At 37.3% G+C, this 72,089-nt stretch overlaps 1 long non-coding RNA gene across 1 annotated transcript; it reads left to right on the top strand.

The window, feature by feature from the left end:
- Positions 1 to 60,593: 60,593 nt before the first annotated feature.
- Positions 60,594 to 62,904, top strand: LOC135422194 (uncharacterized). The gene is made up of 3 exons (XR_010434367.1): positions 60,594 to 60,929; positions 61,388 to 61,494; positions 62,190 to 62,904. It is a non-coding gene; the product is annotated as an uncharacterized LOC135422194 (long non-coding RNA).
- Positions 62,905 to 72,089: the final 9,185 nt, after the last annotated feature.

The following is a 72,089-nucleotide window of genomic DNA, read 5'->3' as shown; positions in this document are numbered from 1 at the left end:
TGTTAAACAGAAGTTGGCATAGAATGCCGGTGTGAAATTGCCAAGAAAAGATTGTTAGTTTGGCGTAAGCTTTAAGTTGTTTCATTCAGCATCATATGAAAATGAGGAGAAATATATGTGTGTTTGTGCTGTGTATTGCTAGTGAAAAGGAGGATTTGCATCACAAGGGGAATAGGTGAGCACCATCAGGGGAACTTCATGTTCCTTTGACAACCACGGGACTTGGCAAACAAAGGCAGCAAACTTGGAGGCGAGCAGCCGAGAAAACATCCTGCAATGTTTTGCTGGAAGAAGCAAAATAGAGCAGAATCAATCATCTTTTCAATGAGAATTTAAGGTGACTTGGGCCCTGCTCTCGGCTCTGCAGAGGACTTATACACCCTTCTCTGCTACGTGCAGAAGGCTTTTCTTCCAGCAGGGTTGATGCAGGGCTCCTCTTTTCTAAGTGAGCCCTCCATCTGCTGGGGCTGGTTACCCTCTGTGGAGTTACAGAGGCTGCTGGAAAGGGAGTAGTCCCTGTTGCCTTTGGGCAATCACGTCTGCTCCTCATGCATCAAACTGTACTTGTCAGCTCTAGTAGTCAGCCCAAGAAAGCTGCAAAACTGGGGGAGAAAAAACACCCTTCAACAACATAGTTATTAATTGACCTTTTTGCCTTATTGTAATTCTGTGAGTATCCAGAGGTGTTTGGTCTTACTTTTTTTTTTTCCCACCTAAACATCTAAATTTGCCTTTTTTTTGTGTCTGTCTATGGATGAATCAGAACTCCACTGGCAATAGTGTAGAGTTTCTGCTCAGCTTGGATGTGTATAAAGCTGGTTCTTCACACCTACCTTTTACATGAGAGCTCAGATCTGAACAATACAATATCAGAAAGTACATGCAATAAAATCCTTATTCCACTGAAATCATTTTGATTTGTCACTGCTGGATTTGTTTGGACTAGGATTTTATCTGAAGTTAGCTGGAGATAGGATTTTTTTGTAGTGGATTCCTGGTGCTGAGATATCTTCACATCTGGAATAAGATCACAGAGTGCACAGGAGTGCAGCAGCATTCAAGGAATGGCAAAAGTAAAAGCTATCCAAATAAAAATAAAAGGACTGCCTTTCTCTGCTCCAGTGTCTGTTCCTCATGTCTGTCCAGCCAGGTCTGCACTACTGCCTCTCCCTTCAGCAGCTCCCACTCCACAGGCCACTACCAGAGTGGATGGTGCACTCAAATGTTCCCACACTTGAATTATTTTATTTTTAGTTAATGATCGAACACATTAATTTAAAAATAAAACCCCTCCACTGGTAATGAAGTGGAGCAACTGCAGAACAAATTTTTGTTTTGTCACAAGTGTGACAACCTGTGGTGGACAAGCAGAGAGGACAGCTGGAAATTATAGTCTCCTCAATCACTCTAAAAGGATTTATTAAAGGATGACAGAGACAGAAAGTGGAGTTGTGGTTTTGTATATGAGGAAAATTCTGTCGATATGAGTTGTTACATGTTTGAAAAGCGAGGATAATGAAGTTCTGGGTAAAGAGAAATCAACAGTTTGTACCAAAAGTGTTCTGCAGATACAAAGAAGTATTAAGCAGTTTTGATTAATATTTAAATCACTGTTGGTGTGGGAGGGGAAGTGGTACAGCAAAGGAAGAAGAAGGTATCTTCGAACCTAATTTTGTGCGCTGATGATTAAGTTGGTTTTGGTACCTTCCTGCGGTACATATACCTGGCATATATTGCATCTGGGCTGGATATAGAAAGTGAGATAACAGGATTGTTTAGGAGAGACTTCTGCTTGCCTTTCTGCCCCTCGGTGGATTTGTGTGGGTTTTGCTGAAATTCGCTATCTGCTGTATTTTGTTCATTACCTTGTTCTGTGCCACACGGCGCGAGAGCAGTAAGTTATCAGCCACAGGGACTGAAGGGGAAGATGAAGATAGCCCTCTTGTTCCATGAGAAGTGGGAGGTGAAGCAGCAAAGAAGACAGGAAGACTGATTTGGGAAGATAACACGGTAGCTTACAACATGGAGGACAAGAGAGATCCTTACAGGTAAAAGAACTGACAAAATTTCACAGCAGGCACTAGTGGGAGATGAGAATCCAAGGGAAACATCATGGCATGTGAGAAACAAGCTTTCATTGATCACAACATGCCATGATGTCTCCATGATAGCACTGTCTGGGAAGCCATTAACTGTGGGGAGAAGGAATGCAATGTCTGACAACTTTTTGTTTTGTTTTAAGAGGTACACATTAAAAATACATCTAACGTATGGGACACGAGGAATCTAAATAATGTTATTAAACTTCTGGTAGATGTGAATCTCCAGGGATGTTTACATAGGCTTTTGAAGAAAACTGAAAAACATTAGATTTTGCATTTCCAGGCTTAATTCATCATTTTGTTTTGTTCTGTTTAAAGAAATTTATGCAGAATTTTTAAGTTGCTCAAAATAAGCCCAAAATAGAGGACTGAGTTTTATAAACAATTTACATATTTGTGTTTAATTTGTTGAAAATAGGATAAAATCTGCTCACATTTGGCATCCCGAATACAAATATTAGGAACCCAATCCCCTGATGCAGTATAATTTTTAAAAGTACAATTTAAATCTTCCAAAAGATATTGTGCACACTTATTTTACAATAAGGATTTCTTTTTAGCATAGAGAAGTAATATACATGCTTGCCTTTGTACTTATGAACTGAACTACTGTGTGTTGGTTTCCAGGCATATCTGCATTCAGGGCAGAAGAAAAGGAAAATACAGTTTCACCAACAGTGTCTGATTTGGAAACATATTTGTGTAGCAGGCACAAAAAATTAGGTTAGGAGTTCACAGTGCACAGAGGGTCTTTTACCTCTAAAATATAAACCTTCTATCTTCCAGCACAGGCGCGTTAAGTGCAGAGCTTTTAAGTTGAGAAAATATGCAGTTCATGTGAAAGGTTTGATAGCACTATATACCCACCAAAAGCTTAAATGTGCCTGACTGGTTTTATGGAAGACAGTAAATTAGTCTTTCCTTTACCTCTGACAGGTGAGAAGCAGTTCTTGCATGACCAGTGGCTTTCACCACACACCAGCTACCACGCAGGTGAGGCTTCCCCTTTCAAAATGATGACTGGTAAGAAAAACAAGATGTCTTTGCTGGTTATAAATTTAACTCTTCTATGATTAGTCTGGGCCAATTAGGACACCCCTGGGGTTCAGACTATGGCTCAAGTACAAGCTTGAAAGCCTGATTAGCTGAGGTCTCTTGATACTTGTTCTTGGTAGTAAATGCTGGCACATATAGTATTGATTTTCATTTAGATATCTTAATGTTTCCAGACAATCCTAGCAGATGTGGGCTGAACTCAGATCTACGAGAGTGCTGGGCTGCAATCTGCAAGCATTTTTCTTGCCATTTTGTTTCATTTTTCCTAAACTTAACTGATTTGGAATCAGGAGATATAAATGAAAAATGCAGAGTTTGCCTATCAATCATGGCATGTACAAACATTGCTACTGCCCTTTTCTAACATCCTATTACCACTGGGTAGTTGGCTAGTCAAACAGGAATAAAAATTACACTGCAAACATCATAAGTTAGGCTTGATTTGTTGAGCAAGAAGCCTGACAATTCTGTAAGAGTTATATACCTCAGCCTCGCTGAAAATCAGCCTTGTTATGGCTCTGGTACGTCTATAAAGATTGTTCATTTCATATAAAACAGCTACCTGCACTGAAAGGCCTGAAAGGAAGAATGATGCTGGTTATAAATATAGAGGAAAATCTATTTGTCTGCCCCTTCGTGCTGTTAGCAAGTCACACGATGCAGCCGGGCCGCGGTTCCCGGGCAGCAGGGGGAGTTTGCCATGGCCACCTCTCGCTTTCATCTTCTGGCCTGGGCTGAAGCACATCATCTCTCTTTGTCATATGAGATAAAGCAATGAAGTGTGACCAGTGCCACTGCATTGCACTCTGCCCACCAGGAGCACGTTAATGATAATGAAAAACTATACTGCACCGCATTTAAACTAAATGTGAGCGTAAGGCTGTCTGTCGGCAGACTGGTAGAACAGTTAATGTCATAAAAGATAAATAGAAATTATTAGAATTGGCTTGGAAGGGATTTTTTATAGAGCAGGGTTGTATTCCTTTAAAGATATACATTATCAGACTGTTAAATCTAATTTCAGGCTACTGGGCAATTAAAATGATTAACATTATTTACTCATCTAGTTCGATTCATTAGAGTTTTAAACACCCTTTACACACTATTTATGTTGAAAATAGAGAAATAACGTGTTAAAATGTCTTGGATCATTAATCATTCAAATTTTCTGTTTAACTACTTTCTCAGAACCTCAGCACCACAGTGAATATTTACAAACCTCAGAGGCGTCTTTGAAGAGATGAGCAAAATCGAATTCCACCCACCTCTGATATGTCCAACAGACCTTCAGTAGTTTCCAGACCTGTTGTGTTTGCAAGAAAAACTAGGCAGAAAAATCCTTAAATTGTCTTAAAAGTTATTCTAACCAGGGGCTTATACAAGTCTTGGTGACCTTCACCTGGGGGTTTGTTCCTCTTTTGATAGTGCAGGTAACAGCATGGATGCTGTTACTGCAGTTAATAGGAATTCCATGTATAAAGTCTTGTGTGCTGAAATGGAGACATACTCTGAGTCTGGCACTTAGTTTTCAAGTGTGTCAGATGGAATTTTGTATTATCTACTGACAAACCAGTTTATTAGATGGATATAAGAAGAGATCTTCAGGCTAGTAAATGCTACCATTAGTCAGAGGTGAAACACCCACTTCCCTTCTGTTTTGGCATTTGTAACAACCTCTGAAATACTGTGGGAAAAGCCATGAAAGTCAGTATACAGTACATGACAAGACAATTATGAACTGTATATTGATGCTGGTCTTCTGAAAACATTGTCTACAGGCTTTTTTTTTTTAGTGACTTGAAACTCTGGGGTTTTGTTTGTTTGCTTGTTTGTTTTTATTCCTGTACCTACTGAAAATATATTTTTGAAAGAGATGCTGGGGTTTACAAGGAGCAGATATTATCTAGACTGTGGTCCCATGTTCTGGGAAGCCAGATTGCTGTGTTTGCCTGTCCTTGGAAGCAACAAGTAGAACTTGTGGCCCATGGAATGCCTCATATTGCACCAGGTAGGAAAGCACAATCCTTGCATGCCAGAGGTTCCAAGGCACACAGGGGCTGCAGGAAGCTGCTGTGTCACCAAATGTCCTGTTCCCCAGACAGGCTGTAGGCTGAACAAGTGTGGTCATTACTCTTTCTGTGGCACCATTAGTAAGAGGAAGAGGTAATTATAGTTAGCCTCATGGAAATCACCCAGGGGCACAGCTGATATGTCAAAAATGTAGATGGTATTAAACACGAGGACACAACTATATTTTCCCAGCTAGCAGCATGACTCTAGCACCAATGCCATATTTAGTGTGCGAGGTCTTTCCCTTTGAGAATATCCAGGAGTATTCAGACTCCCTCCTAAGTGCTATTTCTGGAGCCATGTACTCTGGGTAGACAGTGGAGAAGTGGCTTCCTAATTTAGGTGTTCTGGATTAGGCCCAGTTGTCTAACAGATTTACTAAGAAACACTGCCTTGTGATTTATTCACTTACCCAGGATGCCCAAATGCAGTTAGATACAACTGCAGCAATCCCAGGATCATTATAAATGATGTACTGACAACAAATATGTGCCCAGTCAAGTGGCTCATCTTCCAGTAAGACTTGACAGTATGAGAGGATCAACTACCTGTGGAGGATCCACACAACTGTTCTGGAAGAGACTGTTTTTTACCTCTTGCATTTGGGAGTTTTCCCCTTCATTCTTTTGCTCTTTTGCTCTGTGTAAAGTTGCCTGACATAACGAGTGGCTCACTATGCAGCCTCAAACCTGATTTACAGGACCATGTTCTGTGTCTGATGCAGTTCTAGCTCTAGACAATAAAGGGAACTGTCAGCCTCTATCAGTGAGGATGTTTCTAATGCTATTCCATCATTTATTTCAAGAGCAACATGAGCAGAGCCTTTCCCTTGAGAGTCTGACAGTAGTTATCATCTCAGCAATAGTATGAGTTTTGCTGATTTCAGGGAACAGAAATCCCAGAGTTTCTCCTGAATTCCCTGTCTGTGTGGTGGTCTAAGCCAACCCACCAAACTGGCATACAGAGGCACTATGCCATTGCAGAATAAGGCTGATAATTAGCATCTACTCACGTGACCACTAAAATCATACTTCCTTCAAGCAATTTATTTGCTTAACTTTTTCCTACCCCAAATCTAGATGGAGGAAGACAAGGTGGAGAAATAGTCCCTTTAAACTGGACTATCTGTCTTACTCAGAAGTCTGGGATTTCAGCATTATTTGTGGTCTCTCTGGCATCACTGTGGTAGTCATGACTTCTGCCTCCTCTTTCTAAACTTTTCTTGTAAATTTGGATGGCAGAAGGTGGGGTGAGGAAGGGAGTCCAAAGGACTGAAAAATTCTTCCCTATTCACAGTAGGAAATAATCCAGTTTTGGTGCTTTTATACACCTGGAATTTAGCCATTGTTTTGATTTGTGGCAGAGTTTTGGCCTTCAAGTTAACCTGTGTTTGGTCAGAAAACATTAGTATCGATGATGGTGCCCTGAGTACCTTTGCCCAAGCCCAGCTCTCCTGGGGGTTGTTGGACTTGTTTCCCCATGAGGCTGCAGATGGGTTCTACCCAAATGATCAGTCAGAAGAATATACTGAGCTGAAAATAAAACCCCAGAATACCACAAAACCTCACAGATATCAGTGAAATAGAGAATACAAAATTTAGTCTGGGTCTCTGCCTTTTCTTTTTTTGCTAATAATTAGAAATATATAGCACAGGAATGACTTTTATTGTTGGTGTATCTGGGAAATTATTTTTCCTTTGAGTTTTTTAGGCTTCTTATACCTCCCATTGATTTTGATTATTTACTGTTTGACAAGGGGAACACAGGCAGCCCATGCTGTGCGAGAGATCAGAGGTGCCTTCATTCCTCAAGGCTATTGCCTTCTTTAATTCTTCAGTGTAGGATCAGTGAACTGATTGCATTTTCTTCTGTTTGACACTTTATATTTCACATTTCTTCATCAAACTATGGTAACATGCTCTCTTTTATAGCAAGCTGCTCGGAGAATATAACCTTTTTGTCTTGGTTGTTATTATAACCCTTTGGTGACTTGTAACAGCTACTTTCAGCCACTGTCCTGATTCATCGTCTCTCAGTTAAACTGGATGGAGATGAGTATCTTGTTAATCCACTTTTTGTGCTTTTCTTTTATTGGTGTTATATGTATTTCATATTTAATCATTGCATGATGTGGCTTGAGGGCAGTTGTTCTTTGATTTTTTTTTTTCCTTCAACCAGGATAGTCTTACAGGCCTAAGGGGAGAATTTTAGGCTGCAAACACTGTATGCCAAAACTGGTAGTAAAAAGCACAGTTCAAATATTTGCAAATGCAAACAAATAAATGTACACTCTATTTGGGCATGTAGTTATGTGTGTGTGTTTTTGAAAAACAGCTCCTTGGACAGACATGTTTTACAATGGTGGGAAAGAAGCCAGAGGGATATGGGTGTTCAGAGTCTTGCTACTCTCTGAGTGATCCACTTTCTATTAGAAAATAGTTAATGTAAGTATCTAAAGTAGAAAAAACAGAAGTTAATTCTGTCAACCCTGACTTTAGGTCATGGTTCCAAATATTTTGATCAAATGGGCTTCTCTCTGCTTTTCTGTATTATAAGATATGCCATGTAGTGTATATTTGCAGTGACTAATGTTTGTGCTCTGAGTCCCTGTAGATGAAAACTTGGGTGATGTTAGATCAAAGTCTACAGTAATTTCGTAATTTCTTTAAGAAGAAATGCTTGTTTTCAGCTCTAGTTGGCATCAGTCTCAATGAATCAGTAAAATGGGATGATCTCAGCTCATAGAAATAATAGCAGCCTTCTCCTGTTAGAAATGCCTTTCTTCTGGAAAAGCCAGTTGTCCCACATTAATGTATTTCTAATCAAAAACACTAAGCCCCATATGGTATTTTTTAACACATTTGAGAACCCTGGTTAGGACAGAGCTCTAAATGTACTGGAAACCAAAGTTCATTGTTATTCAACGCTCAAGAGAATGTGCAAAAAGTAGACCCTTGTGTTTCTGTGTTATCCTGCTTCTTAATTTTATAAATCTGGGTCTCATTCTCTTTCCTGCTCTTTTTTCTCTGCTTTTTTTTTTTTTTTTCTGAAATGACCTTCATGTTACCATATAATGAGGTTTATCCTCTTTCCCTCTCAAACGTAATGAACATCAGGAAAGCTCTGTGAGATATGAAAAAACAAGAGGGGAACATCCCACAATACCCAGGGGATTGTGAAGAAGGGAGTCCACAATATTTCAGACTAACAAAACATTAAAGCTTAAGATAGAACTTGCTACAGAAATGCTGCTTGGAAAGATTTTGCTCACATTTTTGTGAAAAAATATCTAAAACATACTTTGAGCTTAAAATATATTTGTGTTTTTGTTTATTCTTTAAAACAGTGGCATCTATTTCCTCTGAGTCATCATTAATTGCCAAAATTTCATATTATGGCATGTAAGGTAGGAAAAAAGCATGAATTACTGGAGCCAATATTGAATATATATTACTTACAATTTCTGATGCTGCAGAGGCCCTTCAAAATCTAAGTGAATCCAAAGAAACCCTACATTTCAGGTTTAATCCTGAATTTTATTACTTTAAAGCAGTTATGTTATCCCTAATTAAAAATGTTAATGTGGTTTTTTTTAGAATTTACTGTTTTTCGGGCAGAATCATATAAGAATGTAGGTGGGAAGGTCAGCTAGTCTGACCACCAGCCCAAGCAGGGCCAGCTCTGTGAGGTGTCTCAGGACCATGTCCAGTTCAGTTTGGCTTTGCTTCAAGGATGGAGATTGCACAGTTTCACTGGATCCTTTTTTTCACCATTTGACCACCCTCTTGTTAAGTAAGTAACGAGCTAATGAAGTTTTCCCGTGCTACAGCTTGTTTTCCAGGGATGTGGAAAACTGCATGTAGACTTTTCATGTTACAGCAGAATGTAAAATGCTCAGTACCTTGACTCCCTCTTTGTCACTGAGTCTCTTGTGGCCTTTGATCAGTGGGACCGCACTTTCTTTAGCCTTCCTTTTGTTGCTGTTGTAATGAAGGAAACCCTTCCTGTTATTCCTGACATCCCTCACAAGTTTTAGTTTGATTTCTCTAATCCATCCCTGCATTCTTGGGCAATGTCTCTACTTGGTAGCACTGTCACCTTCTGTGTGTGTCCTTTCCATCAGCAGAAGTTCCTTGTTCATGCGTGGTGGCCTTCAGACACACTTGCTCAAATTCCTGCATGTTGGAATGGGCTGATTTGGGTTTTGAGGACATTTTATGCAACAAAAAATTTTCAAGGAGGAGAAAAAAAAATTATATTTCAGTTTCTAGTTCTGACCTGGCAATTGCAAGGTAAGCAGATGTATTTCTGTGTGTATGTTAGGAAGCAAAACTGTCCTTAATGGCAAATTTGGCAACAGAAAAAGCAATGACAGGGAGTGGCAATGAAAGGGTTTAATTTCAGCATGCACAATTCAAAGCTTGAGGAAAACTGAGATAAAATTCTGTCTTGACAACCTATAGTTCATCAATCCTTCCTAGCAGAAATAGGCCTTGTACAGAGTGATTGTCTAACTGACAAACAGGGCTGTGTCACTTCATTATACTGAACATCTTTTGCTTCAGAGTTTTTACATTCATTTTTAATAAGTAGGTTGTAAAGAAAAAATTAATTACTGACCACTACATGGTGCTTTTTGACGGAACCATCCATTTAGGTGGAGGGTGGAGTTTACCTTCTCACTGGGTGTGCACGAGTTTTAAATGGGCTAAAATGTACAGGATGGAGAAAGACCTTATCAGAGGCACACTTAGGAAGAAGAATCTGTCTGAAATTATTGCTCAGCACACCTGGAGTCTCTTTCAGCCCACGTGAGGCTACTTCCTGCAGCGTCAGCGCCAAATGGCTATTCCAGGAGGATAACAGAAGCTAGGAATTTAGTTAACAGAAGGAAACCCAAGCATGCCAATGTGCTTCCTCTAGTTAACTTAAAATTGCCCCTGTGACCCTGCAGCACTTCTCAGTGATGTACTGCTGTGACATTGTTTGAGTGACATTTTGTCATTTGCTCGGTGTTAACCTGCAAAAATGCCATCTTTGCTCCTTAACTTTGAGACAGGATGACATGCACTTCAGCCCCCGTTTGTGTGGGGGGTAATTTTATGCTCCTTTCCTGACAGACAGGATTCCAACAGCACCATATGTCAAAAACTCCAACCCATTCCAGTCATGTAGCCACACCGTCCAGCTGTCACAGCTATAATTATTGAAACTAAAGCCCAGAGAAGTTCGTAGTTTTGGAAATGCTCTAGTCTCCTTAGATCTTTACTACTGATGTTATAGCTGATTAGGACCCTGCCAGCCTTCTGTTGGTCTCTTGAAAACTGCTGTAATTCCCATTCATCATGGAAGCTAACCAGCTGCTCCAGAGCCATCCCCTCAAATGTGTTGCTGGATGTTATACTTTGCTGTTGTCCTGACCTTGATACTTTGGATGCTCAAACAAAGGCTCCTTATTTTGTTGCAGTTGGTACAAAAGGAAGCACTTAACCAGATCCTGCACAGAAAAATGGAAGCATTTTTTGAGTGATACCTGGTGTCAGTGTGAAGACTGATCCCAATCCACACTCATTTCTTATTCATCCTGCCACAGTGCCATGGCCATTTCAGGAGAGGGAGAGAGAGGCAGTGACCCCCTGGAATGTTCTCCTGTCGGGCTGACACTGAGCTTTTGGCAGGAACATCTGTCTTATCTCTTAGCAGAGACAAAAGGGACTCCTATGATCAGGATTTTGAGCCTTTACAGCCACTTTTTTCACTTTTATCCAAATACAATGAAATTTAACATCTTTTGGTTCTGTTTGAAACTTTGGACTGAGTAGAGAGTTCATCTGTTGTTTTTTTCTATTAAAATCTTAAAGCTGAAAGCTTTATGATCTTCAATTGTTTATAAGTGTTAAGCTTTTTTGACATCCTTTGCATTCACATCCCTTGCAGTGCAGTCCATAAAGCAGCACTTTTTTAAATTGTATTTTCACACTATAGTTTTTTTTATTTTATTTTTTTGTCACCAGGAACCAGGCCCTCTTTTATCCATTGCAGTAACTTCACTGACAGTGTTAGTTATGCTTTTCTGGTTTGTTCATTCACTTAGAAGGCATTTTTTATTCTAAATATGTGAAGGCTTTTACATTTAAATAAGAAACAAGTAATTTAGCTGGCTTATATTTTGATCAAATAGCAATTTGTGATCTAGTGCCTAGACTCCAATATACTGCTCTCAGCCTGGATTTCCTAAACTCTTTTGAGATGCTAGGTAAGAAAATGTCAATATATTTAAAGAAGAAATGTTTTATGGATGAAGAGAGATTTTAAAGTGTGAGAAGCAGGACTGAGTTGGAATTCCTAGACTGGAACAGCTGACTAATTTGATGAAGAAAATGAAAGAGAGAAATTTGCTGAACCTATTCTTTAGCAACTGTCTTCTAATAATAAAGAAGGTGTTTCAACAAAAACTATCACAAAAAAAAAAAAAGAGAGAATTTGATATTGCTGGTCAGAAAGCTCAGAATGACTTTGAATATTGGAAGAAGATCAAGTGTGTTGTCATGCAGATCACTGGCTCCCTTTTACAGGCAGTGAGGATGATGTAGATTTAAAAGACTAGATTTTTCAGAGTACACATAAGAAATTATCCCAAATGCAGAAAAAACCATGACTAATTTATGGTTAATTCATAGTTTTTAGTTATTTTTTAATGGTCCGATTAAGAAATAATGAAAATATTTGGTCCAGTGGACCCCTAAGGTCCTTGTTGTTTCCTAAATCTCCAGGTGCAGGGTCTCATTTTTTCTAACTAGCTCTTGGTGGAAGCCTGAAGTCAAAAACTTCTGGACAGTTGATTGCACCTGACCCCACTTTTGGGAGTCTTGGCTGAATGGTAGTTGAAATGTGACTGTTAAATAGGAGACTGAAGGAGAACAAAAAGAGAGTCATCAGTCAAAGAGCTCAATACAGCAGGATGACCAAAGACACAAAAAGAAAGTAAACAGAGAATTAAAAAACAACTGGAGAAGCAATCAGTGTAAAAGCAGCAGAGGGATGTGTGAAGAGAAACATGGCACAAGGATTGTATCCCAAATAAGGTTGCTGAGACATTGAGCTGGGTGTGCAGTGACAGACAAGCCTAGCAAACGGGTTTGGACAGCAGAAAAAAAGTGATGGAAAAAATGAGGGGAAGTGCTGTACAGTGTGGGGAACAAAACAGATGAAACAGGTTTTTAGAAGTTTCCCACTAAAACTGAAGGACAGATACATGTTGGAATTCTGAAACATAGTAAAAATTCAGTAAGAACCTGAAAAGAAAAAAGTGAAAGCACAGGCTCTGGTGAGTTTGCAGTGAATATTGAGTAGAACACAACTTGTTCAGAACAACAAGGCTTACAAAAAACATCCAGGACTGAATGACTAGGAGAAAGTGAAAAGAATACAGATCTGTTTCAGAAAACAATAAGAAAGAAATACTTGCAGAATGTACGAGGAAGACACAACAGATACTTTTATGTGATATTTGTAGTAACATGGAAATTGGTGTAGCTGCAATATAGCTGAATCTACTAAAATCTTTCATAGTCCTGAAAATAGGTTTAGCAAGCTGCCTGGCAGAAATGGCATATTTTGGACGCTTATGGCCACTGAAAGCCTTGATTAAAAGAATAGAAAACATGTACAGGAAGGTATAAATTGCAGTTATAGAAGAAGCCAGTAGAAGGAATTTCCATAATCACAGGAATGGGATGAGCTAGGTTTCTATTACTGCCTTTGTTCAGGGCTTAGTGTTGGTTTGAAATTAAAAGATGAAGGGAAAGGGGGGAAGAATCATATTTTGTGAGAAAACAGTGAAAAAACTTAGCTTCTCAGAGAGTATTCGTCTTATGGCTTCATTAAAGAACCATCAGAAGTTCCTCAGAGAAACTGAGACCAATAAGCAGAAATTCAGTCTGAGGTTCAGCATACAGAGATAAGGAATGAAGTCTGAGACAACTTCAAAGGCACTGTGGAAAGAGAGTTTGAGGAATTTCAGATAACTGTTCTTCTGCTTTTGCCTCTGGTTTGATAATAGTGCTATTTCTTTTTACCAAACTGAGTCTCTTGCTTCAGTAAGGTATCTTCAACATAAACTTGTTAAAAAGGGAATGTGTGGGAAGTTACACCCTGTAAAGCTGTACAGGGAGCTTTCATGCTTAGTCTAACGGATCTAAGTGTTAGCAAGAGAGGCTGACTTAGTGGAGTGTGCTCTCACAACTGATGGTTGAGCTGCTGCCACCAATTCATATCAACTTTGAATGCAGTTGTATGTTTGAATGCTCATAGTGACATGGATACCAAATCCTTTCCCCTCTTGTTATATCTAACAAATAGTTGAGAAATTTCCTACTTCTTCCAACTGTGAAGGATAGTAAAGCACCCACTTTCACCTCACTGTGTGATCTGGGAGACTGTGGGGCTTTAATATTTTGATTTAAATGAAAGTTGGAAACGTTTGTAAAAAGGATTTTCATTGATTATATGTAACTTTCTTATTCTTCTGGAGTGTCAAAGCTGGAGATCATGTAGAACATGCTTAATTTTCTGTTGTGATGCAGTATTGCCAAAGCAAACAGGGGCTCAGTGTGTTGTGGGAGCACTACAAAAACAGCTCAAGTAGGAAGTTCACTGGCTTGGTAAATGCTGTGTTGAGTTGGAAATGGAACCTCTATTGCATGCAAGAGGAAAATTAAAGTGATCGTTATGATTCATTGATTTATTGTACCTGTGTTAAATGAAGCAAAGGAAGCATCCAGCTCTCCTAGGGAGCAATAGAAGCATGCACAGATTTTATTTATTATTTTTAAATTATGTTTAATACTTAAAAAACTCTGACATATGAAGATTTATAATTTCCACTTTTAGACTGTTGAGTCTACATGTAAAAACCCTTGGTCCTTATGAGATACTTCAAAAAGTATTTGAAGACAGCAATACTTTTATAAACTTAGGAAGTTTTAAAAGAATGTAGCAGTAGTCATGTAATTGGAGTGATGGGATTGATACCCATCTGATTGTTTAGGAAGAGGTGCTACTTAGACCAATTTCATAATTACCTTAAGGTTGATATAGTTGCAGTTTTGTATTTTTTAAAATAATAGCATGTAATAGGGAATAAAACCCCGCAAAGAAGAGCTAAGAAAATAATAGTTGTTCATAAGATGTTACCTCATTTTGACTTAGGTTTTTTGTTTTTAACTGACAGTGTGGTGCAGAATTCTGTGAGGCAGAAGCGTGCCAAACTTATTTTTATAATGATTGCTATTATTAGCATTTATTAAAATAATATACTTTAAATTTATGGTTTTGAGCCATCACTGGTACATAAGGACTATATGTGCAGCTATACATACCTAATTATTTGTGGAAGGTATTAGTATTGTAAACACAGCTTATCTTTGTTATGAGAGTGGCATTAATAACAGAGTTTCATAAATGCCAACGTACAGTGCGATAATTTCAAGACTCTCTGAAAATATGGTGTATTGTAGCTGAAGATGTTCACAAATGCACGTTGTGTGTGTGGATGGGGGAGGGGGAGGAGGGCTGTTTTGTGCTTAGAATGCTTTCTGATGCATAAATATTAGCATTAAATAATTTTGAATACCTTGTTTTCTAAAAAGATTAGTAGCTCTTCTCTGCGTGATAAATTGTGCAAGAGTTATTGTTCACACCAGTCTTCATACTGTATTATCCCGTGTAGCTTTAAATAACCAAGCCCAAATTACGCTCAGCAAGCTGTTGGGAAAGCTTGGAGGAATCTCAGAGCTGAAGGGCCAATTTGTGCCCTGACTTACATCCTGTGCAAATACACTGACTTCGTGCTGCCTGTAAAGGATATCAAGTAGTAAAGGATTTAATCTGTAGCTTTTGTTTTATCATTTTTTATTTAGCTTCATTCTATTTTTTTTTTCCTATTTTTTATTTAGGTATGATTCCATCCTAATGCAGAAGAACATTGTCCCTTCGTAGATAGCACCCTCTTTTTCTTGGCATCTCAAATGTTACATGAAACTCCTTTAAAAAAAAAAAAGAGAGACAGCTACATGCTTGTTTACCGAAACTCCTTATGTTGGATAACATTTGGAATCACAAACTTTGCACTTGTAAATATTGCACAAGAATGTACTTTGTATAAGATATACTTGTTATCTCAGTGTGGCCATGAATTTGTTTCCTTAAATTGTAAAATAAGTGCCACTTTTTTATTTTTCTTTTTTTTTAGTGCATTTAGATGTTTTATCTCAATGAGCCTTTTTACAGTCCATGTTACTCTGATTTTGGAAGATACTCCACTTGCTGTTCTGCATGTAAAATTGTAGGCATTGGGGACAGGCTGTGTAAATGTGGCTTCACTGGATTTGGTTTGAATCACCAAAGATCCATCAAGCTGTTGTAATACAAAGTGCCAGCGTATCATTTTGTCTGATATTCTATTTCTCCCTCTCTCCTAATTGTCTAGGAATTGCTTCATATGCTAGAAAATAGAGAGATTGAAGTAAGGGTTCTTTGGAAATACCAGTCATTTCACTGTACTTTGGTGGTTTCATCTGATTTTGCTCCCTGATGACTCCTGAAGCAAGAAAACCTCAAATTCTTGGTATTGGGAAGTGACTGGCAGAAAGTAAGACAAGCAGAGACATTCAGACATAGACCTAGTATTAATTCAAGCTGTGCAAATAATTAAACACACCAAGTGAAAGAGGTGAACTGAGCAGTTTCCACTGAGTTTAAGGACAAGGTGAAGAATTCCACTTTTCTTAATGACCTTAGAAATAAAAAGTATTTTGTAAGACTATCCATCTTACAGTAATTAGAACTAAATCTGTTTAATAAGGAGGGTATAAGGCCAGATGCTATATTTGCCTGTTTGGCTGTCCCACCATATACCTTGTGTGTGTTTCCTGGTCAGTTAGTCCCACTGAAATAGGTGGGAATGTTTTAGCATGTGGTGTTTCATCACGTGGGAATGAACTTTGTGAATAGCTCCTCCTGAATTACTCTTTTATTAGTCCATTTTCTTTACTTCCAAATGCTGAAAGTTCACCTCAACGTTGATTAATACAAGGAAAATAGGAATAATTTCCATGGAAAAGGAAAAAAAAACCAATGAGAAAACCACACAATGTCTAGTCCATAGATCCTCCCATTATTTTTGAGTGAGGATGCTCACCCTATTCAATTGCTAAGCTAGAATTGTTGGCTGACTGGATTGTAGAAGAGAGGGAACCAACTTATCCTACAGCTCAGTGCTCACTACAGTTTGTTTTCATAACACTTTAATTTGGCAGTAATTGAATTGGAGAAGCTGGTTTTGAGTGACAAGAATCAGAAAATAAATGCAATTTTTTGGTGATTAATGACTTTAGAAATAACTGGCTTAAAAAATCTTGCTGGCTTTTACCCTTCAGTCAGGGTGACTGTGTAAACAGTCTTTGGCTCTTCTGCCATTTTGTGTATTCTGGGCATTCAGTCATGAGTTGGTATATCAGAGATTTTGGCAAAATTTTAACAATTTGAAAAGTTCACTGAACCTTCAAAAACACTGAGTCAAATTACTGGTAGATATCATAGACTACAGAGAAATTAATGTGGGTCCAACATAGCTGTGGTTAACCTGTGCAATGAGCCTAAGACAGTCAGTCCTTCTTGAATTGATGGAAAGAAATTGTAATCTCCAATTGAAATCTGAGTCAAACTATAATGTACAGAAATGCTTCAAAGAGGAGGGTAACTTTGCCAGTCACATCATAGAAAAGCAGTTGGAGAAAACAACTGCTTGTGGTTCCAGATCAGGGTCTATTATCACTGCTGTAATAGAATTCCCAAGGCACTGCACAGAAAAAGAAAAATCTGTCTTTGTTTCCTTTATCTCCACCAAAAACATGAAGTTTGTCTCTTAGGATTCCTTCTCCTGTGGCCTTAAGACATTTTTGCATAACCTTGCCACACCTTCTACCCTAACTGTTCTCTCATGGCCTTCACTTACTCCGGGCTTAAGTTTTCTGCTTTCTGGAGAAGTGGGTTTCAGTGAGAATTCCCACTGGCACTTTCTACAGGTACTCAAAGGTTTAGGCCTTGTGTAGGAAAGACATTAAGAAAAGGAGGGATGACAACTTCACTTTGCCCCAGTTAAAACCCACTATTCAAAAGTGCTTCGGTTTTCTGTTTCTTTATAAAAACTTTTGGAAACTTACTCCTGTGTAAGCATAATTTTTGAAAGATCCTTTAAGAAAGCTATTAACTCTGCTGGCATATGGAGAATTTATAATTTCTGTAAGTGTTATATAGGAGAGACCCTCTCATGTAAGCATATGATGCCTTTAACTCATGTTATGAAATCTGCCTCTATATCTGGCAATGATTTCAAAATTTCCTGAGGTCTCTGTTTAAACTATAACAGAACTTCCAAGCACAAACTGTCACTGAAGGGGAGCTAAAGTTATGGTATGTTATGCTTAGGTAAAAAATATTAACAGAATATTTTAATTGTTTGGGAAGAGCAGCACAAAGTGATGATGTTCACATTTTCCAAAGTCGCCTTAGCATTTGCTTTTGTAAATTTGCTTTTGTATTACACACTGATGATCAGCCTCTTCCTTTGTTCCCTGTTTCCCAAAGACATTGTCTGATGTGTTTCTGAAATGTGTTTCGTCTCGTGCAGGTAACATACACAGATTCTGCTGGCTCAAATTTTTATTTTCTTTTTGTTGTTAATGCCAACTGCATGAGGAGCTGTGGTTCTTCTCCCTCCCTTCCTCCCCTCCTAACCCCAGAAAACCAATCTGTTTCATATGATGGTGTTCACAAAGGGCTGCAATCCTCCCAGCTGACCACCTCACCTCTGACCAACTATCCCACTCCCACCTTTGCCAAAATAGGTGGTTATGAAGGGGTTTGATCTCTTCTCTTTGGAGTATGAAAAGCAAATCCTAATTGTGTTGCCCACACAATTAGGAGTGTAACTGGTGAGTGGAGAAAATAAGGAACTGGTTTTTTTTTTTTGTAGTGCTAATACATGTGTATCTAAATTACATTTTTCCAACCACGTAGATTCTTAGTAAGATAATATCTGTGGTTAGACTTGTGGTTTTGCAGGAATTTAGCAGTTATCAACTGGAATAATTTCCCAAATCCCTGTGTTGCTGAGTTACCTGCTTCTCTAGGTGTTTGGTGGTCAGGAATCTGACTCACAGAGAGCTTTGGCTGCTCGTGGTCTTCTCTCCAGCACTGTTTAACTCTTCCACAGGTCTTTAGCAAGTTCTGCTAAGACATGAGGGTAAATAAGTGTATTTTCACTAAAAATCCAAGGCATCTTGGCTATTATGGCATTGGTGTTGAAGACTGTTTACTATGCTGCCCCCTAAAGAAGCTTCATTTTAATTTGTCTAATTAGACACTAAAAGCAGCTCAAACAGTGAGTTTTCTGTCAGGAAGCACAGCCATATATGTAGGCCTGCTACTGAAGCTGGCAAGGACTTGAATTATTGCTGTAGAAGCTTTTATATGTTCTATAAGTTTATATAAATTTTCTTTCAGACTTGGGGCTTGTATGCCAAGTTTTAAAATGAGAAAGAGAATTTTTATACTCCTGTTGCAATGGAAAGGCTGACCTTAATTGTTGTCACATGAAATGATTACAATAATAGGAAAGATAAGTAAATAACAAAATTATAAAATTCATTCTATGAAATCCTTTGAAAATCAGCATTATAACTTCAAAAATGCAGCAGTTACAGATGTTTATAGTTAGTTATGTTGATTCTTTGCCACTTTACTTTCTCCTACTTAAAAAAACCAAACAAAAACCACCAGAAAACACTGGTTTAGGCAAAAGTTGTTTCCATCATATTATTTTTTCCAAGATAAAGACCCAGTGCCTAGACTTTTAAACAAGTGCTTTATCCTCGAAAATTAAAATAAAATATTTTCGTGTAATCAGTAAATTTTTTTATGAAACTTTACAGCAGCTATATTAAATGATAAGAATAACTACTATTTTGAAATTCTGAACATCTTATAATTAGACCAGCCTTTAAGAAATATTCAGAGTTAAGGCACATTAGAATGTATTCCACAACATGGAGACAGCCCTGACAAAGAAACATTATTCTTAGATTTACAATTAATTACCCTTATGTCTATACCTTGCATTCAATTTGCATATCTTAAAAGTGCTGTAAATTTCATAGCACTCCCTTGTTATTTAAGATCATTTCGCTTTGGTAAAAGTTTCCACAGTGATAACTTTCTCTTGATTATGTGGTTGTGAGGTCAATAAATTTTGGCTTTACTTGGCTCTGCAATGTTATAATTTTTCTTTTTTTGTGTGTGTTTTTCATTATTTTGCTCCTTGTTCCTCCTGCCCTCTCATTTATAATCCCCTGAAGAACCAGTAGATAGAGAAGTCTGGCTAGAAGACGAAGTGAGTGGTCAGATCCTCAGATGTTATCTTTTTCCCAGAACGCACTGGTACTGGGTGTCTGACATGTTCTATACATCTTTCTAGTGTCAACCTCATTAAACAAATACAACTTGATGTATAGCTCTCAAGAAATGAAATTTCATGCAATGAATTTGCTCTATACCAGCTTCCGTTCTTCCTTTTTCTCCCCCATTCTTTTCTACTTCAGGAGTAATTTTGTATTTGTGTGTTCCTGATTCCGAGCAGGATTTTACATGGTGTCCATTTGTAAGCTTGTACCCTGAAATTTATCAGTGTTTCCTGATATTTCAGGAAATAAACATATTTTGTGCTCACAATGTGATGTTTCCTACTTTCTAACCAAGGGCTCATTGCTGCTGGGTGAGGTGTGAGACACCATCCAGTGTCAGATACTTATGTGCATTTTCTTTAAATATTAGACACATCTGTTGCAACGTGCTTGTTTTAAATTCCATAGTCTCTTGAATGGTAATTATATATAAACGTGCTAGACCTGTGTTTTATGGTCTAATTCAAGGTTAACACAATATCCTGTAAGCCTGAAGGACATTGAACACTTTGCCAGAACAGTAAATATTATTCGCATCTTTTTTTTCCCCTTCATTTTTCCCCCCTTCAGCTTAAAGGAATTTTAAAAAGAAATATGTTTTCAAACCAAAATAAACCTTCTTTAATGAGACTATATATTATTTACAGAAAAATGCCACTAAACTCAATTAGTACTGGTCTTACCACTGGGTAGAATTGAAGTTGTTGAATTTTTTTAATGTAGTTCATTGAAGTCATTTACTGAATCTGGGGCAATATTCTATTTTTAATCAATTTTAAAAGTATAATGTTTGAGAAAACAGCAAACACACTCTATGGATTTTTGTAGCTTCTCTGCTGTTAAAAATACACAGACAAATGCATTTAGTTTATGCCTATGATTCTCTTACTATGAAAAATTGTCTGAATGTTACTTTAAACAGGTAATTCCTTCTTGCCACCCTCTGTATTATTAATTGGTAGCTTATTAGAGTTATTTAAAAAGTTATTATTTCAGTTTCTTTCATTTAATATTTTACTGTATAACACTATTTTTTAAAACTAGTTTGCTGGATAACAGCAGCCATCCAAAGCATTGTCTGTTGCTCAGAAACAGAAATAATAAAATAATGGAAAGCAGAGCTATTGTGTTAAAGTAATGACTGGTTATACCTCATATATTAAACAAAACCTCATAATCCAGTATTTTTAAATGCTTTCTTACTGAGCAATCCAGTCATTGTGAACTTTAAAGCTGAATATATATGTTTTTAAAAGGAAAGAATCTGGATTTTTTCCCCTTGGGACAGGATGTTGAAGTTATGGGAAAGAACAGGTTGCAGGATTTCACAGATACATTCAGCTCTGCTTCTGAATTTTTCTCAGGCCTTTTAATATAAAAATAGTTCTGAAGAACTAAAGTGACTACTTTTAACCTTATTTTAATGGGCTGAATACAAGCAAGTGTTGAATATGGCACTATTCTATTTGATTATAATATAACATTTCTATTAAAATGATTTTTAAGAACCTTCCCAAAATTCCAATAACAGTATTTCACAGAATATAACATGGTAGTGGAGATTAGCTGGCCCTAGAATACCTTGGCAAAAGTGTTCAAGTAGCAAGAGTTTTTCTAGTCTTATGTCCTATATACATCTGTTAAATTACTCAGAGATCTCATTAAATAAAGCTAATGTACTTGTAAAACAGTAGGGAGAGACAGTATATCATTGTAACTGTTAGAAAGAGCCATTCTGGCAAGGAGGGAGCCAAGAAGGGTAGGTGTATTCTGGTCAGTGGAGATGTTTCTAGGCCATAAATCTTGACCCTTTCCTGCCTAGTTATTGTGTATTTCTTTAGGTGAGAGATTGATTGTAGCAATGGAAGATGAATTTGCCCATAGACCCTTTCTTTTTTTTTTCTGTATACTCCTGATGCCTCGCCAAGGTGATAATGCTTTTTTTTTTTTACCTTTTTTTTTTTTTTTTCCCCTGCAATCATTTGTTTCAGATTAAAAGCATGAAACTGCATGGAGAAACACGAGAAAGCTTGTCTGTGCAGACAGGCAAAGGTGAGGGCATGAAGATGTATAACTGTCCCAGGTGGGAAAAGAGTACAGTTTGCTCCCTCAGGATTTGAAACAGGTTTGTCTGAAGGAGACTGAAATAGGGTAAAATTTGAGAAAGAACCCTGGTATTTTTTTATTGTGCATTTTTAACTGGTTGTTTTAATTTTTTAAGTATTGCTGGGTTATGAAACTAATATATTTAGTGTTACTAAAATATTCCTTACCTGTCTGTTTACTGCTGAGCAAATGGCACAAGAACTGCCCCCTCCACGTGTCCTACCCTTACTCCCTGCCTGCCCTGCTGTTTGTACTACAAACTGAACGTGGAATGCTTTTCAGGAATATATATATAGATGCTGAATTTATAAGGATCAATATAGTCACAAATGTTGTACAACATGTCAGGATACCATAAAAAGCAGGCAGTTCTATATAAAATACTAGCTTAATCTTGGAGATTTTAAAGCCTCATTAAAATGTGGATAAAGTCCATATATGGAAAGGCAGCATTCAAAAAGGTTGAAGCTGTATATCTGTGGTGCAGAAATCTTAACCATTTTATTTGAATGTCAGTCAACTCATTTGATCATGGATGATGTTAACATGTAACAAGTTAAGACGATGAGAGGCATTGTGTACATCTCATAACCAGTAGGATTTGTTGTTTAAGGTTTGGGGAGTGCGATGTAAAACCTCAACCCTTAATGAAATCTGGGGTTTTAAAATGGAGATGATGATGTGAGGGTCTCTCAGCAATCAAATTTTACATCACAGGACTTCCAGGCAAACTTTATAAGTTGTTCTAAGAGGAGACCTCGCTGCTTAATTGGGCAGAAAGATGGGGTGGTGCAGTGGCCTTTTCTGGCGCTGGAGGGGCAATAAGAGAGTGGTGTTTTGGCTGGGGTGGAAACTGGTTAGAGCAGAGGAGGCTCCTTTAAAAAACATGAGGATAGGTCTGTAGCTGCTCCTTAACACTGAAAATTGCAAACATCCAGGTTCTTGCATGTTTATGTAGTTTCACTGTTCTGGCTTGGCAGGTAAGTCTCTTTTTACCTGTGATCCCTGTTGCATTGTTGCTTGCCAGATTTGTGATACTCTGATAGTATGTTGTACACAACTGCTGGGCAAAATTATCTGGTAGTAACAGTCTGAGGATTCCGAGTGTTTTTTCATGGAGAAACTTTGAAAGTCAAGCAAACACTTTTATCTTGACCTTTCTGCAAGGCTGCCCCATATTCACTAGTTGTCAGCACATGTTTGTCTGGAGTCATTCGTCACTGCCATCCGTCACTCCTCTGCCATTCCCATCAGTCCCATTATCTGGGATCAGGAGAGAGCTGAGGATGTAGCCTGAAGGATCATTAAACCTCAGTTTCCAGGTACTGCAGGTAGTCCAGGTGGTCTGTTGTTATTTATAATAAAGAAACAACACAGCAGAACTGCCTGGCAGTGGCCCATGAGGCCCAGAGAAAGGACGGGCTGAGAGATGTCATCACTGAAGGACAGCTAAAAGTGGACTTTCTTTCTCCCACACTGTAAGCAGAGAGGATTTATTGAACATCTGTTCAGTACATGGCTGGGAAGATTGATTAATTTAATTGCTCACACTTTGCTTAAGTAACATTTGAATACTTAATGTCAGGTTTGAAGGATATTACAGCATTTACTCGCACACCTTTTTAAAGAGGCAGAGTTTCTCGTTGCTTTTTGTGTCTTTCAGAGAAGTTGAAATGCATCCTGAAATTTACTTTGCCCAGAGGTCTGGGAAAAGTGGAGCAAGTGGGAAAAGCTACTTCCTCTCATAAATGCAAGTAGTTATTTTTTTGCGTTTTACTCATTGTAGTAACTTGCAAATGTAATGAGATGGGATCATCCTCACTGAATGGTGGTAATTTTCCTTCTGGTATCCAGGGTAGAGACAGTTCAGCATATTATGTATTTCTGTACCCTTTAACATAATACTATGGTCACATTGAAGGAGTAAATAAGTTAATGCTGCAATAATTTATTGCATGTTCTATTCTGAGAGGGTATTCGGGAAGAAATTCCTGAGATCCTCTTGAAGAATCCTGCCCATGTACTAAGGGAGAAACATTAAGGAAAGGAACATTCAGTGTTGCTGATTTCTATACATTTTATATACATTGATGGTTTCTCAGCTGTGTAGCTCTGCAAAGTTTTATCACCAGTCTGACCAAAAGTGATAAAATCCAACTGACAGTATTAATGAGTACTAAGAGTATTTGGCACAAAAACTAATCCTTGATCAAATATACCACAGTTCACCATATTTTTAGAGCAGTGAGTGTTGATATTGTTGCCTGTATGTCTGATAGCAATGTCTGTGACTACCAGAAAATGCTTATTGTTCAAATATAAAGGTGAAGCACCTTGTTTCACTGCAGTGTAGAACTGCCTTTGCATTTGTCACCATCACATGTTAAACTGAGAAAAAGGAGACTGATAGATAGAGGTGTACGTGCAAAGACTGATTCTGTATGAATTTTTCCGTCCGAAAAGTGATTTTTTTTTTTTATCCTCTATACTCTAGTAAAGATGTTCTTTGATCTCTCAGTACAGCAGTTCATTTTAAGTCTGATATACAGTCAGATATTCTATTAGATACAAGATCTTTAACTATTTGTCTTACTTTGTGTGTGATTTGCTTTGGAACTGTTAGCCCAATAAATAGTAAATGATACTGACTTACATAGCCAGGTATTTTTATTGTCAAAGATACTGTATATAATGTTCTCACAACAATGCTTAACTCTGAGAGGGTAGGGATTTAACACTGCTACATGACTAATTTACTTCCTTACAACATAAAAAGAAAAGCTTGGAGAGAAAGGCCTCATGTGAGGCTGCATAAAGCAGAGCAATAGTATCATGTAGTGGTACTTAATAATGGCACTGGCATTTTGTTAGCATCTCTACAAGAAAAAAATTGTTCTTAGAGAAGGATAATCTACAGTCAAATCTGATTGAAGTCAAAAGAAACATTGGCTGATTTCTTTGAAAGATGCCCGTCTGTCCCTGAATTTGACTGTACACAATACATCCTGCAACAACGAGTCAGATTGTCAAGGCCAGAACCAGGTGCCTATGTTACTTGTATCCTTCTACATCAGTCATACTGTAGGGAGCAGACAATTAATTCTGGAGCAAAATTGAAAGTCAGAGGCAGAGTGTGAAAGAACAGAATGACAATAATAAAGTGCCCCTGCCTCACATTAATCTCCCTCACTTCAGGGCTGTCAGAGGCGGCCTGGCGGTGACTAATGCCAAGCTTTGCATACAGTGGTCACAGACATGAGCAGCATGCTCCCTTTACAGCATCCGCGATCCGCTTTGTTGAGTTTTTGACTCCTGCGGAATCATTGAAAAAACAGCCGCTGGTCACAGGTAGCAGGACGAAGTTCCTTCATCATACACCTATTGATCGATGGGCAGCATTCCCAGGCCTGGCTTTAAGGAAGGGAAAAAAAAAAAAAAAAAGAAGAAAAAAGGAATCCTGACAAATGCAGGGAGATTAAACTAACTTTTTGAAGGCATGAGCTCAGCAGATAAGGGTTAATAAGTTTATCTTTGCGTAAGTGCATATCATGTGCAAGTCCAAGCAGCGAGGCAAAATGATCTTACACCTCTGTAGACACACTAATCCATTAACATTGCAAAAGACTTTGATGCACATTTGGGAATTGTGTTCCATTGATTTTATTGTCATCTTTTTGCACAAATAGTAAATAGGCTAACATTTAAGGAACAGTGTAATTATTCCCAAAAAGCAAGACATCAATGTAAAGTTTATTGTTGTAGACCAGACATTTTGACAGGAATACTGTAATATCCCAGAGGTGTCACTAGGTTACTGAAAAGGTTAAAAATTGGTGCATTGTGTCGGAGAAGAAAGGCAGTAACAACAAACAGCATTCAAAAAATCACAGGCACTTCTGTAAGAAAGTGGAAATGTGTCATGTAACAACATACAGCTCCTGTAAGTGGATTGCTGCACCGAGGAAGAAAGTGAAACACACCTAATGAAAATGCTTCCTCCACTGCCAGTGTTTCAAGGCTTGCTCTCATTATTCAGGTTGCAAAACCAACTTTCCTCTCAGGTTCCTCCTTTCATTGTATACAAACCCCACACACGCTGTGTTGTGGAGTTTGATAGGGCTGTGTCTGAAAATTTCATTTATCTTCTCTGGTAATCGTGGGAGAATATTCCCACATGAGACTTTATTTGCCAAACTCTGCTGGTTTTTTCCATACTAGCTGTGTGTATGTATCCTAAATCAGGAGGACAGTAGTATTTGTTATAGAGTGCTATTGGACAAGGAGAAAAGTACTTGCAGTCTTGTGTTCTAGTTGACCAGCAGAGAAGCATTCATTAGAGTCTGAATGAGAAGAGGAAAGGGATCTACAGCGATTTATTGTATGTAACCAAGAGCAACATTTTTTATGTGTAAGTATATTGTTGTTTGGCATTCTAGAGGACTAGGAAGGAAGCATATAGGTCCTCTTATACACTGAATATAGTAGGTTATGGAATCAGGATTAAGATGTGTTTACAGTGACATTTTGAGCCTTGTATGTTGTCAAGAACCGTAGGGTTTTTTTCTTTTTCTGAGCAAATTTATTTCCATTCATAGCTCCCAAATCCCAGTTTTGACTTAAAAGCATTTTCTTAACATTTCCAATAGGTTTTTTTCAGGCTACTCAACTGGATATGGAAATGTTTCTTCTTCAGGAAGAAAATAGGAAGCATAGAAAATGTCTATCACTGAGACATCAGTATGGTTTGGATTCAGGAACCTAAACACAGCTCTTTAGTTCTTGTTTGTGCCAAAGGAGGAAATCTGCTATCTGGCAGCAGTGACTTTTACCCTGCACTTGAATTAGCCATTTCATGTGTTGCAAAACACATTTTACAAGCAGTATACAAAAGCATAAGATGAAACATGCATATGGTATGTGCCAGACATTTCCAAGGATATTGATATGAATACACTTACCAATATGTCAGGCACTCACCTTTGGGCTCCATTTACATGTCTAAATTCTAGGTTATTTCAACCCAAAGCAATTTATGGTAGTGGTGGCTTTTTGGGAGGCAGGCGAAGCCAAGTTCATTTGTACAGGATCTGCCAGGTCAGTCCCTGAAGGTTGTCATTCAGGTTCCTGCTGGCAGAAAGGAGTTTTCAGTTTTACACACATAATGCCTCTAATTTCCTACCTAGTGAGTTTAGACCTAACTTTTTCAATCTATTCGTGGATAGTCCTGTTCTCTGGTTCCTCAAGCAATGAAATCCTGTGACTGATTTCAACTGCAGACCCAGCAGAATTGCCACTAATAAGTGGTGGTTATGGCATTCCTTTCTTCACATCCAGTGCCTTTGGAGTTTCTCAGATGAGGTGGTAATCTGTTTTCCAGAGCTGTGTAAGGTGTGTATGTAGCATGGTGGTTCTATTATTCTTGAAAGAGTGAGAGCTAGGGAACTGTCAATTGAAACAGCACTGTTCTAAAGTTTTGAATAAATAATTGGTGTGTGAATCCTGCATCCTCAGCTGACCTAGATGTGGTAGATCTAATTATGTCAAGGCTGCACACTTTTAAATGCTTCTTTTTCTTTTTTTGAGATACATTTATTCTATTTTTTTTTAATTGACTGAGAAAAAAGAAATGATTTCTCTATCTTTTTCTTAATGTTTTATAGGGTTGTAAGATGTCTTGTTGTCTTACTTTTCTGACAAAAGAAAAAAAGCTACACCTAGAATTTTTTGGGCTTGTTTTACAGAAACCATAAGCAACTTATGTATAAATGAAAAAATAGCTCTTCAGTTGTTCAAGAAAACCAGCATTGTTATGCAGAAGACAACGGATGAATCCTGATTTCTGCACGCTTGTAGAATACAGGAGTTCTTCTGACCTCGAATCACTCTTAGTTTAGGAAGTTGTGAGGATAGAAAACTGTCACCAAACTTCCCACTGAAGGTGTATCACCTAGCAGCATACACAGCTATTTTGGCCACTGATGGGACATACTGCTGATTCCATATCCATAAAATCTGGAGAGAATTCAGGGCACACAGACTGGTTTCCCTTTAGCCAAGATGAAAAAGCCTTAATTCTATTCTCCAGATTGGAAGATTAAGAGGTGCTTATCTGCCCAGATTGCATTCCCACTTCCATGCACAAAATTGGCCCTTACTATATTTATATATCATTTTGAAACAGAGAAATTAGTGCGATCTCTAAAATATCATCCATTAGGGACACGTATAAAGAGAAGTTCTATAAAATTTGTGAAATTAACACATTTGTAAATAAGTATGACATATTAATACTCATGAAACAAATTCAGGAAAACTTGTATTCCTTCAGTGAGTACTCTACCATATATTGCCATACACGTCCAACTCATATGGCACTATTTTGATACAATCCACTAAAATGCAGGAGTCCTTTTCCATAATGGGAATTGCTCCTCAATTTGTGACACTGATGATGTCTGTCTTAAAGTGGTATCTTCTCACAATAGCATGTTCACTGTTATGTTTCTGGGTTATTTTTTTTTCTTGGTTTCAGGGAAATGTTGTGAGCCCCTTAACACATTGACAGCTTTTGAAGGAAAGGCAAAGCTTCCCCTTAGATTATAATTAATATGTTATTATTGCTTATGGTACAAATAAGGGGGATGTCACATGATCTTAATGCAAACAGGTGGTTCTCTTAACCCTGTTTCAACCACTTGTAGCCCTTCAGTAAGCCTTCCAGTATTTTTACAGGCAGTATTTTTCTCTGATTAGAAAGTAATGAAGAATGCAACCCCCTCCCTCCCCTCAAACCTGAATTACTAAATATTCATCAAATTAGGTCTCAGTTCATAGGATAAGTCAGGTTAGAAGGGACCTCAGGAGGTCACCTGGGTCAGTCTTCGGCTCAAGCTGTTCTGTCAGTATTTATGACTGTCCTTGTTTAAGGACTCAAAAATGCTGAACCTGGTTCTAAGTCTACATTCACTGAAGCTATGGGGAGCAGGGTTCATCTTAATGATAAGCACTTCCTACGTGTCTGTCTAATCTGCCTTTGTAGCATTCAATTCCCTGTAACCTGAGAAGACTTTTTATGGGGTATAGATACAGCAAAGACAGACTTGTCTTCTCATTCAGCTCTTAAAGCTTTAATCGTATTTAAAAACATTTCATATGGAGCTTGTCTCACTCTTTCACAAGGAGAAAGTATGCAAACTTTACACAGAAGTGGGCAGAAAATTTGACTACGCTTGTTTGCTATAGCAAAAGCCAATTCACAGAAAGGCAAGCATTGTACTGATTTTGTTGAAATTTGAGGAGGAAAACGTATCTAGTGCCCAGTATGAAATTTTGGATTAAAATGGCAAAGGAAAATGCTGCACCAACTGCAATTTTGGGCCCAGAGCATTTATATGGATACTGCCTATTTGGATTTCTCATCTTATTTTCTTGTTCACTCCCACCATGTCTCTCTCAGCCCCATGAGTTCAACTTTTTCAAGATGAAATACTTTAGAAATTTCAAATGCTTTGTGGCATGGAAAAAAAAACTAACAAACATTTAATTTCCATCTGAAGTGTATCTAGATATGAAACATCATCTTATGTAGGCTGAAATCATGCTTCCAGAGAAGCAACATGTATCCATGTTGATCTGCTGACCCCATACTATCCCTGGAATAGGGCAGAGGAGACTGCTTAGAACATCATGTGCTGCTATTGAGTGGATTTTGTAGTCTGGGCCCTGCACTGACACATTTCCATCCATCCCCTGCAATGCATGTGGCAGGAGTATTCCATCTGTTTCTAATGAGGCATAGCGGGGGAGGAAATCTTATTTATGAACAGCTCCCACATCACTTATAATTTTATTGAGGAACATCTTTGCAACAGTATTTGTTTGTGACAAAGATTTTTATCTGTTTGTTTGTTATAATATCTGTGGATGTCGAACAGAACAGATTACCCAGTTCCTAAACCTGGCAAATTCCTTGGCTGAAATTTTCGTGTGTTTTGAGAGCCAGTTCCAGACCACAAATTCTTGTTGTAGAGGTCTTGACTATATTCTCCAAAACATAGAAAATAATTTTGTATGGACCTATTGTGTTATAGAGGTGAGGCAACTGTAGCTAGATTTAACTCTAAATAAAAAGCAAGCTGTTCTTTATTTAATTCCAGCTATAAACAAGTATAACAAAATATAAATGGAGGATGAAACAAAGGAACAAAAACTACCACTTTGTATAAGCTTTATTTTAAAATGTATGTTTCTTTGTACAGAAAAGCACTGCAATGATTTTTTTAGTGGGAAATAGTTTATGGTGATGTGTATGAAATGGAATTTTGATAGACAGAATAAGCTGCAATCCAGTTCTAAACTATAGATTTTCAAGCAGATTGATGCAACAAATTGTTAGCAAATAGCAGTTTGCAATTTGATGCTAATTAGACATAAGGCAAATATGTGCCATGACAAATTAGCAGCAAACCATACTGAAAAGGATTAGCAAGAGCTGGCACAGAGACTGCTCGATTTTGCATACTTCCTTGTCTTAGTCTAGGAGGTCTGAGCCAGTTTTCCTTCTCTGTAAATAGGAAACCAGAGCAGAGATCACAGGCATGCTAGAATGCCTTTAATTGCATATTTGAAATGTTTTAACTCTCTCTTAATCCCATGGAGGCTTTTCTCCATACCACCAGCTTTATTATCCTGGGAGATGATCAAGTGCTTTATCCATTTAATATTATAACTAAATACGTTATGAGGTAAGTAACTCACAGGGTTATTTACTTTAGCGAGTCTATTGTACTTATAGATTTAAGAAAAAGCCCCATTCTTATTCAAAACACCTTTGGTTAACTTCCTGCAAATGTGTTTTTCAGCAGATTTAATTATTCATTTCATTAATAAATTAATTTTTGCTAGAGGATTATCACATTTCTTTATTGATGTGCACAATGCCATTGTAATAGTTATTGTAGATCAAACTCATCACCATATCCAGAACACACAGTGCAGTTGTGTTTTCAAACCAGAGAGAAGCAGGTAGGTAGGTAATTTTTAACCCAGTTCTACAGACCTTTGCTTGAATGTGAACATAGCTGTAAATATGACTTCAGAACTAAAGCAAACTGCTCTTGTATCCTTAAAGGGTGAGATAATTTCATTAAGATCAAGAATTCTAAATAAGAGCCACATTTAAAGTGCCTGTTTATTTAATTTAAGCGGCTTTTTCTTTCTTTATGTTCATTTCTTTTTTAAATTACGAGTTTCTGAGGTAAATCATGACATTTTCCAAGCTTTCAATTCATATTTGCCGATGTGAACTTCATCAGTTTGGATATGCAAAATGACATGTTTATACTTTAAGGAATCATTGGGTAGATCAGAGATCATTAAATACGGTTTCTCTTTCCAAATCTGAGTTTCTAGGGCATACAAAACATTTAACTTATTAGCTGATGGTTGCTGTCTAAAATTATATATATATTTTACATTCCTAACATTCCTTTGCCCATATATGGATCAAAAAGATTGTTAGAAATAGTTCAAAGGTGCTAAAACATTATATGGTTAGATGTATACACACATTTCGGTTAACAAAATAAATGAACTGGGAAAATAAAAGGATATTATGCACAAAAGATAGTTCTTTCATAAGTCTTGGAGAGAATTCCTCAGGCAATTTAAACCATGATCAGTAATAAGTTTTGCTACAGCGCTGTCTTCACGTTACAAACACTATGATAACACACTAGTAAGGATTTACAAAAAGGTGATGAAAGTAGTTGTGCTCTTTAAAAAGAAAGAAAAAAAGAGAAAACCCCAAGCTTTTCCTGCAATTTCTGAAGGCGTTTATATGTTATTCATATAAAGGGCACTGTCCTGTAAAAGCTTCTGTGTGCAGTGAGGCCTGGAGAAGATCTTACTGGCATTGCTGTGCTGTCTCTCACTGGGAATGTTTGCTCCCTTTTGCCAGGATATTGCCCACTTGCCCCTTCACATCAGAAATTCAGGCAAAAAAATCTTTATGGTAGTGCAAGATCTTAGAAAAGTTAATTGATTGCCCTCCTGGCACAAAGCTTTATTTCCTTTCTGTTGTCCATGCATAGACTTGTGGTGGTTTTTTTGTAGGCAGTTACTTGAGTATATTGAAGGAGTGTAGCAACTCACCAGTGGGCAAAGGTGCACTAAAAGTGTAGTGGCTTTGGGGAATAAAAGGTAGTTGTGGTTTTTTTGAATGTAAATTTGTTTCTAAATAAGAAAAAAAAAAACTCAGGGCCAGGCAAATAAATACTTGATGAAAATGAAACCTACATAAATTTCCTACACTGATGGAAAAACATACACACACACATACAAAAAGAAAACTCTATTTTTGTGGTTTTTTGCAGGTTATTTCACCTGGCTTGGGAAAAGATAGTAGATGTTGGGTTAGAGCAAATTCATCCTGATAAAGCATAGATATTTTTTGACAAATGTATTATCTCTTTAGATCATGGGATTAATAAGATACATTGTCCCCAGGAAAATGTGTGCACTCATGGAGAACCTCATTGACATCGCTGCAGAGAGGTGAGTTCAAAAGGCCAGGTTTTGCAAATAATTTTTTTGAGACTGTGCAGGCAAATTTTGTGTTCAAAACCATGTGAGTTTGCAGTTTCATGACTTACAGTGGGTGGCTGTACCCTTACCAGAGTTATTTGCAGGCTTATTTGTGTACAGAGATGAATGGAAAATGCAGATGTGCTGCTACAAATTTGAATTCTGAGGTCCTGTTTGTTTCTGTTGCCTCATTGAATGGGGGGAATGAGAATCACAGGATGGTTGTGGTTGGAAGGGATCACCCAGTCCACCCCCCCTGCCAAGGTGGTGTCACCTAGAGCAGGTGAGACAGAAACATGTCCATGTGAGTTTGAAATGTCTCCAGAGAGGGAGATTCCATAACCTCTCTGGGCAGCCTATCCCAGTGCTCTGTCAGCCTCAAAAATTGTTGATTCTGTGTGTTCCCTACTGTGTGCTTAACTGTGTTAAGAATAACTTTGACAGTTTTACTTACAAGTCATTCAAGTTATCCTTATCAATATTATTAGTATTTATATTGGAGACACTATGATATAATAGGACAGTTCTCCCAGACACTGAAATATTTAAGGTTGTCTGGGGACTCTGGAATGCCCATATAATCATGAAACATTTATTGTCTTTATCTGCATATCTGAAATTCATCAATGAATAAAAACAGAGAGGGGAATCTTTAAAAAAATAAAGAAAATATTATCCTGCAGTAATTTATAGTTGCTTTCTTTTATCTATTTAAGATGCTTGAATTCACTTTGTTAGCAAATTTCTCTTGACAAGCACACCTATTTATTATTACTAAGCATCCTTTTTAGGAATGACTGAAATGACATGTGTATTGTTTTAAATAAGATCATAGAGTTAATTTTTAACCACACAAGCAGTACAGTAAGAATAGAGTGAACAAAACATAATTAATAGTTTTATGCCATTCGTCAGGATCATTTTATTTGCTGCCAGCATGTGCCAAATGCAAAAACGTTTTGACTTCAATTAAAAATTTTAAACAAGATTAAACCTGTTGTCATTGAAATCATAGACCATACATACTTCCAGTATTTTGTGCATTCCTGAATATTTGCATGTCTACAATCATGGATGTATCAATGGGAGAGCAGAGGTGTGTGAGAACTTTTTCACTTTGTTTGCAAAGGAGAATGTAACAGCTGTTCCTACACCCACCCATTTATAGTGAGGCAACATCCCTCTGGCCCCAGACACAAACTTCATCCTCCCCTGGAAAAGGAATTTAGAGAAATATCACACCATCTATATTTTGTGTTTTACAGAGAAATTATGATACCACAGCCATTGAGATCCCAGTATATGAGGTTCATGAAGAAACAATTTTATACTTATTTGTGTTTTTTTTTTTTTTTTTAATTGCTTGGGTTTTTTTATTATTATTTTCAATTAGTTTTTAATTTTTAGAAAATAATTGCATCATGTTTCACAATATCTATGTTATTGCTGCCTCACTAGACATGACCTTATCACTGGCAGGGACCATGCTGTCTTACTGTCACAGCAAAGGATATTTTAAACACCAGAGACATGTTTCATCCTGAATTTGTGGCTAGGCAGAGTTGGAGTTTGGCTACCAGTGCCATCTGAGCAATTTGAAACTAACAGTATAACCTAGAGGAAAAAAGTAGTACGTGTTGTCTTAAGCTCCTATTTAGTAAAACGCTTAAGTGCTTATTTAGCTTTAAACATGCCTGAACCATATTAATTCCTTATTAATTGCTGATTTGTTAATTTGAGTGGATTTATTAAATTGAAGACTTAAGAAATGAAGAGCCCCTGTAGGATGATGGGACTAAGGAAGCTCCATACTGAATAACTCAGCTCGTTCCCCTAAGGGCTCACAGCTCCCTGTTTACTCAGGCACACACCAACATGCATATTTCCTGGGTAGTGTACTGCAGTGGATGGGAGAAATCTCAGATTATTTGCAAGCAAGCTGGTACCTTTGATGTGATACAGTGCAGAACCATGGGAGAACCCCTAACACCGTGAAAACTGCATGCCCTGAATAAGGTCCACACTCCTGGGGCTGTGTCAGTGTAGACTTCCACCAGGTTCCAGCACAAAATGTGATGGATATTACCAAGCTTTGCAATATTAGTAAGAGTTTGGAATAGAGATTGTGTTCTGCTCCTTTGCCTACATTGCTTAATTCTGAAATTGATGGTTAGATAAGCAGCAGATGGTAGAGACTTCTGCAAATGCATGGTATTTTCAAATTAACTTAAATACACTGTGTGTGACTGTGCCGAAAAACAGCATTGTAAATTGTAGATATGCACTTGGAGATATGCAGTGAGGACTGCAACATCTAGTTTTCTGGCTGTCAATTTGGCTTTTGTTCTCTGTTCCATTTCTGGAACAGAAACTCTTCATCAGTTTGTGAATTTAGGTTCAGCAGAAATGGTGGAAGAGATATTATCTGGATTTAAACCACTAGCAACAATAATAACAATTTCAAAATACTTATAAGAGGGTACATACAGTAGGAATGGGGACATCATCATAAATTATACCTATCAGGCTATTAGAAATATTTGCATTTGCTAAGGAATGGGCTGCTACAAAAAAACCCAGCTTAATGAAATGCATTTGGACCCTTGGAAAAATAACAGAGAAAGGAAAACTGGCCAGTGTTCAGCACAGGTAAAAGTTAACAGGGCTCCCAGATACTCAGGATTAACAGTGATCTAGCCAGTAAATTTATTGGAGTTATTTACATTGTAAAGGGTAAAGTGAAGGCATGTATGGAACACAAAATAAAAGGCAAAAAATGTAGATGACAATAACTTTTGCTTAGTCAAGTCCATAGAAGCCCCTGAGGAATTCTGGATATCTAACTGATTTAGGCAATTAGGCAGCAGAAACTCATATATACTCAGTTTTGACAAATTTCCTGCAATGTAAATTGTATGGAATTATTTGCAGTATTCATAACCATTGATTGAATTGCAAATGAGCTGTAACTACTTGATAGAAAGAACTTCAGTGAAATTCAGATCCTCCTGAAGTCTCTGGGAGTTTTTCCTTTTCTTTCATTGGGGAGAGGGTTTCCCCATGATCATCATTACTGCAGACAGCTCAATAGAAAAGGCTGCTCAGTTCACAGCGGTGGTCTGAGCAGCAAGCAAAATGGTTGGATGAATAAAGAATGGGTTGGAAAATAATACTGCAAATATTACGATACCTATCAGTGATATCCTCCTGCCTTGAATACACTGTTGAATTCATACCTTTCTGCTTGAAAATATATGCAACATAAATAGAAAGAATAAAGCAATAGTCATAAAAAACATCCAGAAGCATAGTTTTACATGCAAAGAGTGAAAATAGGGGCACTGAGTTTAAGTGAATGAGAAGATAAGTAAAGTATTGTAGAAAATGAGTGATTTACACAAGGTAAATCTGATTTCTTTCTTGGCCTTGTCCCACAGTGCAAACAAAGAAGTGTGCCAACAAATTGAAAGTGTATAGGAGGGGGTTTTGATGTTTTGCAGGATGGGAGTTAAAGCAGAAGGAAGTCCTTGGAGTGAAAAGTGTGTTAGAATTAACAAAAGAAAAGAAAACAGTACTGGACATCCATGTTTGTGAGGTGATTCTCACAGGTGAAATAAAGTAGGAAAGCACAAGCTAATGTTTATCCTTTGATAAATTTTCGTCTCCCTTTAGAATACTGATGATTTTGTTTTTCTTTTCAACAAAGCCTGGAACCTGTTTGTTACAGACAACAGGATGAGATGCTGAACTAGATCACAAACTTCTATTTTTTGTGTGACTTCTTCCTGCCTTCAATGTCTCCTCCTGCCTTCATGGGGCTGTAGTTGAGTCCAGGTCAGGACAGAGTGAGAGGGTGCTCACAGCCTCCCAGAGCAGTGGCAGAGGCTGGATCTTACCACTGGGCAGAGCAGAGCATCCGCTCTGGAAGAGAGGCCTCCTGAGCAAAGGAGCTTTTTGGAAGTCTCTGGGCAGAAAGAGGATTCTCATTCCCCATCAGAGCTCAAGAAATCTTCAGCCTTTGATGGAAAGTAGGATATATATTTATATATTCATCTTTTGTGTTTGGACAATAAATAAAGTCCTGAAATGAGGACTACAGACTCTCCTAGTAGATAACTTCAGTTTCTAAATGTTTTATTTCAGCTTTTCAGGTAAAACATGCTCTGATTTGATGAATGCTTTTGCCACACAGTGTAGCAGGAGTTGGTTCATGACATCCAGATGCCATCAATGTGCAAGTTTTATTTTTATTTTTTTAACAAGAGCTTTTTTCAGGCATTTTTTTTTTAATGATACAGCCCAGTTTCATACAAAGAACAGCAGAAACAGCTTAGAATAGCTAGAAATGCTTAATGATGAGGGTGGTGCACAGCTGAAGCATTACCAGTGGAAAGGCTTGCTTACTGATTTGTTGCCAGGTAGTGAGCCAATTAGCAGTGCTGGTTATTATTTACTTTTGATGCTATATATCACTAGAATTGTGTTGTTGATTCATCATTTATATTGTTGTATTGTCAGCATAATTTATTCAGATCATGCTGAGATACCTGGGAAATTAAGTAATAAAGAGAATGGCATGGAATATGTCTGTATTCAGAGATATTTACTTTGCTTTTAATGAGAATGCATGTTCAGGTAACACATAGATCATTTAGCTATTAAATTGTTTTTTAAACAAACCTGTTAAAAGTTTATACCTTGAATATTCTATAAATAAAAAGCCTTGGTTTCAATTCTAATCTGATTCTTACAATTAAATGAGTGACTCTTTACAGATTAGGTTAAAAAGCACACCAACTAATTGTGCCAACTTAGTTATTAGTGACTTGCAGGAAGCTGTGCTAGTTGATCTATGATTGAGTTATCCAGTGTTCTTTATGTATCTGGTGCTACTATCATTTTTTCTTTTGACAAAAGTTAACACAGTTTTTTATTGGAAATCCTTTCCAATTCCTTCGAGTTATTTAAAAAAAAAAAAGATAAAAAAATTAGAAGCAAGTCTATATTTTACAAGAAATAAATATTTTTGGTATATTCACCTGACCAGCAAAAGTGCCATGTTGACTTTAGAATGCCTTTTGTACATTTTTTCCTTAGGGGGGAATAGAACTTTTCAGAGGTCTTTGTATAGATTCACCTTGTAATCTCTTTCCTTTAATCATCCTACCCAGTTCTTTTAAAATCTTTTGATTGACAAATAGGGGTATGTGTGTTTGTTGAATAGGTTGGCTCTAGTTAAGAATAATTCTCTTGAGAGCATTCCATGCAGGAAAAATGGCCTGGTCCTTGCAGTGGATGTACTTTTCTGTTACAACAATGATGTTTCTTTATAAATTTGTGAAAATTAACTTTCACATTAGGCAATAATTCAAAGCAAAGTGGAAGAGGATATTATTTTTCTTAAGCTATTTAAACTCCCTTATCTCTTTTAGCTTACTTTTCATTCCTATTTTTGTTTTTAAGGATAGCTCTAACACAGTAACCTTCTTAAACAGCTCTACTGACTCCAGAACTTGAATTTTCTGTCAGCCTTGTGTCATGCTTTTAAGTTTTCACAACGCTGCTTCTTTACTGTGACCCTCCTGGGTATGGTCAGACCTGAGAATGAATAAGGCCAAGGAGCAAATTAAAGTAATATTTGAGCAACTATTTAATTTTCTGTTTACTAAGTTTTAGTTGATCATTTTTGCACATATGTGGTATGCTGAAATTTTTATATGCCTTCAGGAATCAAGGGGCAAAAAGTTTCTGTTAAAGGAGAAAATATTGAAAGTGGTGGTTTTAATTAAAGAATCCCTGATAATCTCTGGCATGAATTTTCATACAAGGTTGAGATCAGGTTGAATTGACGAAAATTTCAAGGAAAAAAATGACTTTTGAGTTATAAACCTTGCTGTAACGTGGCTCAGACCAGTTTGGATGAATCCTATGTCTTTACAGTTAGGAAGTGCAAAGGGAAATTTAAATGATACCTATCTCTTCTCATTGCTTGTAGTAGAAGAAGATGTATATTTTGTTTGGAGCCTTGTATAACAGAAGCACTGAACTTGCTGTAAGTAGGTGTAACAAAATTTTTAGAAGTTGAAATCGTGGTTTTTGTGTTAAGCTCTAAGTTAAATGATCTTCAAGGGTACAAGGTATATGCATTCAACTGGATTATCTAGAGGCTGAAGAATTTTGTACATTAAGAATAAGCAGTCTTCTAGTGAAATACCATGTTAATAAGCAAGGTTACTTCATTCACTTATTTTGACAACTGTAGTTTAGTTTCAGTTAGAAGTTACTAATGAAATATGAGTGCACTTAAGGCATATTTTATGAAAATACTGAAATCTAAACTTGAGGCAGGCAGCACTCCATGATAAAACACTGGGAGTGTGTGTGCTCAGTGTCTGTGTGCAGAACATGGAAACACTCCTTTATTTTTGCCATGGGACATGTGAGTCAGCTGGGAGTAAGTGATGCTCCACTATCCAGGTTTACTGTATCTGCTATGAAGGCTTCAGGAGGACATCAGGTTTTCTGGTTTCCACATTTCTCCTGCAACCTCTTCATGTCATTACACAACTGAAACAGAATATGTGATGGGCTGTAGGAAGATGTAGCATTATTCCATCTGTGAGAGGAAAAAAATCACTTAACTTGCTCTTAGCTGTGTTATTTGAGATTCACAAGATCTCATTTGAATGATAAATGTCAAATTCCCACAGAACCCACCCCTTATTCTCTTTAAATATAATGGCAAACATTTGTCCATGGCAGTTAGTGGTTTTTGTGTTTCATGCTATAATATTGATGAAATTCCAGTGCTTTATTTTAACGTTATTTACTGCAAAAGTCAACGGCTTAATCAAAAGCTGATTCCTTTAGGCAGAAAATTTGCTTCCCCAAATTCCAGACGTTTTAGTGTTTATCCTTTTGAACTCGGATAACCTATGTTCCCCATCTTTAACTTCACTAGTCTGTCTCAGGATTTCATTAACATTAGTGGAAATGTTAGCATGTTTCTGAACTTGTGTGCTCTTATGTGTTGGTTCTATTAACCAATAATATTGGATTGCTCCCAGGTTTTTTACCTGCAGTGGATAGCCAGAATCACTTTGAAAAGTGCATGACAGCTTTCTTTGATCAGGTCTCTTCACCCTGCTGAAATCACCAGTTGTTGGTGATAAATTAGTGGATTATTTTTGTCCTGTGTTTCCATCTACATATGGAAGTAGGAACCTGTCCTGAGAGAACACTAAAATATCTCTTTTTTATTTTCTTCATAGTAGCTTGTGTATCACCAGCACTATTGGACATCTTTTCAGTAACTCTGGATGGACTGTATCTGACATCTAGGTAAGGTGGTCCTGTGTCTGTAACTAGGGGCTAACTACCCTTTTGCATTAGGAAATCAAATAAGCCATTGACAGAATGTATCATGGTAATTTATGCCAGTTTTATCTTTCTTCTTTTGGCTTTCTTCTCCAGGAAAAGCCAGTTTTATACAGAATAGATATTTTTCAGTCATACACTGTGGCTTCTTGTTTGTTGAGTTGATTTATATTAAATCTGGGCTCTTTGCTCAAATTTTCTGTGCTATGTCAGGTACAGATAGGATAAAAGCACAGCAAATACTCAGAAATATCCAGTTGCCTTTTAATCACTTTATTTCCTTTTAATAATATTTTCTTTCCTTAGTTCTTGACACATGAGTTTTAGTGGCTTTATTCTCCTGATCAGTGTTGCATTAAGCCTAGAGAGTCTGGTGAGAAATACTCATTTGGAATGCAAGAGTCAAACCAAAAGTTTGTTTTGTGCTGAAATAACTACTGAGGAGGTCATCAGAGCAACTGTGTGAAGGAGAACTGTCCTTTTATAAGCAGATTTGAGAAAGAGGGGTGTCAGATAGGATTCATGAGAGAGATGAATAGGGAAAGAGGAAATGTAAAAGAGAAGTTTGCAGATTACAAAAGAAAGTAGACAGGATGATGAGACAGATAAAATTGCTTGGGTGGAGATCATGGTTTTCCCATGATTTATGGAGTTTTTCAGAATTCAAAGCAAAGCTGTGTTGACTCATGGCTATCAATATCAATACATCTCTTATGAATCCAAAACCAGAGAGGTTTATGAAGCTCTAGTATAAAGCAGAAGGATGTATAAGACTATAGTATACCCACCCCCATCCACCCTCCTCCCCATTCTGAGTACATCTGGAGAATTCAAAAAGTTTCAAGTTAAATCTTCATTTTATCAGAGAAAACATAATGAAGTAAAAGCTGAAGGAGAGTTTATGCTGTCTCTGATTTCTTTCCTTCACCAGGATGATTCAGGCCTGTATTTCCTGAACAAGAAGGAACAGTAGCTCATGCCTCCTCTCTTTATGTTCCCAGCACTGTTGGCTCATTCTTTTCCTGTGCAAACTCCTTCCCTTGGATGTACGTCCAGGACAATTTGTGCTGTACTAAGGCAGATCTGCTTGGCTGGCTGAAATCTCAGGTCAAGAAGTCTTTAGGAGAGGAGAAGAAATCTCATATTTCACTCTATAGCTCCTTAGGAAGAAAAAAAATTGGCTCTCTAGTTGATTTTATTGCTTCCACTACCCTCTGCTCTTTCCTGTTGCTTCTTTAACAAGTGTAAAATAAAAGTGAAGCTGAGTTTTGGGAGCAAGTCCTGTGTGGCTGGCTCAGTGGCCAAATTCTCATTTATATAGCTGCTCAGTAACCAAAGGTCTTGATGGTGTGCAGGAGTCTAAACTCTTCCCTAAAAAACTAATGAAGCCTTGATGTCAAATCATTATCTACTGGATCTGGATCTACAGGATCAGTGCAGGGGTGTCCCAGTGTCTTCAGCGTGGGTCTTAATGGTACTCTGAGGGTAAACACCAATAAAAAGGTGAAATATCTGCTTAAAGTTACCACTCTCCACCAGCTGTTTAGTCATTTCATATCCTAACCATTTATATTTGCTCCACTCTGGAAATACTGAAAAGTGTAGAACAATAAGTGAAGGGTTGAATCAGGAAACACTGTATTATTTTGTTTACTCTACCGGCTAGATTTATCTCTTTATCATTTTTTTTCCCATTCCAAGATGAAGTGGAAACTGGGCAGAGAAAGATTAATGGTCACCAAGCAGGGACACAGCGATTGGAGTGATGTTGCATGTTTTGTGTTGGTCCCAATTATTTCATTCCATAGCAGGATTTAACTGTGTACCTGCATTTTGGAGAAGTTTTCAATTTGTCATTCGTTGTGACAAGGTGAAAGCTGCTAATTTAGATCAACCCAAATCTTCTTTATCTGGATAATTCTGCTTCCTGTTTAATTTCTGAAGACAAAACAGAGGTTGTCTTTGAGGAAGATATTAGTTGTACAGAGTGATTTGTCGTTACTCTGTACTTGGCTGTTGTTTACCATAGGTAAAAAGAAAGGCAATTTTGGGGGGTGTAGACCTTAGCTTTATTAACTCATCTTGCCTGAGAACCCTGAATATCATATGATTTTGATTTTAATTGTGACTATTTGATTCACAGTCCAGTTGCTTCACAGTTCACCATCAGTCCAGTGTTTAGTTCTTCTGCCCTCTTCTCACAGAAGATGTTAAGGGCTGAGAAACGGGATTTTGTCACCATTCATTAAAATCCTTGATCCTGTCCTTCAAATTCTTTCAGGAATGTTTTCCCTTATGTCTTCTGGTTGTAAGAAAACCACTACTAAAACAGTACCTGCACTGGTTTATTTCATTATTTCTGCTAGGTACTGCTATAGCTTAGCTCATCAGCCCCCTCCTTTGCTAGCTATTCACTGACAAAACATGGTTCAACCTAAATCTGCTTTGTAGTTGGAGATGTAGACTGTTCTCCTGGAATAATTGAGAGCATTTTTGAAAACCTGTTGCTGATCCACCCCCTTCCTAATTGTTGATTTGTATTCTGGCTTTGTCAGTTCTGGAAGCCTGTTCTGCTTCCCTGTTCAGGATCAGAGTTAAACTAAAAAACCTAACATATGAATAGTATTTCTGCTTAAAATGTATTAATTTATCTTGCATGGCTGCTAACCAGTTTCAGACAGCAACAAACACAATGCTACTGTTCTGTTTCAAAAATCATTTGCTAACCTGGAGACTTGTTCCCACCGGGTGAAGATCAAATGAACAATATTATCCTTCTGCACTCAGCCACACATGACCTGTGCACACAATCCAGAGGGAAGGTGTAAATAGGCAGTGTTTAGCACCCATGATTTGTGAGCTTATTTTGCCCAGCAGGCTGATGCTCTCTGGGTATCAACAGATCAGTCTCTACTTGATCTTCTGCACCTCTGCTCCTTTTATCATTTTGGTGTTTAAGCCGCCCTTGCATAATGTGTTCTTTTTGTTAAAGCATCAGTGGTGTTTTAATTTACCCGTGAAGAAGGAAGTGATTGCATTACTGTGTGTGTTTGATTCTGCTACAGGGTCTTTCTCAAGTCTTACCACCATAAAGTGTGGGAAAAGCCCTTGGAATAAAAGTAAATTCCATGAGTTTTCCTAGCAAGTACTCATGCTATAAAAGCTGTTACAGAAAGAGTTTAGTTTTTGTAGTTTTCTGTCTTAACATATCCTTCAGGAAAAGAGTATCTTCACATCTCTTAATGGTGTGATGGCTTTCAAATGTATTGTTGTCTGAACCCCTGATTAAACAAAGTGGTGCTGATTGCAGCAGGGTGGCTGAATGTGGACAGAAGTGGCTATTGCAGCCTGCTCAGTAAGGAGTCATTTATCAAAGTTTTATCTGATTTCAGAGGCATTAGATTTATCAGTCACAGTTTATAAATGGCATGTCATCAGGATCAAACTGGAGCCGTGACTTGCTCAAGTGCTGCTGTAAAGCAAGTGTAAACATCCTCTGCAGGTGCAGTGTGTCCTTACATTGGCAGGTATGTCATGCAGCATATAGCAACCCTTGGCATTTTGTTTAGTCATGGAATTGTTTTGGTGGTGTTTTGGTGTTCAAAGCTTAATTTCTGCCTCTCACCCGACCCAAAAAAATGTTTACAGTTGAAGTATCAGTGAGAAAAACGACATTTGGTACAATGTATACAAATATACAGTGGAATGTGTAGAAATATCCAGATGGAAAATCTGAAGGTGTTGGGGACAGCAGGTTCCCTGAGTGCCAGGGGGTGTCAGGGGTCCCAGGGGCAGCAGGGCAGGGTCCCATGGCCAGGGCTCATCCCACTGCTCTAGCCTGGGAATAGGGCAGTGGGGGCAGCCCCAGCCTGGGGCATCAGGCACCTCCCTCGGGATGGGACCAGCTGAGACTCAGGCTGGATGTCAGCTCAGGATCAGGGACAGGGGTCAGAGACAGCCCTGGGCTGACCAGACAGGACCAGACCTGTCCTGGCAAGTCTCTTTCCCTAAGAAATGTGCAGTTTATCCGCAGTGTTTCCAGACCTTATCAACTTCTCTGATAAGCAAGGAAGTGAAAGGCATAGCAAATAACACTACAAAAAATTACAGCAAAATAACTGATTCACATCCAAGAAAAGGATTTAAAGGAAGCCTGCCTGGTCAGAGAAATAAATCTACTTTTATCCCAGCCTGACTGAAAATCTTGGAGTGTTTCGATGATGCAACTATTTGAGATTCAAGTGCAATATGGAGGGAGTTTTATTAAACTTAGAAACATCTATTTGAGCCTAAATTTACCTTGGGGATTCTTTAACCAGTCTAAGAAGAAAAAAGTGCTAAACCCCCATTTAAGACAGACACTGACTACTCACTTGGTTTTTGGAGTGTATTTTAAAAATTTCAGCACTCAATTCTATATATGCAAACTTGAACTCCAGATTGTTTATTAATGGTGAGAAGATTGTTTTAGACCCTTGAAAGCATACACAACTTCTTTAAGTGATTGTGAAGGTAAATCTTATTGTCTGGGGAAATGACTTCTGCACAGCCATTTCTTTTATTGCAGTGCTGAATGTGAAGGCATTACTCACTTTAATAAATCCTACTGTATCTCTCAGTTTGTGTAGGCTGATATAAATATCTCCAGTTATGTCATATTACCACCTTTGTACAGCTAATGTTACATTCTTGATGACTGGTGGCTGATAAATGCAAAACCTCATTTGGTTTGTGAGTGATTGAATGCTAACACTGTTTAGATTTCTTAATATACTTGTATTAGCATGAATAAGTAATGAGCATGCCAGGCTTTTTTGAATATTTGATTGTATCTTTATAATGGATTTGTGTCTCTCTCTTTGTGCTAATGTCATTGTAACTTTGTTGGTGTCATAACTCCAAACCTTAGCAATCGATCTTTATCAGAATGTCTTAAGTCAATTACCCTCTCATGGCCAAATTACTGTGTCATAATACTTTTCTTATAAAAGTATTCTGCATATTGCATTTAGGATACAAATAGGTACTAATTCTATCTGCAGTATATTTCTCATTTCCTCATCGTGGCTTCTATTAGTGTATCGACCTGTACTGTCTCTGTAAAGCCACATGTATGAATACATGAAACACTAAAGCTTCTCTTGTACTAGCTGATCCCTAATACCCAAATTCAGCCATCTTTCATGTGCCCTTGACTTCTGCTTCTTCTAAAAAAAAATTAAGCCCTAATGTTTACCATTTCTTGGAAGTAATAATCCATCATTTTGGATAGTGATTATTGTAGGAAGAAAATATTTGTTTGTCAGAGACTTCTAGTTGTTCTAATACCCTGAAAATCATGCACCTGCAGTGCAGTGGATTTTCTTTCATCATGCTGCATCATGTTTACTGACTGACTTCATGTAACAAGTAAAGGATTTGGAAGAAAGGCTATTTGATTAGTTTCTTAGTGGTTCCCAAATGGATGTTGTTTTTTCTGCAAGAACATACTTAACGAGAAGACTGCTAGACCAGTGATGCTGGCATGGGCAGGGGATTGTCTGGGCATACCATGTTCTGTCTCATTGCTTCTGAATACATGCTTCTGTCCTCAGGGGTCAAACTTACAAACGCAAGTCACCCCTGGAACTATTTTTGGTTATAGAAACTTCAAAACCTGTGTGGATTTCAGTTCATGACAGACCTGAACCACTGCTGCTTCATGGCACGTGTTGAACCTGTCCTTTCACTGTGTTACTATAGCATATCTGAAACATGGATCCACCTCATGTATTTCATTGCCTGATTTTATCAGCAGAACCAGTGTGAACTGGGATATAGGACTACCAGAGGTGGATCTGCCCCTCCCCTTTCCTTTAAAGTCAGCTGATCAAAATGCTTCCCATTTTTGAAGCTACATTAATCAACATACACCAATGATAATGTAAAACGAAGTAACTCTGTAACAAGGCACAAACAGAGCTGCTGAATGAAGGAAAAACCCCACAAAATGGGATTAAAATAAATGACTCCTTCCTGCCAGAGACTGGGAAAGAAATAGTCCTATTCTCCTACTTTGCTTTTCATCCCATTGCTTTAGTGGCTTCTGGATTAAAAGAAATCTCACACATTCTCTCTAATTCCTAGAAAATTTCTTTCTGTCTCAGCTCCAAGTCTTGGATCTCCTCCATGATGCTGACAGACCCCCTTCTTTTCCCTGGAAGCTTCCAGTCTTGCTTTTGCTGCAAGTTGTGCCCCTGCTATCCCCACTGTCCTGCTCTGCCTGTTGTTCCCAAGGGCTGGCAGGGCTGAAGGCTCTGGCACTCCAAGGGCAGGCACAACCTTCCTCTCCTGCTTCTGCACAGGGTTCAGTGTGATCACTGTGCAGGGTAATCACGCAGATTTCACTTGCTGCCTGTCCCCACAACATCACAAACATACTGTTTGCAGTCCTTTGATGGTAAACTGTGAAGAAACTCATCAGATTGTTCTCTTTGTCACAAACTGTCACAGTGCAGGATGGGCACAGCATCTTGGTCCGCTTTGTGTCTGAAAAAGAGGGTATGGTATATTAATAACAGTGAATTTTAATATATTACATGATGTAATGCAGGAGAATGTTGTCATTAACAAGAAGAACCTGAGCAAATGGCCTTCATGCCCCAAAATATTGTCCATCTTCACTGAAGGGAGTAAAAATGCTTCCTCTGTGAGTTTGGTGCTTGTATTCCAGAAAGAAGTTATGGAGTGCAGTTGACAGGAGAAGTCCGTGTAGGTCCATCTCCGTTTTCTCGCAGGGTTGAAAAGTTCTGTTAAGGTGTGTCAAGATGATCCCGTGGGACTGTTGCAGAAAGCCATAGTGAAAACATCTGGAAACACCTCAAACTTTCACAGACTCATCAGTGATTAATCCAAAGGTAAAGCTTTGTGAACCTTCCTCATCTGTTTTTCTGAAACTCCCACTCCACCTTCCCTTCAGCTGCCCTTCATTCCCTGATCATATTCACACCCTGCATTCCCTCATGCACACCATTTATTCAGGCCTGTTTCCCATGAATCTTTATTCCATGTACTTATGTCCCACTTTTCAGACACAAGCAAGCAGCATGTTCTCTGGATCCACAACAGCTCACATGGAGTTTTATATATCTTGTCCTATTAGAACAAGCCATATATTTTGTAGTTTAGTAGAATCATGTGGGAGAATCAGAAGGGTCACATCTCCCTCTGTTTTTTCAGAGAAGAAAATGAATGTGGTATAGTTCATATTGATGCCGAGTACATAATCATATTTTCCTCCTACTTAGGAAACCTTAGCCTCAGAATTTTATGGTAGATGAGCAGATGCATTACATGGGATGTTTTCCAGATTCCTTTTTATAAATCTGAGTCATTCCGTGTTTGCCATGCAAAGTCCTTTACTCTATAAGACTTTCCCTAGACCATTTGAATATTCACCTGAAAACAAGCTGAACAAAATACTAGACTGAACAGCAAATTTTTTTAGTCATTCAAGTTAACAAAGTGACACGGGTGTCAAAAGTAAAAATTCTAAAAGTACGGTCTGTATTTGCACCTGGTTTGAGAAAAGCTTTCTGTTTTTCTTCATGGATCATGCACAGCCCTGACCTATATAATGGCACTGGATGGACCAGGCCTGATGATTTGAAGGGTTCATAAACTTACTCATTGAAAAAGTGATAAATAAAGTCGAGCTAGTGGAGAGTTTCAGAGCATAGCTAATTGGACAAAATGTCAGTATCACTACAACTTTTCTGCAGCATTTTGTATTTGCTCTGTTGAGCAAATACATCCTCCATTCAGAAGGATGAATTTTGTGGATCTCTTTCTCTAACACTGCCTGCTGTGCAATAAGGCATCACTGGGTGTTGGTCAGCTATGCAGCATTAGCCCACAGGTCCCCATCTTTGAGGAGGTGTGGTGCAAGCAATATCAGCAGGTTTAGTTTACTGAATCTTTAATGCTTACTACAGTTTGCCATGCACTACCTTCACTTGTATGATGATTTCAGTGATGGTCATCTCATATTCCATTAATTCTCTGAACATTTCAGTTAATTTCTGTCTAGTGAAAACTATCTGGTCTGTGAACTTTAGAGAAAGAACTCTAGAACATTCTGTAAGAATATGTTTTTGGTGAACTGTGTGTATATAAATTTTGGGAACACAAAATTATTCAGAATGGTACATGGTTTAAAACAGCGTGTTAAGCATCTCTCAAGAAGACTTAAGAAATCAAAAGTTTTACTCCTATGTTCATATATTTATAAAACTCTTCTTTCACATCTGTTTTGTATTTTTGTATTTTCCCAGCACTTTCTAAGCTACGATTCCAATTGTGGTTTTATTAAATGAGCTAGAAATAGATTGCCCTCGGTGCAGGTGAAAGCAACATCTGGCTTGCTAATGTTATGATTGTCAGAGAATAAGGACAACTTTTCTCTCTGATGTAATTTTATGCCTCGTGTCTTCCTAAAATGAAGAAAAAGAAAAAAAAAAGGTATTTTCTTCGGGGCGCTTTGTCTATGAAAGGAATTTATGAGGATATACCCTCATGGAAATTATTTTTGAGTACCTTCTTAAATGCTAACAACCAAAACATACAAACTTGAGTCATAGGAAAGAAAACCCAATTTCTAAACAAATGGATAATATTTCATTCATGCTATTTGAATGCTTTTGTTAAATGAAAGATTGAAAGAGGTATTTTTAAAAAGAAGACTTGACAATGCTCCTACTTACATGGTGTAAGTTAAGTTCCTAATAAGCCTTTCTGTCTGCATCTGTGACTATTACTGGAAGGTAGCAGCAGGGATGTTTTGGAGCAGAATCTTGCTGCTCTGCCTGGTAAAACCCATTACAGCCTTGCTCATTGCTAGACCTCAGTCTGACTCACAAAGAGCATCAATGGTGGAGCCACACAGAGAAATCTCATTCTTACTTTCTGAAGATTTATCTTCTTTAGTGTTTGATTTTATTCTGATTGATATCTGTCACATCTGGTGAGGAGAAAGGTTACTTGTTCTTCTAGAGAATGCCTTTCTGCAATGCACCTTCTCTTGGGGCACAAAACAATCTCTATGGCAGAAATACAGGCCTGGAGAATAAGACCCAGGTGTCTGAGGGATGATAAACCTTGGAGTTAGGCAGTTCTAGATTCCTGGCTCTGCAGCAGCCCACTCTGTGAGCTTTCACTTATTTCCCAGCCCAGATGTAAGATGGAAATTATATCCTAGAAATAATATGCTTTTTCATTGCCTACCTGTTAATTTATATTCTTTTAATAAACTATGTTATTCCTATAGTGAACTTCTCTGAGAATTGTCATGACACCCTTTTCCCCTTAGTTAGAAAACTTTATTTAATTCAGTAGTATATTAGATTGTTAAGTTTGAAGTTTAGTGGCTGTTTTCCTTAGGAAATTTTTGACTTATATGTTGCAAACTTGTCTGGGTGAGCAAAAGGCTTTTTTCTCAAGTTCCTTGGGAGAATGGTTTCTCCTATATGCATCCTGGTTGAAAATTCCTTCTCTATTTCATTACTGAAAGACCGTTATCAGCTCTTCTTTTCCACTCATGATATAAAAGCATGTTGGGGAAAGTTAATTAACAGTCTGTTCTTTTCCATATTTAAAGGTTTTTTAAAATCTGTTTAGTTCCTGGGAAAAGTCTGTATTAGAATATTACATGGAAAAGCCACTTGCAGATAATACTTCTGAGGTAAAAGACATAATAAAGGAGCCAGTGACTTTCTGTCTTTTTTGCTTGGGATGTATACTAGGCATTTTCATGGTGATTAGTGTTTTATAAATGCCAGAGATAAATGGCCACAAGAAACTGCTGTAAACAGCAATAAGTATTGAAATAAAGGCTTAAACAATCTTCCCAGCTTCCCCTTGTGATTCTGAGAAACTGCAACTTATGTACCTGCCTGACCAAGCTAAAAAGCTCGTGTATAGGGCTTATGTTATTTTCTAACCACCTGACACTTCTATATTTGCTTTTAATTTAAAAATATATATCACCATTCAGTGGCTCAAATTATATCAATACATTTGTTATAATGTTGGCAGCATTCGTTATGAAAATGTACTCACCATTTGTGGGAAAAAGTCATAATAAGCCCACAGGTAATGGAAATGGTGAATGACACCTGCCAGTCACTGGAGCCCTGCCTGAAATGCAGAGTCTGTCTCAGATCAAGTCACTGGAGTGGCAGCACGTGTTGTGTCAGCTGGCAGGTCACCACTGAGAATAAAGTTGGGATGATGACATTGCTGGCACCCCTCGAGTGAGAAAAAGTCTGTTTTAATTATGAGCCCCAAACTCTAGAAAAATTGACTAAATCCCAGACTGTATCTCATACCTGGGCACTTTTTGTATTTGTACTGGAAGTCTGTGTAACTTGGGGAAGGAAGGGGGTGCTGTAGATGCCAGCCTGGCTTGAAGCATCTTCTTTCCTAAAGAGGTGTAAATAGAATCGATCTCAATTTACTGCTGTGGAAGTGCAACAATGCACAAATTGCATTTGTTACAATAAATACACAGTTCAGGGGTGAGGCTTTTCAAGAGTATCGTTTCTCATCAGAGAGAATAGCTAAGTTCACTCATAGTTGAAAACAGTTACTTTGAGTTCCAGTCAAATCAAGAATTGTGAAGTCAGTGATTAAAGTTTGTCTCGTATCTTTTTAATTCCACAGTGGTTTCCTATTTGCCGGGGTCAAGCATGTGATTCCTATTTATTTCCCCTGTAATGACAATTTGGTATGAAAATTCTGAAATAAGTGTCTTTGTAAGACCAGAGTTTCCAGGACAGAATCAACTCTTGGAGCCTGTTCTCACCATGGTGAGTGGGAACACTTTGCCAACTATATCAACATCTTATAAATGACAGAAACATTTGTGACTTTGGGGTTCCCAGGTTCTGAACTCTTATTTCACCTTGCCCAAAGCAGCAATAGTAATGTGAATATTTTACCTATTTCATCTTTTTTTTTTTTTCTCTGCCATGTTTAATTTTATTCCTTTTATTGTGGATACCATAGGATTACCATTGTGTTCCAAATGTCATGTTTCTATATGGTTTAATCTCTCTGGTGGTTACTGGATTTGAATGCCTGTAACAAACCAATTGCTCTTAGCATTCTCCCTCATTATTAAATGTTTGATATGATCACTTAAAACCTTGTAAGCTTAAGGTTTTGAGGCAACAGTAACGAAAATAAAAATTACCTCATCTCTTTTGATTCCTTTGAGCTCTGCATTAATTCATACAGTGGATTTTTACACGAAAGTTTTCTTAAGATATGACAAGTGATTATTTCTTTAAGTATGTACTCTATCCATTATTAAATTGATTATTCAAATCTCATTTAAAACAAGAGGCCAGATGGCAATATTCCAGTATTTGTTGCTACTAGCAACCACAAACCCCAAACTGAATGATTTTCCATTTTTCACTGTGGATGAAGGGACCTCTTCATTTTACATGCAATAAAAAGAAGCTACAGCTCACCAATTACGAAACCAGATTGTTACACTAATACTTTATAAAAATCATTCACTGACATTCTGTTACACTTGTTGATGACCTCCTGAAGTATGTGATCTATTTCTAGGTTTGTTAACTTTGTTACCAATTATAATTTTTAGTTAGAATATTATTGTCATGAAAGGAAGACTTTTTTTTTTTTTTGTTATATCTTGCTCGGATTATGAGACTCTAATTAATGAGATTATGAGTATTCTAAAAAAAGTATAACAAAAGAATAAAATTTTAAAAAGACTCAGAACGTATTTTACCTGGTGGCTGATACATGAGATTCAAGTAAAAGACACATATATTAAGAGTAAACTTTAAAGGGATATAAAAATGTCCTCCAAAAACTAACTGGGGAATGAGTCACAAATGTCTCTTCTGAAGTATCTGTGATTTAAAAAATAGGGACTGAACCAATACCTAGAACTTAATTGGTGTCTCACTTCTTAGCCTTTGGGAGTCCCACAGCTGACCATTTTGGCTAATTACCCCAAAAATGACGCTGAGCCTGAGACCATCTAAGTCTCCTCCTTGGTGGTGACTGCTGTGTATTGGTAAAAAGTGATGTCAGTCCATCTCGTTAATTGGTGTCAGAGAAGTGATAATAACAATTATAAGGGCAAATATGTAGAAGTAACTCTTTAATTTTCATATATAAGGGGCTATTTTGCATGCAGCTAATTTCTTCATATATGCACTTATAAGTGTCTAAACAGGTGTGTTTCCTGACTATGTGTATGTTTGTCCCTGCAGATATGGAAGCTGGGGTAAGGATTTTTAAAGATACTTGATTGAAACCCTGTTTTGGCCATAGTATTAAATAGTCTTGAGCTGCATTTATTTTGTTACTTCTTGTTTGTTCTTGACTCCCTGTGAAATCAGTAGTAAAATTCCCACTAACTGTGGCACAAACCACTGGCCCAGTTTTCCTTGGTGGCTTTTTAGGCAATAAAATTTCTGGTCAATGGCCTGCATTTCTGTGTGACTGTAAACTTACTATATGATCTATACAAGTACTAGATACACTACATACAGACTATATTTAATATTAGTTAATAAATGTAACTTGAATTTTTGCTCACTCTGTGTAGGAGATGAAAAAATGGGTCCCAAATGGCAGATGTTACTCAGATTGCCTAATGTGCTGTCAGGAAGATCTAAGAGGTTGTAGTAGAGAGTTTAGCACAAGAAAGGAGGTAGGATAGGCAAATATGAAAGTACCCTTTTGTTATTTATTCAGTTTAGCAAGAGATTTTTGTAAGTTTTAATAACTTTTGAAAAAAATGCTTGGTTAATAGTAAACATGCTCAGCCCCATAATGCAGAGCCTATTTACACTCTGGTAATTTCAAGAAACAAATATTAGCTTATAAATGCTGTGATGTATGTGCTAGCATACATGTTAAGTTTCTAATCAAACATTGCAAAAATTCATTAATCAGTATTTCATAGTTCATTACAGTCTGACTAATTTTGAAATCCTTCATGTAAATTGATTAAATGTCTTCAGTATTCAGATAAATGGGCTTTTGTTTTAAGCAACCTTTACTGTGAAGTCCATATTTCTCCAGGATTGAGTTCTGGTAACATTTGACTGTCATGTCTGACATACTAGCCAGTTGCCATTTCACCCCTTCTTCTTCCCCTCCTCTCTGTTCCAAATATCTCATTGACCAATTGTGAGAAAAATATTCTTAAATCTTCTCTAGACATAGTAGGTCATGGTTGGAAAGTGCTCCATCATCTGCTGTCATCAGTCACCAAAGCCTTTTTTTTTTTTTCCTAATAATGCAGCTCTTGCCTGTGTTTGAGGGAACTATTCTGCAGTATAAATAGCAGATATGAACACCTTGGGATGGTTTTGCACGAGAGAGTGCATGTGGAAAATACTCTGTGGAGTAAAAGCTTGGCTGTTGCACTCAAATCTGTGTGCACAATCAATTAACCAGGGGAATCCTGCCCTCCCTGTATCCACAGCCTCGGGCAGCTCCAGCAGCCTCTGCCAAATTCCAGTGCCCAGCTCAGTTCCCTCCAAGGCTGAGCTCCCTGAAATGAGAGGAAAGGCTCTGCTTTCCACTGAGGACTGAGTTAGGACACAGATTTGACAGTTTTGCGTAAGACTGTGATGGGAGATAAATGGATTTTGATCAGAGAGAGACCACATTCCTTCTTGTGTAAACATACAGCAGCTCGTCTATGTGGCAAACACAGACAAGAGTCTCATATAGTCTCCTGCAGAACAAATTCTTAGTGCTGGCCAAAGTAATGGCAATATTCTTGTTTGCTTTACTGGACAACGTAAAATTTTCTACTGTGAATTTCTACTATGACTTTTTCACTGGCTTTTTAAAAGTGTTCATCACAGTTATGTTATTTCATACAGTGTGAATGTGAGGGCCTGAGGTATTAAGTTCTCAAGCTAAAATCTGGCTGCAGAAGTTTGTTGGGCATTCAGCTAACCATTGGGGAGTCTTCTGTGTATCCAGAAAAAGGCTTTATTCTATATGTCTCCTCTTGGGAAAGTATTTTAAAACCTAGTATACTCTTTATATTCTGATGATCTCGTCTATGCTGAGTCTATAGCCTGCCTTTTGCACAAACTCCACAGGTGCCAGTCAGGAGCCTCTGCTCTTCCTTGGATACTGCCCTGTTATGATCTGCTTGTTCACTCTGAGTGCTTTCTCTGATGCTGTTGAAAGGAGATTTTGGTCTGCATTTTCCTCTCCTCCCAGATTGGTAAATTAACTAGATAATCTCGAGATTACGTAAATTATTTTCCTTAATTTTACTGGCAATGCTACCCTTTTCACCCCTTAAGAAGTTGTTTCTGGAGTACAAGTTTCTTCTTACCTATGTCCTTCTGCAGAACTGTGACCTTTCTGCGTGTTGTATCTTCAGTGAACAAGGGAAATGGCTTTGCTGTTTGTTCCCTGGTGGCTCTGAGATCCATGCAATCCATAAAATGCAATTGCAGCAGCATGGTCCTCAGGAAAGACAGGGCTGCATCTGCCCTAACTAATGCTTTATTTATTATTTTTTTATGAGCAGTCCAGTAGCTGTTACCACAACAGTATCTACAGGAATAAGAGGCAAAGCCAGTTTTCACTGAAGACAACTGCTCTGCTCTCGAAGAAAGTGTGTGCTGTTTTGATTTGATATTTAAAAAGTAATTTGAGGATTCTGGAAGGTGTAGAATGATGCAAAAAGGCTCATGGGTAGAGAAAACTGAACCCCAAGAAAAATCTAGGAGACAGTCATACATGATAGTTGTTACTTTTTTTTTTTTCTTTCATCATTTAGGAGTTGCTTTGCAAGCCACAGCATCCGGTGGTGAAGCAGTACTCTGACTAGAGGTGTTTCTTTAAAAACTGGCCATGGCCAAATATCCCAGAGAGCTGTGTCAGATCAGTGTTGTTGTTTTCAAATATTTGTGTGTATTTAGTCTTACATGTTGTGTCTTACAGGTTGTAGTGGATTGTGCAATGTGTATAAGTAGAATATACCATAATTAATCATTTTAGAGACCTTTTAATGAAAAATTTGAACTTCTTCCTGGGAAGTTCTTGTATCTTCCACATTAGTTGGCACATTCCCTCAAATCACTGTTTTGTTTAGGTCCTTGGCCTTCTTAGTCCTTTTGAAACACTGGCCCACCAAGGAAAGTATTTTGGCAATGTGCTCCATTTCTGGCTTATCTTAAATTCTTTCCTTGTTTTAATACTTCCCAGATTTTGCCAATATATTTGAAGACTTTCAGTTTTGAGATATATTTGTGAGCATTTTTGGGTTTTAAAGCAATGACTTGTTAATTTGACTCAAACTGTGAGGCTGTAGGTCACTAATTAACACTGTGAAACCTATCGAGTTGCCTTCAGCACTTCCAAGTATTGTTTAACAGAGCCTTTCTGAGATAAAATGGATGTTGAGTTCTTATTCAGTTGAACAGTCTTGGTTGTTTCTTGGGACTTCTGCTGTAGGAACCATAGAATAAAGCCTAGTCAATATAAGCCAAAGTGTTGATGAAGGAGTTTTGTATCTGTTTTGCTCCTAATCACTATTAGGATTCAACTTAAGGGATCTGCAATGAGTTCAAAGGGGATTTATGATAAGCTTTGACCAAGCTATTAAAATGAGACTTTCAAAGGGATTGGGTACTTAATTGAAATCCCTTGGAGTATATGAACTCAGATATTGTCTCTTGCTGGAATTTGGAGCTGTCAGAAAGTTCATTGGCATTTTGACGCACTTGACCATCATTTGCAGGGACAGAAAGGCATTCTTCTTTTTTTCAGACTTCCTCTGTGGACTGTTTGATGTTAATAGCGAAATTTCATGTTTCCTGTCGTGTCAGTTTAGAGAAGAAAAAAAAAAAGGGAAAAACTGGAAAATGACTGTTTCCGTAAATTGTTTTACACTTAACAGATTCCAAATTACATTTATTTCTGCAATGTTATTCCTAGGAAGCAGTTATTTAGCAAATTAATAAATCTTTCAGAAATTAGTTAAATATGATACTTGTATGCCAATCTCTGTGGTTTGTTAAGAAAATTCTCCTTTAAGGTTTGCAAACCTTATTTCCAGTGGTAGTACATTTTTTTTTATCTTTAAGCAGCAGCCTGATCAGTAACTGTGCAATAGTATGAGTTCCAGCTTCATTTCCTTTAGTAATTTCATAGCAGATGCCTTCAGTAAAGATATTGTACTTAAAGGATAAGGTGAGCAGAAGACAGAGAATACACCTTCTAGTTACCTGGGAGAGATACCAACATGTGAAAGAGGGAAAAAATATTGAAGCAATATGTACTTTTACCTAGCTTTTATGAACATGAAATTTTGAAACAATTTATCCCTCACTTCAGTAATATTTGTGTCTTTCATAAATCATATTTACATATATTTTATGGAAAAATAGCTCCCCTTACTGCTTCTGTAATAAAAGAGTCTTTGCAAATCTGCTCCCTAATAAATTAAAAGTAGCTGGCCACATCTTTTTTGAAAGTCATAAAGGGGAATTAAGTGCCCAACTCCCATTAACTTTTGATGATGCCTGAGAAAATCTGCCAGAAGATTTCTCACAAATGACTCCAAAACTAGTGGTTGAGAGTTTGTTTTGATTTTAGGGACGAGAAATTTGCTATGCTATACTCTGCTTTTTGTCTTGGAGAGGGTCATTGTTTGGTAATGTGCCCATACCTGACACTATGGTGTTTTTTAATGTTGTATTTCAAAACCTGAGGGTGCTTTCCCTTTAGCAGTGCTGGCTTTGCCCTTGGAGGTGGCTGGATGAGAGCAGAGATATGTAACTTCCTGCTTGTCCCTTCACATTCTGTGTGCCTTTGGCAGAGTCTCTCCCTTCTCGGTGCCAACTTCCTTCTCCTCCCTACAGATGAGAAGATATATGCACTGGGATTTATTTGGGTGAGTGTTTGGGCAGTATTTCCTCAATGGAACACTGATCTGGAGTTCTGTAAGTAGATAGTAGCAAAACGGGCTCTGAAAAGCATTAAAGGTACAAGTGAGAGTATAGGAATGTCTTCAGTTTACATTTTCCTATTGTTTTGTTCCAAAAATTGTTTGCCATGTAGCCTTCTTGTTTTTTTGGTGCACTGTACCATGTCCCCATGTGGCATTTATATGCAGCAGAAGGAAACAAAATGAGATAATATAACATGGAAGAGAAAACTCTTAGACCATTGCTGTGTAGGGGTCTTGGGAGCAGCCCAGAGCTAAATGAAGCCATGTTCTCCTTATAATCAAGTCAAACCTGTGGTAAAAAAGCTTTACTGGAAAACTTATTTAGCCATAAGAAAGATGAAATTTTTCTTTCATAAGAGGACATGGAGATGGACTGTTTTCAGAAAAGACATGAAATGGGGCAGGGGAAGAAATATACATTACCCCAAAATTAGTGATTTTATTTTCTTTAACTGTAAATATGCTTGTTTCAGGTTACAATGTGGTTTTATTATTACTTACTAATGTGTTTTCTAATTCCTTTTAGCCACATATTCCATGGGTCAACCTCTCCTATCACAGTGAGATAAAGAAATCACTCTTGGGGAAAGGAAAGGAGCAGGTCTGGGCAACAGTGAAGCTTAAAAGTGATCTAACATCAATTCCCAGTTTCTTATCTGGCTTGTAGCAGAGCCAGGCAGTGTTATCAAAAACAAAAGGGGAGTGGTTTTGGACAAGTCTATAGTAGAAGGTGGCACTCTGGTTTTTCACAGGTATCTAAAACTGGAAAGACCATCACAGCTAAAAATGTTCAGGAGAGTTAATTGTTTGGCTTTAGGAAATAAAGCAAAAGCCATAAAAATCACCAATGTTTTTTTTCTTCTCCTCAGCTGATGAAATTTCTGCCCCACAGTCCATTGTTTGCCTTACTTTCTTCTGGTGTTTGTTTTGTAGGTATATTGCAGAGAAAGGATGGAAAATCCTTTTTTTTACAGACCCTCATGCCCTGGACTAGATATAACTAAACCTGACTCCACAAACTCAGAGAGGTTTTCAGGATTTTCACAGCTCTCCTTACATCAGCTGAATCCTTTACCCTTGGTGGTGGGAGCAGCTGCTGGAAATGTGGCCCCAGTAGAAATAAGATTACTGTAGTTCTGAAGTCAGTGAACTAAAAATGAGCAATCATGGCCTAAACCAGTCCACAGACACGGGGAGTAAAGTATTCCAAATGGTTTAATTAAGTCTTTGTGCAGCAGAATCATTGATCCACAAATGAGTGTCTAAAAAGGGGTTATTTGGTGGAAAAGCATTTTTTCCTGGATTAAAGGAACATAGTCTTAAGGACATAGTCTTAAGCTGCACCAGGGGAGGTTTAGGTTGGACATTGGGAAGAATTTCTTCACTTAAAGGTTGATCAGACATTGGAATGGGCTGCTCAGAGAGGTGGTGGAGTCACCGTCCCTGGAGGTGTTTAAGGAGAGACTGGATGTGTCACTCAGTGCCACGGTCTAGTTGACATGGTGGTGTCCAGCATTAGGTTGGACTTGATGATCTCAGAGGTCTTTCCAGCCTAGTGATTCTGTAAAAATTATGAAGTAAAGTAAAATGAAATTTAAAAAAATGGAGATTTGCCTATAATTAAGATTTCTTAATTTATAATGTTTTTTTTTCCTCTTCTCATCAGACCTTAAACTTGTTAAACTGAAAATCAGAGAAAACCACTTAAATCTTTCCTAAGTGCAGTATCCATTAGTTTGATTTGAATTAATTTGCTTTAGAAATTTGAGCAAACTTCAGATAATTTGCCAAATAAAATAAAGAGAAACTTTGTGGTTTAATGGTGTTTTTTGTTCTCATTTACACTGACAAATTTGAACTGGATTAGGTAGGAAGATCTACATATTTAACAAAACATTTCACAAAAAATTAGAGAAAGTGACTTTTTATTGAAACTAAAACATAGTTTCTGAAAATATTTTTGATACTGCAATAAGAATTATTTTTAAAGGATTTGCTAGATTTTGAATCTAAGCAGCTAACATTAGACAGGGGGTAGCTATGTAAATCCAACTTGAGTTGCCATTATTACCCATTAATCTTAAAATAGATGAATCCATAGACACTGGAATCATACACTGATAATTTAATATAAATGTATTAGACTTGCTAATAATATTCTGCCAAGGACTGTTTTAAGCATCTGAAAAAAACCCCCACAGACTAATTCATAGTAATAAAATAATTTTAGACAGCATCTCAGTTTGGGGAAATATGTTTTATGTTACAGATTTTCAAAAGATAAAAATATTTTAAAATGTTCTCCTTATGCTTCTATTGTATTTTTACTTTATTGCTGGTGATTTCTACTTTTGACTAGCTAATGGGAATGTATTTTTTCTCTGTATTGCTATTACCTCTTCCTGCTACTTTCCAGGTCACTAATTTTTCTGCTTAGAGTTCATTCTGCTTAGACCGATATGCTGTCTTTTTTAATGAGGTTATTTCTGGGTTATTAGCCTTCCTGTTATATGATACCTTATGTGAAAGATCTAATTGATGTAAATCAAACATAGCTTGCAGAAGAAAATCAAAATGATCTCTTAGATATTTTGTAGGTTCATGTGTGTCTCAGAAATTTTGTATTTAAAGCTACTTTTTAGACAAGAGGGTTATATGTGGCTAATAACACAAATAAATCTTTTTTTATTCATACATTAACAGGTTCAAAGAAGTGGAAATTGAAGAAATGCATTGGCATTTTGGTTTGCTGAATAAGCTTTAGATGGAAATTACTCTGAAAAGTATTTAGTGGGAGGGGTTTAATTGTACAGTTCAATAACCTCAGTAACATTTTTTTATTAAAGCATTCTTACATAAGCCGTTAAGCTTTAGGTTAATTTTTACTGTTATTTTCTGGTCATATTTAATAACAGAGTTTGGAAATACAACTAAGACTGTGCTATACCTTGTTAACATTTTTAAATGGATTACATGCATGCTGTCTTTTTAGAATTATTTTTGCTGCATATTTTGCGGTCAAAAGGATTGTGTTGTAATGTTACACATATTAAAAGCCCGTTGTTTTCCAGTCGTTTTGCTTGTGGCAATCTGTAGTGTCAAAGGGAAATGTGTGTCTTTTGTATAGACATTATAGTTATATAGGAAAGTAACATGGGATTTATCCTTTTTCACATTGACTTTCCCTTCCTTTGCATTCTGCTATTTTTCACCTCAGCTGAAACATCCTAGTTTAAAGATACGGGAGTGACCTTTCTGTATATAGAATTTTATATTCTTCTATACTACCTGTGCATGTTTTACATAGTATACACACAAAAGGCATGTTGTATCTTGAGAAAATACCTGGCACAATACACCCCAGTTTACATAGCTGTGAATATTTAGATCTGTATTGCATTGGAATTTAAAGGTTTTTCTGGCCAGCTGTCAAGTTTTTGTTTTGGTTTGTTGGTTGAGGTTTTGTTTTTTTTTTTTTTTTCTACTTTTCCTGTAGTTTAGAGTTGGATTATACAGCAGTTTCAACCTCTGCTGCTACACCTTAGTTCTATTTAATACATGTACAAATTTGTTTTTCATGCAGAAAACTGGGACAAAATCCTATTTTGATCAGCTTTACAGACCTCTAATGAGAGACAGTCTCTAATAAAAAAAAGCCTTTCAAGCTAATAGGATACATTTTGTTTTGCTTTTGCTCAGAGCTAGTGAGCTCTCCATTAGTATTCCTGAATCCTTTGAATTATTTTTTTTCCCAAGAACTTTGTTTTGAGGAATGAAAACATAATAAAATGTTGGAATATTTGCTAAACCTTATGCTGATGTTCTGAGCATGCTTAGAGTCAGTGAAGTATTTTATGAGAACCTGAGTGGTGTGTTCTAGAAGCTAATTAAACTTCTTTGTCTATAGACTATGTGTTTTCAAACAAAACTTCTTGGTGAATTTTTGATAAATATTAGATCGTGTGAGAAATTATAGTGAATAAAAATATACATCACAGGAAATAACATCAGTCTAAGCAACAATTTAATATTTATTTTCTTCTTGCCAGTGAATACAGAAGAAATCACAACAGTTCAAGTAAAGACATTTACCTGATGAAGGTGAGTTAAATGAAAGAAAGGTGATGATAATGTCAGCTAATTTCTAAGAAGTTGGAGTTTTGTGGTTGCCAGAGCCAGACGTGCTTTGGCAAGTAGGATTAGGTGTGTCAGGTTCTAATACAGTGGCTTCTAGCCCACCATTTGGACATTACAGGTTTAAATTACTGGCATTACTTTCTCTGACATAGTTTTCCCAAGAGTCACAGCATGATTCATGAAATTTCAAAAGATTGAGATTATTATTGTTTAACTTGAACTAAGGACCTCAAAGAACATTAAAAAAGATCTAGGCAAACTGTGTTTAAGAATAAACTGAGATATTACAGTTTATTTTCTTGAAGCATGTAGACTGGGGGGAAAAGGAAAAAAAAAAAAAGAAAAAATGGTGCCACCTAGAAGTATCTGGAATTCTCTCCACAATATGAAGTTAATCCAGATTAATATCTGTTTCTTTACAGGTACATCTGATATTGAAAGGATTTTGACAGTGCTATTGTCTGCATAGCAGACAGGTGTATTTGTATTTATAAAGCTACAGAAAAATTCCTCCACTGGGAATCAACTGGTGGGTTTTCTTGTTCTTGTTGTATTTATGTTTGTATTTAAGTGATAAGCACAGCAGTTAAATTGCATTCTTCTATAAAGTTTGGCTTGCTTGCACACATCTAAATGCAGTCACAGAACTACTGAATGTTGTTAAGGTCCCTTCATTGCTTGGTGACAGAAGACAGCCACAGTGAGACTTCCAAAGCATGTTCCCATCACTTTCCTGTCACAAAGCAGAGGGGTGGCAGACTGTCCCCCAAACTGGCCTGTTGGCCTTGAAACAAATGCATCTGAATCCATCCACAAAATGCCTGGTGTGGGGAAAAAAGGTCTGAAGGGACACGTATTAGTAGCTTGTTTGGCAAAAGTTTAACTGAGAACAAATGATGACGTTTTAAGTGCTTTCAATTTGTATTTGTTTTACTTACCAGTGGTATTAAATGAATAGTTTACATTTTGCTGATATTAGGGTTTGGACAGTATTAACATTTGGGTCAAACAACATAGATTTATGCACAACACACGGGGAAAAATGGTGATGTGTGACTTTGTTCTTTCCTTTCCCCACTTAGGACTCACCGAAACAGTAATGAAAAGGCAAACGTGTGATTGTTTTTTCCTTCTGTAATAATTCTTATTTCAATTCCTTGGATGTTTCATTACCTTCAGTATTGAAGAGCCAGCTTGTTCTTAACTCAGTGTCTGCCTTTGCAGGACCTAAGCCCTTTTCACGTGCTGGAAGTTATGGCCAGTAACCATCAGTAACACTCACTCCGCTGTAGGGAGGAGCTGCACGGCTGGACCCTGCTGCTGTTTCCCTCTTGCAGCTCAGAGCAGCCAAACAGTATCCAGCCAGGAGAGATGCCATAAAGATATGCAGGTTTGGCCCTCTGCCATACATGAAAGAGCATCCAGGCAAAGCAGTTGTCTCCCACTCTCTGTACTTCCTCTCTTGCCCTGGGCTTACAGGAGACCGCTGTTGTTTCTGGTTTGGAGTGATACAGAGATGGTTTTGTGCTAGCACAGGTCTTGCAGGGTGCAGTGGGACTGAGTGTCATATAACCTATGTTGTGTGTTTCCCCAAGATTAAGAATTTAGGCAGTTTGTTACAGCAGAACATATCCTCCCAGGATAGACCTTTTTGTGAAGAGAGCACAGGTACTGGGAGCTCCTCACACTGCGGTGGTGTTAGGAAGTGTGTGCTTTCTCTACATTGTAGATTTTAAGAGGTTGAATTTTCAAAACTCATCATGTAGCAATTTTTTTGCTTTGTTTAAAAAAACACCAAAAAAGCTATTGCCTTTCATTAATATTCTAGTCCTGGATATGTGTAAACACTTTATGGCTCTGAGTTTAAATGAGCAGAGGATTTGGGAAGTTCAGACACGTAGGGTTTCGATCTTAGAATGGGTGTGATGATTCAGAAAATGTCATTCATGTTTTACCTACTGCTAGAAACAGTCTTTGGATGATTTAAGTTTCAAATAAAGTTCTGGACATTTGGAAGGAATTCTCTATTTCAGTCTGCTTCCATTCCTTTCAAGGAAAAAATATTTATCTTCAAATTAAGGATGTAATAGGGAGTGTGCTTACGAGCTCTTTAAAATGGGAAAATATTGGTGCAAATGTCTCATGTCTTCAGAGTTCCATGATGAATCTTTTTTGTTTGGACACAGAGGAAAGGAAGTTGCTTACCAAATTTATGGAAGCACTTTAACATTTGCTTTTTCACGTGTGTGAAATGGCTGGCACTTACACCCAGGTCTATATCATAATCTAATAAACCTTTAATCCAGAAGAGTCTTTAAACCACTCTTTCTGAGTAATTTAAGCTGTTGTATCTGCCTGCCTGTAAAAGATGGATAATATTACCATTCATCTGGGAACTATCTTCATTAATAAATTTGGATGAGATTCCATTCACTCTTTTCATCTGTGCTTGATACAGAATTCTGCAGGTGCAGTCAAAGGTGAAATTGGGAGGGAAGAGGAGGAAAAAAGAATGTCTTACTTCATAGTAGAACATTTTTCCCTTTAGTTTTTACCATTCTGACATATCACTTTGTCTGATTGTTCACTCTTACTACTGAAGCACCAAAACTAGTTTTCAACAGGCTCTGCTGACATTAAATGTGAATGTTCTTTTTCCTGTGTTTATAGCAATTAAATGCAATAGAGATCATCTTGAACCTGCAAATGCAAGCCATGGTTCAGAACTGGGATGTGCAGTTTTACAGTGTCCATCTTACTGTCATTTATGTTTCACAGGTATGTGAAATTCTGTCTCAGTTCTTCTGTAATTTGTGTACAAGAAAAAAAAAAAACAAAACATGGAAAGGCCTCATCTGCCTGTTAGTAATTATAATAATAGAAATCCAAGAAGCCTCATCTGTTGCTCATCTGTTTAAAGCAAGACTCAGTAATCTGGAGCAGTCCTGAAGATCATATACATTTCTTTTTTTGGTTCCCTACTTAGCAGAATTATCAATGCTAAGACCATTTCATTTTCTGGTCTGTGAAATTGTTTAATTTGTGGTTACAGTGCCTTTAATTTCAGGAATGCATGTCCTTCTCCAGTCAGATAGCACCTCAGTGCCAAAGTGGAGCTACTGGAGCCCCCTGACATCGTGCACCGTGCTACAATATGAGTATTGTGCTTGTCCTGGCAATAAGCCCTGTGGGAACCTCGGAGGTAGACAATGCTGTGAGCAATCTGGAATGACTCACAAGTTGGTTGTCAGACTTGTGGGGTGATTTGCCAGCTAGAATTCGGGTTCATGAAGACATCAAGAGAAGTCATTCTTCCCTCATGACATTCTGAATTTCATAAAACCTGTGAGAGCTGAAATGAGAAGGACTTCTGATACTTTCCAAGCTTTGTTTAAATAACCCAAAGGTGAATTGGTCAGTGGCACCTCAAAGATGGGGCAGTGGTGGTTGAAGAAACCTTGCTTTTCATAAGGAGAGAGGTTTCTTCCTTAGTTTAGGAACTAGTGAAATATTTCTAAAACTTTGGAAAGAAATTTCTATTATCCTCATTTCTATCTGATAAAAAAGTGATCGTTGCACCCCTATCCCCACCTTAAATTCTACTGTTTAGAAGGGACAGATGAGCTGTCTGATGAACATATTAAGTCTTTCAGTGCTTCAGAACTTTAGAATCACCATCTTTGGGTTCATCTACAGATGATGAAGACTCAAAATAATTATGAGTGTCGTGTGAAAGCAGATTCTACTTTCATTGAGTTTACAAGTTTAACAATGTGAATATTTTAATTTTTCTCAATATTTTCTACTGCTTTCTATCAAAGATATTGAACGGACCAAATCACACTACATGCACCATGAATGCCAACTAGTTCTTTATCCACCTACCATTGGAACATTATGGGTCAATTTAGCAAGATCGTTAACAGCAACCATTTTTATTCCCCTTGCTCCTATTTCAAATCCCAGAAGATGAATTTCTATGCAGTCAGTTCAACATGTAGATGACCAATTTATGTTGTAATTCCTAAAACAGTGTGTTTAGAATTTATGCTAGCTATGGCTCACCAGTGCTGAGCATTCCCAGATTCCTTTTCTTTACTTGCATGGATTCTGGCTGGAAACAATATTAATTTTGGTTAACCTGTCTTTCTAAGATAATGAATTTGTCTTTGGAGCTTTCAAAAAGATTTTAATTACCAATTATATTTACATCAAAAGGTTACTTGGGATCCTGGGTTTTCTTTCTGTTTTGTACTGTGTGTACACTTTTTCAGAATGCTGCAGTAAATCCACCGTCAGGTAACATGTTCTGCAACTCTCAGAGATATCCTGGGAAAGTCGATTCTACCTACTGTTTTTTCCAGATTAGATTGGTTTATAAATTGGTCTGGAATGTGAATTTCCTTCTCTGGTGTGGTCTTTCGTTAAAAGCTATCTTTACATCATGATAAAACTTTTCTTTAAAAAACAAAATACTTAATTTCATTAATCTGTTTAGCAATACCAATATAATGAGCCATAATATTGATTTTTTTACTTGGAATTTAAAATCTCTATTTCTTTCCACAGAATTAAATGCTTCAAACTGATACTCAACCTCCTTACACTCCCCTCTTTAATTTAGTTGTTATAATTAGGCATTAACTGGTGTCGGTGGTATAGCCAGTTACAAGCCATTCTGTTCTGCTTGTCTTGATTATCACAGTTTGGATGTAAAGTAAATTAGAATGAAAGACTATACAGTCCAATTACAGATAAAAGCAGCAAACTCTACTGCTGTAATTAGATGCCAGTACTATTTTTCTTAGATTTTCTATCTCTGAGGGCATTTCTTGTAGCTACTTTGCTGAAGCTAATGTTTAAAGATTTTATAAATGCTTTGTGTCTTTGTGGAATCATCTCTGCTCCTTAAACTTTAGTGGCATGTTTTGAGGTGCAGGATCTGTGTCTGTATATTCCTTGCCCATGATTTACTTTTGTCTGAAGCTGATGGAATGTGTTATCCATATTATGAGAGTATGATAACTAACATCCCTATGTTCAAACTTTCCATTTGTAGCAGTGAGGAGGTACCTTCTTTTTGCCATAATGCAAAATAATACCATCCATTTCTCCTCTGCCACAGCAGATATGAGTGAGTGTGCTGAGCGTTCTCTTGTCTCCTACCAAAGTGATTTCTTCACCAGAGGACAGTTCTCTTCCCAAGTCTGTTGTAAGTCTCTAGTGTACCTCACTGACAGCTAAACATTTTAAATAGAACCTCCCAAAATTCATTAAAAAGAGTATTTGCTTCAAAGTGTTCTTGGGATAAGGGGGAGACAAAGGCAGTTGACTCAAGAGCATATAAAGTTTCCTGACTCCCAGTCCCATATCCTAAAAACCAGGTCTTATCTTCCACAGGAATCTTTATAAAGTGGCACACAAACATCCATAAAGCAGCAAAAGACAATGTAAGTTGGATTGACTTTGCTGTCTTCTGCGAAAAAAATTTGGGTCCTTTATGAATGGCAATAAAGCTTTAGGTCTGAATTCACTGAAATGGGATGGAACAGACAAGAATCATTTAATCCTCAGCAAGGTCACTGTAAATATGACATTTTTGGTACTTTTACTTGCAGACAGTTGTGCTAAGCCAGTTTGTAAATGCAAGGAATAGTTTATGCCAGAAAAAAAAAAAACAAACCTGCTATATTCATCCTTAAGTCCTTGGGGTAAAAAGGAAACGCATTTCAAATAATTTAGGGAAAGTCTGGTGTTTGCTACAGCTGATCAAAAGCACCAAATGGAATAACTTTTGTATTAAAAAGTTCAAATATACAGTTTTGTTTTGGGAAAGACGTAATTTCAGTTAACATGCTGCTGGAACGCTGCAGCAAAATAATTGGCTTCAACTGTTTTGTTTTGGCAAAGTTGTTTCAAGTCACTCCAGTGCATTCTAAGTATTACAATTAGTATTAAATGTGTTACTCAATATTTCACATGCTACAAAATCTAAACCCATTTGAATCAGAATAACATTGATGAAGAAATAATGTCTTCATATGTTTTTTTTTTTTTAGTGGGATAATATTTTACTAGAGAATAAAAGAATTGTTGTTTTGCAACAATTACAATTCCTTTTTTTTTTAATTGAAATAATTAACAGCCAGTTATTGAACAGTTTTTTTTTCTCTTTGGCAACCAGTGATATGAATTATGTCATGACTATAGAAAGCATTATTCTGTAAATTCATAAAATATCACTTCTACGTGATAAAACTTTCAAATTAGTACAAATTCGTATCAACAACGATAGTGCCAGAAATGAGCTCAGAAAAGCAAAATGAGGAGTGTGTTGCTTGTTGTCTGTGAAATTTGCCTGGCTAGAGTACAGTCAACCTGCTTGGGTGTTAGGTCAGTCTCACAGGCTCTTAGAGGTGACCTAAACCTGTGGAGCAGAGCTGGGCAGAAAGGCTGTACCACCAGTGGCTGAAACGGCAGCTACAACCTTTTCACACCACCAGAATGGCATATTTGAAACATCAAAGAGCTCCACAATGGACTTCACATTGTCTGGAGAACTTGTATCACTATTGAAACAGTAAATCTAAAGAAATTATATATATCATTAAAGACCGTTATTGGGGTAAGGCTGTAGCTGGTAGTAAAAGAGCTTTAAAAAACGTGCTTTTGTTATCAATGTTTGTCTCTTACATGCTGTGTTTGGTTATCATTTTAATGTACTGGTAGAGCAGAAAAGACTCACGTTGCTGTTTCTCCAGGGTAAATTTAATTGGTAATTTAAACAAAAATGATAATTAAAAAAAAAATTAAGAAGTTTCATTTTTCAAAGCAATGTTAAAAGTTCCTGTTTCACAGCAAAGGTATAGGAAATTATATATGTTGATTTAAGGAGATTCAGTTTTACGTGATTAATTTTCCAAACATCATTTAAGGTGTAAGCAAAGCATATATTTTCTTGTGAAACTGAATTGGTCTGACCCCTCGCTAATTTTACCTACAATTAGTTTGGTGTAATTATCACAGCATACAATTTAGTCTGCTTCCACGAAAAATTATTGTTCACGGGGCCATAAAACTCTTTAAAAATTGCCTAATGAACAACTCAGCCATGAGTATGTCTTGGAAGACGAGAATTGTTATTAAATATGTAGAACATGAAGATGCAATGTGTATATACTGTACATTTCAAACTTGGTGTAAAACCAACCCTCCCAGACATTTCGCAGTGTGGAAGAATATCACGAGGTCACAAAATGAAAAGCTGAATCTAAATATATCAGGCTGAAGTAAGATGACACATGCAAGCTAAATCCTGGTGTATCCTGATTTCTGAGGGCTTGCATTTTCCACCTTAGTATGATCTTTGAACTCAGGGTTTTTTTGTTGATGGTTGTTTTTGCTTTAAATAAAAATGATGCCATCATTTATATGTAAGATTTTGGAGTGAATTATATGCTAATAGTTAAGGTAAAATTGATAGGTGTCATTGCTTCCAAAAGCTAAAAGACAGACACCAAGGTCATTTCTTTTTTAAAGTAAAGGGAATTGATGAAAATTCTGCCAGAGTTGAATCACCCAGCAGTCCAGACCTGAGGATCAGTCCATAGTGAGAGTATCCTATGTGGCACCTGTACTTCCACCAGGATTGATCCCCATCTTATTTTGCTGCATAAATCCACAGAATTAGCTTCTGATTTATAATATATATGCTTTGCTCATGAGAGGAAGCAAAACAGATTTTTTTCTGTCATCAATTCTTACAGAGACTGAGGAAATTTTTCCTTTATTTCCTCTGCAGGCAGTTGTAAAGACAAAGATACCAACTGTCATTGAACCTTTTTTCCTTTCTCAGGTTAAAATAAAGAATCAAAAAAAGCATAAAAAGTATTGGAATTTTATAGGTATGGCTAGAGGGACATATCTCCTTCCTGAGCTCTCAGATTTGTCAGAGATGAACCCTTTGCATGACAACTCAAAGGGTACATAGAAATGCTGTTATATATTTCTGCAACCCTTCACTTCCAACACTAGAGTACTGGTATTTTGTTTTTGGCTGTGGAAACCAATGCTGCTCAAGGAGAGTCCCTCCTCAGAACAGGAGCTTTTTGTGGAAGAGAGCTGTAGATAGGTCTGGATTGATTCTCTATGCATAGCATAATTCTATTGGGAAAAAGCCCCCAAACTTGCCAAAGAGTCTCAAGTGAGGTTTCCAATGAGAGAGAAATAGCACCTAAAGCCAGCCTCTGGGGTTTTAGGTAGGGACAGTCAACACGGGGTTTGTGTTATGCATCCAGAATTAGGGGGGAAGGATCATTGCTCTTTTCATTTAGTAAGAGCAACTTGAATCATCTGCATCTTAACCCATGCATTTTCTATAGCATCTATCACCATATCAGCATGATGCTGACTTATGATTTCTCCTCTTTTAAAACCTTTTCCCTTAAACCACTTTTATGTGTTGAAATCCAATCATGATTTCCTACTGCTGCAGCATATTAAGAAACCTGTTTCCATTGCCAGTTCATAGCAGGAAAGATGTAATTGAGCTTCAAAATATTGTTTCTATTCTAAGTTTAGTCAACAGTGTACAAGAAAGTCTTTTGGGTGAGATTTCCAAGATGCACACAATATTAGCCAAAATAGTGTCTCTCATAAAAGTCCCTTTTTCTTTATTGGACAAAAAGGTGAATAATTCATGTTTGGGTTTGGTTTTTTTTAAACCCTACTGTCATTTATTGTAATACTTTGTGGCTTCAGAAGATCTTATTTCACTTGTTGCCATACAGACTCCAGGAAGCATCTTTTGCATGACTCAAGACCTCTTTCCCTAGAAAACTAATGGAGTACCTTTTGGCAACCTTCCAACTAATAGTCTGCTCCAGATGGCATTGCTTACAACTTCTAAGAAGCACGGGAACAGACAGCAACTGCCTTATTCTTTCTGTCAAATAAACAATCCGTGTTTTGGTAGGTTGGGATGTGGTAAAAATAAATCAAGCTTCATGAGCAGCAAGCTGAGCTTATAAGTAGAACTGTCCAACTTTGGAGGTCGAGTTGCCTACTATCAAGTTCAGAAAGGAATTCCAGATAATACCTTGTGGCAAGCCAAATGTTAGGCTCAGTTTCTATCCTGGCTTCTCTGTAAGGAAAAAGGCCACACCCTAAAAACGTGGTGCCTTGTGGTGACAAAACAAGCAGGGTCGGGGCTACTGCTTAAGCAGCTCACAGCTCATCTCTTTTGGCAATTCAGATACTGGAAGACTAAGCATGATAGGTTGTGATTACAACTGCATACAGTACGATACAGGATGAAATCACAGGGAAAGGCAAAACCTTCTGTTTGCTTAAGTAACAGTGCATTCATCATGTTACCAAGGTGGTCAATCTGTAAGTGTAATTAGCTTGGTTTTTCCTGCTTGTTTATTCCTTGCATTCTGTAAGTAAAGATCTATCAGCAATTCGTGAGAGTTAAGCCCTGAAAAGTATTGTTATGAGTGTGTTGTATAGAAAACAATTGTATAATTGAGACTATTTGTCCATTTCACGGGAAGAGTCACAAAACCTGTAAATATGTTGATTCTATCTTTAATTCTTTGTTTTCATTGTATGTGCTCAGTGCATGTCATTTCCTTGGTCTGTCAGAAGCCCTCAAAATAGCAGTAATTAATCTTCAGTGATACTGAGTATTCTATTAGCTGTGAATCATAACTTTCACTAAGAGGGTTTTTTTAACCTTCGTGGAATGCAAAGTATTGTTCTCAATTAGTTACAATGATGAGAGAAATATAAACTGTAGTCTTGGGAAAGTTACTATAAGCAACTCAGACCAAATGCTTAATTGGCATAGACTGGCCTTGCTCTGTGTTTTGTGTGCAATTGTAGCCACCTTCCTGAAGCCCAGATTTTTCCCTTGGAGACAGTAATTCGAGAATTTTTTTTCCTACATATGTTTTTTTCTCTATGACAGATGACTGTCTACACAACTCACTACTGTACCTGGGTATCAGGCTCGGGGACAAAACTCACTCTTTTTGGAGACGTGGCAGAGGAGGATTTTAGGAAACTTTTAGATTCCTTAAACAACTAATTGACTAAGCAAAGAATTAAGTTAGTATCCATTGCACCTTATAGATTTTACATTTGAATCTTTCCACAGAAGTCAGTGGCAACGCTCACATAGAATTTACGTTGGAGTCAAGAGCAGAGCCTGGCTCTATAAAGATTTTTCTCTGTCATCCCACATGTTACTTTCACTTACAAGAATGACAGTCACGACTATTTATGTTGGAAATTCTACACTTAGGTCTCCTGGAATTCGCATGACCCAAATATTTAAACAAGAGGTTTTAATATTTTACAGTCTTTTAAGTATCGGGTGGAGTTCAACTTCTTGTTGCAATTTGGAATATGAGTTGATCTAATTCCATTGAGTAAATTGTCTTAATAACTGGGGATGGGTAATTTAAAATTTGTAAATATTGCTAAAGCTTATATAGCAGTTTACTAACAATTTATTATTTGGAGCTACTATACTTCTTTCCAACAGCAGAAAGAATGGAAGTTACAATAGATTTCTAAAAGCACGTGTGTATATATATCTATATATATGAACAAAAAAGGTTTTATGACTATGCATATGCATGGTTAGTGTATGTGCATTTGTGTACACAGTAAATGGTACAATACTAATCTGAAAAGTAGAGGGAATAGGAGCAGGATAAAAAACAAGAAGAAAAAAAATAAATAACTATACCATTCATTCTGAGCATTCCACACAGAATTGCATTAGGAAAAACAATAAAAAATGTGCTTTTAATCTGATAATAAAAAAACTAGTAAAATAAAATGGATAAAATCCATTATTTTCATTAATGGATCTCATTTTTATTTTACTAGTTTTTTTAAATACTTGGTTATAATTATTTTTTTTAGTTGATGATGCAGTAGTTTTAGTTACATACTGGGTTGCTAAAGTGCAATTAGTACCACCACATAATTTTAAGAATAAGATTAATTGATATATACACAAACACACACACATGTGTGTATATATATATAAATTTAAAGTTTCCAGGATTACTGTGGTTCAAAAAAAAAAAGAAAAAACTTATCTTTGGATAC

Source organism: Pseudopipra pipra, chromosome 14 (assembly GCF_036250125.1).
Source record: "Pseudopipra pipra isolate bDixPip1 chromosome 14, bDixPip1.hap1, whole genome shotgun sequence".
In the NCBI taxonomy this organism is placed as follows: Eukaryota; Metazoa; Chordata; class Aves; order Passeriformes; family Pipridae; genus Pseudopipra; species Pseudopipra pipra.
Note: the sequence above shows the minus strand (reverse complement) of the source record. Positions and strands in the feature narration are given on the sequence as shown.